The 72,089-nt window shown below is 37.3% G+C and overlaps 2 protein-coding genes and 1 pseudogene across 2 annotated transcripts; all 3 read right to left on the reverse strand.

Moving 5' to 3' along the window:
* Positions 1-18,779: 18,779 nt before the first annotated feature.
* LOC113774059 (protein FAR1-RELATED SEQUENCE 5-like) lies at positions 18,780-22,797 on the reverse strand. The gene is made up of 4 exons (XM_027318633.1): positions 20,680-22,797; positions 20,476-20,556; positions 20,219-20,308; positions 18,780-18,893 (listed from the first exon to the last, which is right to left on the reverse strand). Exons 1-4 carry the CDS (start codon positions 22,795-22,797, stop codon positions 18,780-18,782), a joined length of 2,403 nt encoding a protein of 800 aa, XP_027174434.1.
* A 2,356-nt stretch (positions 22,798-25,153) lies between these two features.
* On the reverse strand, positions 25,154-25,664 carry LOC113774060 (annotated as a pseudogene).
* Positions 25,665-29,920: 4,256 nt separating this feature from the next.
* LOC113774615 (transcription elongation factor SPT6 homolog) lies at positions 29,921-40,683 on the reverse strand. The gene is made up of 17 exons (XM_027319186.1): positions 40,511-40,683; positions 40,284-40,382; positions 39,463-39,592; positions 39,249-39,333; positions 39,012-39,165; positions 38,812-38,947; positions 38,451-38,718; positions 38,172-38,372; positions 37,965-38,090; positions 37,502-37,888; positions 37,304-37,414; positions 36,442-37,218; positions 36,036-36,177; positions 34,789-35,960; positions 33,883-34,092; positions 32,485-32,962; positions 29,921-31,029 (listed from the first exon to the last, which is right to left on the reverse strand). The coding sequence occupies exons 1-17, from the start codon at positions 40,542-40,544 to the stop codon at positions 30,485-30,487; spliced, it is 5,055 nt and encodes a 1,684-aa protein (XP_027174987.1). The 5' UTR covers positions 40,545-40,683; the 3' UTR covers positions 29,921-30,484.
* Between the last annotated feature and the right edge of the window lie 31,406 nt (positions 40,684-72,089).

Genomic DNA, 72,089 nt, shown 5'->3' on the forward strand with positions numbered 1-72,089 from the left:
TTTTTGAAGAAAAATGCAAAAGTGAAAAGTGCAATGAAAAGCACGAAGAGAAGAATCCAATCAAACTGGGGCAAAATTTTCCTCAGTTTCGTTCAAAATTGGAAATAATTTCAAAATGATGCAATCTCAGGCTATTTCACACCCCTCTCATCAAAATTTGCTTTCAAGCCTCAACTTTTTTCAAACACCCCACCTGACTTCATTTCAAAAGCCCAAAGTCCTGGCTTTCGTCATTTGCCGTATTTTCTATTGGGAAATTTGCTAATCAACTGACAAGTGATGTCCATAATGCCTTCGCCTAATCTTGCAAGGGAAGCGCATTTTACTGATGTCAGCAATCTTCAGTTCATACTCCTGAGTCGATTATGGTTGAGTTTTTCCATTGTTCCTTAGGTGAAAACCCGAAAGGGCACCTCAAAAGAAAAGGGGAAAAAGAAAAGAAAAAGAGAAAAACAAAAACAAAAACAAAAACAAAACAAAAGAAAAGGAGTGGGGGCAACCTTGGTGAAAACCCGAAAGGGCGCCAAGGTAAGATTTCCGCAATGAGCAAGCACAAGGAGGAACAACTGGTGGTTTGATCCATTTGGATTTCTCCTCATTTTTGTCATACCCCTGCCAATATTGAATTCCAGAACAAGGATATTCAGAGATTCGAATACGCACCTTTGGGCCAAAACATTCTTTGGCAAATCCATTCTTAGGAAATTCATTTTTACCAAATTTCTTGCATTCATGGTATTTTTGTAGAATTTAAGCACAAATGGTTATGTGTGCATTCTTGTATGACATGTGAATTTTCTTGCATACTTCATTCTTTATCTTTGAGTTTTGGTGAATAACAACCCCCGTGGTTTATTCGAAGCATACTTGGGTTCAGTCATCTCCTGAAAAGGGTTAAGGTTCAACAAAGTCAGTTACGCAAACTTCACAATATGGAAAAGCACATACCTGATCAGTTTGTAAATCAGAAAAGCCTTAGGGTGAAAAATCCAACTCAATCGGCTGCCGCAACAAAAGTTGATAAAGGCATCGAAAGACTCATGTTTACACGATTCTCAAAGGAAACGGATCAAATGATGGTGGCAATTTCTTTGTTTTCTTTTCTCTTTTGCAGAAAAACTGCATGCACAGATGAAAGTAATCACACCTCGCACTGGAATCGGTGACGGAAAGAGTCCTCCGGTGAACAAAGGCAGATTGAAAATGTCGCAAGCAAATTTCATCAAAAAATGCAACAGCATGGCGATACAGAATCAACTCTGGACTCACATTGCAAAAATTCATCATACTGGGGCAAATTAATTTTTTGGAAAGATTTTCAAAAGTCAAAAAGAAAAGCAAAAAGAAAAATCATCAATCAAAAATCAACACAAATTTTATCACGGCAGGCTCGGGTTTAATTCCACTGACCGATTGTCAAGGCATTTTTTATTTTACTCTGCCACTAGCTGTGAGTCAGTCCCACTAGTGCGCATTTCATTTTGCATCGCCACTAGCCGCGGGTTAGTCCCACGATCAAAAGCATTTCCGGGTCAGTCCCATGATCAAAAGCATTTCCGGGTCAGTCCCACGATCAAAAGCATTTTCGGGTCAGTCCCACGATCAAAAGCATTTTCGGGTCAGTCCCATGATCAAAATCATTTTCGGGTCAGTCCCACGATCAACAGCATTTTCGGGTCAGTCCCAAGATCAAGAGCATTTTCGGGTCAGTCCCACGATCAAAAGCATTTTCGGGTCAGTCCCACGATCAAGAGCATTTTCGGGTCAGTCCCGCGATTCAAAGCCTGTTCGGGTCAGTCCCGCGATTAAAATCTTATTCGGGTCAGTCCCACGATCAAAAGCATTTTCGGGTCAGTCCCATGATCAAAAGCTCATTCGGGTCAGTCCCACGATCAAGAGCATTTTCGGGTCAGTCCCACAATTCAAAGCTTATTCGGGTCAGTCCCGTGATTAAAGCCTGTTCGGGCCAGTCCCATGATTTGAATTTTCTATCTCTAGTCAATCCCAATTTTATATTTCTGTCCGGGTCTATCCCGTGGGTCTATCCCAATTTTACATTTCTGTCCGGGTCTATCCCGTAGGTCTATCCCAATTTTAAATTCCTGTTCGGGTCAGTCCCGATTTCAAAATTCCTGTTCGGGTCAGTCCCATTTTAAATTTCTGTTCGGGTAAGTCCCGTTTTATTTTTCATGTTCGGGTCAGTCCCGTATTAGAATTCCTGTTCGTTGGAATCTTTCGCAGCCGAATAACACAGGTAAGTATTTGGTGTCTACTTCTTTGTCTCAAGTTTTTTCAAAACTCAGACAAAGAGGGGCAAACTGTAGACACCAAATTTTGAATAATTTTATGTAGCATCTATTTCATGATTTTCATTTTAGATTGCTTGCGTTCGTTGTTTACTTTTAGTTTTAATTTTTAGTTTTAGCTTTTAAGTTTAAGGTTAGCGTAGAGTTTTTAGATAAAAGAAAAGGAAAACATCAAAAATATGTTGTAGTCATTTTGTTTTTATTCAATGTTTTTTTGAAAAGAAAAATTCAAAAAATAGGTTTTAGTTGGATTGGAAAAATGAAAAAAAAGAAAAAGGAAAAAGGAAAATTTGTTCACAAAAATATGTTTATTTCTTTAAATTCAATCTTTGGGCACTTTAGTTATTTTTATTAAGTTATTTTGAGGAAAAAGAAAATGAATGAAAATGAAAAAAAAATGTGAAAAGATGGAAAAATGGCCATTTTTGTTGTTTTTAGTTGTTTAGTTTTTAAATTATTTTCATTATTATTACTATTATTATTACCTGGTTTTTTGTCAATTTATATTTTATTTTATCATTTCTGTAATCTTCAAGTTGTTTTCTTAAAAAAAAAAAAAAAAAAAAAAAAAATTGTGTGGGGCGCGGCATGCACGCTGCAATTTTTTGCAGCGTGCAAAGGACAGCCAGACTTGCTCTTTGGAAGGCTGGATGTGAGAGGCAAGGCCGAGCCTTCATCCTCGCCATTCAAGGGAGGGTTTAGGAGATTTGGAGGCGGATATAAAAGGGAAAGCAAAAGCAGCAGCCGCAAGGGGGAAAAAAGGGAGAGTTTGACGGAAAGAAAGAAAAACAGCCGAGAGTGAAAAGGGAGGAAGGACTGAATGACGGCTGGGTTTTGAGCAAGAAACAAAAGAGAGAAGAAAACTGAGAGAGCTGCATCTGAGAAAAAAGGGGAAGGGACTAGCGGCTAGCTGGTGTGGGGGAGAAAAAAAGCTAACGGAAGGAAAAACGAGCGAGAGAAAGGATGGGAGGAAAAGAACGATAGAGAGGGAAATCTGAAAAAAGAGGAAGGAACTGATGAGAACTTGAGGGCTGAGAGCTGGGAGGTTACATAGCGGCTAGGCTAGGATCTTAGAGGGAAGAGGTTTTTGTAACAACGGCAAAAGAGAGCGATCAAGAGAGAGGCTTGGGACGGCTGGAAAATCAGAAGACTGGCGGCTGAAGGAAGAGGAGAGCTGTGACTTCGGACAGAAAGAGGAAAAGGGCAGCAAGTGAACAAGGGATGAAGGGCCTGGTTTCCAATTCGGCAGCCAGCAATCATTGAAGCCACTGGTACCAACACTGTCCCCGCCATCAAACTGCCGCACTCGGAGGAGCTGCCACCACTTCACCAAATATACAGCTTCATCATCGCAGGGCTTTCACGTAGAAAAGGAACACGGTAAGTCGTTTTTTTTCATATTTCAGTTTCTTCAAGCTCCTGAAATTTGTTCTTCTATGCCTGGGTTTTAGCAACTTACTGTGGGCTATTTATGAATTTGGAGTATGTATGTTATATATGATGAATGGAATTGAAATTTCTTTTTGTGTTCTGATAATTTTTGGGGTAGATCATGGCTTCAATCGAGTAGAGAATCAATGACCTTTTGCACACCCGTCAGTCGTTTGATAAATGCCTAAGCCAAAGTCTTGAACCAAAATGAAGAGATTTTCTGCGTTTTTATGTATACATGTGAAGAAGATTCTAGCCAACGTGCGTTTGTTAGTGGGGTTGATGAACGCTTCATCATGTTGGTTTTCATTTCTCCCAGTGTATAAGGCAGAAATTCATTTTTATGTTGCTTCCTTGCTGTCTTCTATAGCTGCCTGATAGTATGGATTCTTTCCCTCACTCCCCTCTCCCTGTGAGCAAATTACTTTGAATTTTACAAAGCTAAAACTTGGTCAAAAGTAGGAAGGAGCTTCTTGGTTTGTTGCAGCAACAGAGGTAGACATTATTTTGCAAATAATCGAAACCTTTGCTGCTCCAAATTCATTTCTTTTATTTGCTGCATTTCATGCCCTGCTTTCTCGTTCAGTTATGGGGGGTTGGATGATCATGTTTAGGCATGTTAAATGATAGTAAGTTGAAGCTGCAAAGTTTGTAGCAGAACAGAAAAGAAAAATAGCTCTCACGTTCTCTTTGTTTTTTTACCTGCGACTGCTCATATGAGTTCGGCCCTCTGTTTTGGCTAGCTGGGGTTGCATGTTTGGGGTATTAGTGTACTGGTTGAAAGGAATTGGATAAGGGGGTGTTGGGTGTGTATGTTTAGGGGCTGAAATGGAAAGTGGACGAAAGAATGCTTGCTGGAAAATGACCGAAAGAATGCTTGGGTGTTGGGTGTTTAGGGGTTGTCAAGTTTTTGCATCAGTGTTTTTCCAGAATCTTGCACTAGTTCTTTTCATGCCTGGGTCCCTTCCCATGTCTTTGCTTGTTGGGATATCCAATCCATGTCTTGCTTGTTTGTTTACTTGGGTTAATGCATATGCTTGGCTATGAAATCTGGTCTTGGAAGGTAAAACTAGAAAGGTTGCAGCAGTTTAGTTCATCAAATGCTTGCATAATTGCCTGGAATTTTTTGCATGGGATGTTGCTAAGATTTCTGCTTGCTAGGATGATGTTAATGATGTAGTATACTGCCTAGTTTGAAGCTGTGAACCTGGAAAATTGCGGTGAGCTTGGGGGCAAAGGGCCGCAAGCTTTGTTTTTTTTTTAATTGCAGAAACTTTTGTTTTTCAAGCATGCTGTCCAGAATTTCGCATGATGCTTTTTTCTAAGATTTTGCTTGTTTGAATCGTGGGGGCTGTGTAGTTTTTACTTGCTTAATCTAAAGTTGGATGTTGGGTTGAAAATATCTAATCAAAATTATGAATTGGAATCAGAAATTTGAGCTTGGAAACGAAATGCAGTTGGTTTCATTGTAGTTAGCTGCAAAAGTTTCAGCTTTGTACGTTGCATGCATGAATATTTTTCCAGAAATTGCATTCTAATCCCCAATCAATTGAATAACCTCATCAATTCGGTCTTTGGCAATTTTAATTCTACAATTTCATTGCTTGTTTGTTTTAATTAATCACTATGCTTTGTTTCAATTGCACTTAATTCATGATTTTAGGGGCGTTATGACCAAGTGAGCTTGTGTTTGCCTATTTTCTTTAATTTTTCCAAATAAATTGGTACCTTGACCATTTCTTTTATTTTGGAGGATAAATAAGTGATTTCACTTCATTTGGACTCAATTGCAAGGGAGGTAACCTCTATCTCCTTGATTTTCATTTCTCCTATGTGATCCAACGTGCTAAGTGTGAATTGCATGTCTACGTTGCTTTCCTTGCCTTTCTTTAATTCCTTTCCTTTATTTCATTTACTTTTGCTTTTTATTTAAGTTATTCATTATGGGGTATATGTACACCTCTTGGCTTGTAATAGATAGGGCTCGGAGAGCATCTTGTCCATTTCCCCTTCCCCTTTATGCTTTTATGGGGTATGTGTACACCTCTTGGCTTGTAATAGATAGGGCTCGGAGAGCATCTGGTCCACTTCCCTTTCCCCTTGCTTGCTTGTTTTTGTTGCTACATGTTTAATTGCTTTATTAGGCTCTTGCATCTAGTCGAGCATGCTAAATGCTATGTGCTATGTGTTTACGAGTATTTTGGCATGTCTACTTGCTTTCATTGCCATGAATGAATGGAATGGATGAATGTACGTTTCCGCTAGTCCAACGCTAGTCGGAATTCATAGAATGGGCTAGTCCAACGCTAGACCCTTAGGGATTTCCCCTCGTTAGCACATCATTTGCTTGTTCACTACATATCATGCATTTTTCCTTAGTTTTATCATCTGGCATGCTCCTCGAGCCCTTTTCCCCTCATTTTAGGATTTTTTGCATCTCATACTAGTTATAGGGTACATTTGCGTGAGAGTCCCCTTAAATATGGGATATAGACGAGTGTGGCTTTTTCTAAAGCCTTAGCACGCTTGTATCCTCTCTATAAAAGGGCAAATTGAGTCACGATTTAGGTCTCCCCGTACCCAATATGCATGAATTCCCTAGGCTCATGCATTCTCAATCCACTCTATCATCACACTTTCACTTGCACACAAACACTTTTATCTTCACTTGCACACGAACACTTTTATCTTCACTCGCACACGAGTACTTTCATCTTCATTTGCACACCGACACTTTCACACTTTTCTTTAAATTGCATACATGCATTTTTGCCCACTTGCATTTGGAGTATATATATTTGCATTCAAAGACATTTGCACACCGCCACTTATATCTTACTTTTATCATTTTTCTCACTTCACACAAACTCACACTTTCACATGGCATGCATTCCACTCATTTTTTACGTCATTTAGGATTACGTGTGACCTCTCCAAAGGATCATTATCGGGCTTCACAATTAATGTGATTGGCACCACTCACCCTTTGAAGAGAAATTTCCCCCATGTCCCCCTAGGTCTAGGTTTTTGCATTCACGTAGTCATATCCAACACGCGATACATACCTTGGGTAGAAAAATTAGGAAAAATTGGTTTAAGTCACGCAACTAGCCTTGGCTAGGTCGAAGGGGTGCCTTGGATTTTTATCCTTGCCTTCCCCTTCGTCAAATGTGACCCCCGATCCCTATTTTGGTTACGTAGACCCAAAAGCTCTCTAAAAGGGTTTATTTACTTTTTCATTCAAAAACAAAAATCATTTTTGGGTGACTTGGTACACCCTAACTCTATACCAAGTGGCGACTCCATTTTTCAAAAAACCCTTTTTGAACTTTATATGGCCAAACCGTCGCTTTATCAAGTCCCATGGCCTTTATTTTCATTTTGCACACGTTCACACCACACTCATCATTCAAAAAGTGGGGCGCGACAGTTGGCGACTCCACTGGGGACTTCCTAAGTGGGTCCAAGCATTTGATTTAGCCATTCTTTTCCTTTTTCTACCCTTTTTATGTATAGCATATGGATATTAGGGTTGCATTTTTCCTTTTTAGGACTTTTTGCCTCGCGCGCATATCCAACTATTCCCTCACTCACGTACGTATGATTGGTTGGTTGGATGTATGTTTACTTGTTTATCTCGCGCTTGCATTGCATTTGGGGGGGGGTGTCACCTTTAGAGCCTCGCGTGGTTCTCAACCCCTTCCCTCAAAATAGGGGAACACTTCATACGTGCACGTTTACTTGCTTTTATCCCATTTTATTTTATTTTTCGTGGGCGTTTCCCACACCGCCTTGTAGGATTAGGATCGATTGCCTTGGGTAGGCGGCTGGTGTGCTCTGCGCCCATAGCACTACCTAAGGGATCACTCGAGCCACCGATCAAAGGCCCGGGGAGTGATGACCCTTCGCCTTTAGGTCTGAAGGCTTGGGGACCTTTTAAGCCTTATCGAGTCTAGTCGCATTAGTGAACCCCAACCTCATGCATCCATGTTAGAATTTTCCTAAGTTAGAGTCAGCCTCACCCTATTTTAAGCACATTAGGCACGAGGAAAGGGGTTCCACCCCTTTTACCTGCTTTATTGTATTTCTTTTTCTTAATTGCTCCCAATGTGTTATGTGTACTATCAATTGCACTAACCATTATCTTTTGTTTTCTTGGCTTGCATTCATGGCTTGCAAAATAAGAGGCCTCTTTGGCACTCTTTTTAGTGACTCACCCACTAGATAACTCACATGTTTAAATTTCAGTCATTATACTTAATAAATACATTTCATTTTAGACCTTTTCCCCCTCGATGCATTATTTATGTCCTTTAGGCCATATTTGCCACATATTTACATCGCTTTAATAACTGGCATCATGCATAAACCATAGAAAGGGAATGCCACATAGGGAATCCCGTGTTTAGGAATAAACCACCTTGTGTCTCGGATATTTAATCCAGTGAGACTTGCACGTTTACATTTTGTACCATCCAAAGGGGTAGTGCACAAGGTAAGGTAGGATCCGATCATTTTCATAGAGTGATCTTTGGAATATGAGCATCTAATAATCACTTTTTGGCCATTTTATCAAAAATTGGTAAAAATCCATTGCGTGAAGGACATTAATTTGAAGAAATTCACAAATGATTCCTCCTATTGAGACGATAAATAAATTGAGGCCAAAATTTGATTTTTAGAAGGTCATAGACTAATGCACCTCAATAATTTTGAAATAACCAATGGCTGGACAATTCAACCAATTCATTTGGCCAATTCATTCAATAAATCATCAATTCATTTGACCGATCTACCCTTTTTAGGGTCACCTGGTCGATTTTTGAATAAATCGCCTATTCATTTGACCAATTTACCCTTTTTAGGGTCATCTGGTTGATTTTAAATAAATCGCCTTTTCATTTGACCAATTTACCCTTTTTGGGTGATTCGATCGATTTTGAATAAATCGTCCATTCATTTGACCAATTTACCCTTTTAAGGGTCATTCGGCCGATTTTTGAATAAATCACTAATTCAATTTCATTCATTTGGCCAATTTACCCATTTTTAGGGCAACCGAGCCGATTTTGAATAAATCAAGTTTCGTTCAATCTATTTGATCAATTTACCCTTTTTAGGGTGATCTGATTAATTTTGGATAAATTAAATTTCATTCAATTCATTTGACCTGTTTCCCTTTCTAGGGTAATCCGGTCGATTTTTAATAAATTGTCAATTTCATTTGACCAATTAGGATTTCAATGTCGAATTTCAAAATGGAAAACCTAGTCGATTTTGAGAAAAACATCCATTGCATCCAGCCATTTGATCAGTTGGAGTTTTGACCCGTGCTTCACTGAGAAAAGTTCCAATCTCTTCGATAGGAAGTTCGTCAAGGTCAAACCCGTGCGTTTTTGCAAATTCTTGTATCGATCAAAAGTGATCAATCCCTTCGGACGAGGTCCTCATTTTGACAAAGTGTCTCTCGTCACTCCAATTGACCAAATTTTTCAAAATTATTTTTCACTCAATGAGTTGATCAGATCCGTCAGGTATGGTATAGTGCCTACCCTAGAGGATTGCATTTTCATGCTAGGCCTACCCTTGGCACAAAAAGGGTTCCCCCATAGGACATGCATACCAATTTTATAGTCTTGATTACTAACTCTGGGTATTTTTCTTTTGTTTTCCCCCCTTCCCTGCATTCATAAAAATACTTCAATAAAGGGAAAATATTTTTCTATATCTGATGGCACTTTCGATCTAATAAAGTGTCAAAACTGCAAGTGTTATTTGATTCTTGGGCAGATCCTACAACGAAAACATAAATGATTTATCTGGAAGCTCTACGCTAAAGCCTCTGAGAGATGTTGTAATTGTTTTCCAAAGGAAGATTTTGTATATTTGATTTGTTAATACATTTTGTTCCCAAAAGAAAAGAGACAAAAAGTGTATATGTGGAGCTCTTTACAAGTCTCTCTCTTCTCATTTGTACCATAATTGAATGAGAAATTTTGTTTCAAACTTTTTCAGCAATAAAATTTTTGGACAATTATTGTTTTGTGTATATTTATGTACATTTCATTCTTTATTCTTACTCATTGGAGATTTCATGATGAATTTTGACAAATAAGACCCAATTTGAGATTTTTCAACCTATAGCCTGAATTTCACAAGTGTATGCTTCCTAAAATCCTTACACTCGATTGGTGTTCCAACCTGTACAATAAGAGTGCTCAGAAGGAAAAGGATGAGCGATCACTCAAAAGGCCCTATGAGATACCTTTCTCCTTCACTTAATTCCAAAATAAAATCAGTCACATTGATTGATAAATTGCAAATTGGGGCCATCTTTGCTTGAAAATGCCCATTGGTTTAACCAGATTCAATTCACATCTAAGTGAAAGCAAAAATGTGCATTATTCTTATTTGTTTGGAAAATTTGGAATGATACTTCAAGCATTCGTTTCATTACCTATACAGATTTTCATCATTTACTCTCCCATTTGAGCTTCTAAAAGAATAATTTCGTTTCAAATAAGGGTCTTAATGATCACTACCCTTCATTGAAAAATTTTCAAATATCAAAAGAAGAATGGATTTTCAATGACCATTTCGCTACTTCGGTTGTCATGAGGTATAAGAATGATACTTTGGCCGTCATTTCTACAATCTAAACACTGATCATCCCTTGCATCCTCGTTTGAGCTAAATTGGTGGTTCTTTTCGAGTGCACATATGATCGCACCCCACATTGGGGAAGGAGATTGGGAAATTTTGAAAAAGGGAGAAAAGAGAAAAGCAAAAATGCCAAAAGGGAAAAAAGAGGGAATCACAAATTGGAGAAATTTGAATCTATCTGGGTTTCGATTTTTGGGAAAAAGAAAAGAAGGGGTTTTGTCCATGTGAATCGCCTTTGTTTCACAAATATGGATGAGTAAGGGTCTTCCTCAGTCAATTAATTCAGATACACGCAAAAAATTTCGCATTAACGAAAGTTTCCTTTCAGAGTTATTGTAAGGAACAGAATACAAGTCAGGCTATCTTCTTTTCCAATCGAACATTCTATCCCTAGTTATCCCTTTTGAGCCATCAGAATAAATTATTTCGTTTGGCAACCCCTGAGAATCGCAAACCCCACACTGGGGGCAAGTTGGGTTGAAAAAGGAAAATTTCAAGAAGCGGAAAAGTGAAAAGCCACAAAATCAAAAGGCAAAGGAAGAAAAGAGAACCTCAGTTCAAAATAAACTGGGGCAAATTTTGTGAAAGTTCGAAAGAACGGCAAAAGGCCGAAAAATCAAAAGGGAAAAGAAAATGAAAGAGAAAAAGCCTCAATTGAGCAAAAACTGGGGCAAATTCTGATTTTACCCTAAAATAGGGTTGACGCAACAATGCGATCTCAGATTCTTCAAACCAGTGTTGAAATCCGTTTTCAAGCCTTAACTTTTCTAAGCACCCCACCTGACCCCATTACAAAAGCCGAAAGTCCTGACTTCTGTTCTTTGCAATGGCCCTGTCAAGAAAATTTCTGATGCCGGAAAATTTTAGCTGTATTTCTGAATTGCTTGAGTATGAGGTTGACGCTACTCACCATGTGAAAACCCACCAGCTCGAGGGAAAAGAAAAGAAGCAATAGAAAAGTAAATGCAAGAAAATGCAGAAAATTCGACGCTGAAGTCTCTGGTGAGTGATGAGAAAAATGCAAACAAAGTCTGAGATCTTTTGATTTCAAAATAGGGGCAATTTTGGAAAAAATGCGATCTATGGTGCAATATCCTTGAAAGTCTTAAACTATCGTTTTCAAGCCAAATTACAAGCTAATAAAGTCCATCGTTGACTTATTCTTTCATGACAATCCAAAGTGAGGATCATGCTCATAAGAAATTCATCAAATCATTTGTGATCATAAGGGCATAACCCGTTTTCACATGTTTAGCTATCACTTCTGTCCATACGTTACAAGCCTAGAAAGCTTGTATGTTGACTAAGTTTTCTTGAAAATAAGGGTAACAAACTCTTTGCTTTCACTAAGATGTGACATTGAATGGATTACATACAACTGGGGCACAAAAATGAGACAGATTCTTATCTCCCATTTCCTTAGCCATTTCAAAAAAATAAAGTCACTTGATTGGTCCTGAAAAGACGAGCCAACTGGAAAGGGTCACCCACTACCCAAAGCACCGATGCTAAAAGTGAGGAAGAAATCTTCTTGAATTTGGTTTTATCTTGGAAATATTCATCATGAATTTTGCTATATGAGTTTAAGCAAGACATTTCAATTTTCTTCACATGCTATGCATACTTTGTTCAAACAAATGGAGCGTCATCCAAGCAAAATTTTTGAAGTCAAGTGGGCCCATACTGGGGCAAATTTTTGTTTATGAGATTTCACAAAATAAGCCCACACAGGGGCAAATATTTGTGTAATCCAATTGAGGATTTCGTCCAAGAATCAAATAATGTATTTTTCAAGTCAATCACGCTGCCCTTTTCATGAAAATTTGAAGTGCATGTAAGCCCCTTGTGCAGGTATTCATAGCCGAAATCGACGAAAGAGCTTCTGAGTTGTGGAAGGGCGATGCCGAAGAAAGAGAAGAAAGAAGGGAAAGAGAAGGCCCTACACTGGGGCAAATTATTTTTGAAAAAAAATTCTCTCGAAAAATCAGAAAATTCAAAAGTCAAAAATCAAAAATCAAAATTCAAGTTTTTGTTACTTGGAAAATCAAATTTCTTGATTCCTGACAAATCAAATTCAAGTTCTTGACCAATTGGATGGTAGGACTGGGTCTTATCCCGCTGACCATTCACTTTATTACGTTGGGCCTGGATTTAGTGCCGCCAACATCACTTTATCACGTTGGGCCTGGATTTCGTGCCGCCCAACATCATGTTATCACGTTGGGCTTGGTTTTCGTGCCACCAACTTCACAAAGATCACGTTGGGCCTGAGTTTCGTGCCGCCAACATCACATCACCAAGTTGGGCCTGGATTTTGTGCCGCCAACATTTCAAACATCAAGTTGGGCCTGGATTTCGTGCCGCCAACAGGTCAAATCTCAAGTTGGGCCTGGATTTCGTGCCGCCAACATCACTTTATCACGTTGGGCTTGGTTTTCGTGCCACCAACTTTACTTTATCACGTTGGGCTTGGTTTTCGTGCCACCAACTTCACTTTATCACGTTGGGCTTGGTTTTCGTGCCACCAACTTTACTTTATCACGTTGGGCCTGGACTAGGTGCCGCCAACATCACACATGTCACGTTGGGCTTGGTTTTCGTGCCACCAGCTTCACATCACCATGTTGGGCCTGGATTTTGTGCCGCCAACGTTCCAAACATCAAGTTGGGCCTGGATTTAGTGCCACCAACTTCACAAAACCAAGTTGGGCCTGGACTTTGTGCCGCCAACTTCACAAAATCACGTTGGGCCTGGACTTTGTGCCGCCAACATCCCGAATGTCACGTTGGGCCTGAGTTTCGTGCCGCCAACAGTTCAAATGTCAAGTTGGGCCTGAGTTTCGTGCCGCCAACAGTTCAAATGTCACGTTGGGCCTGAGTCTCGTGCCGCCAACAGGTCAAATGTCACGTTGGGCCTGGATTTTGTGCCGCCAACATTCCAAAGATCCCGTGGGTCTATCCCAATTTTACATTTCTGTCCGGGTCTATCCCGTGGGTCTATCCCAATTTTACGTTTCTGTCCGGGTCTATCCCGTGGGTCTATCCCAAATTTAAATTTCTGTTCTGGTCTATCCCATTTTTTACATTCATGTTCGGGTCAGTCCCATTTTTTTTAGAATTCTTGTTCGTTGGAATCATTTTGCAGCCGAATAACACAGGTAAGTATTTGGTGTCTACTTCTTTGTCTCAAGTTTTTTCAAAACTCAGACAAAGAGGGGCAAACTGTAGACACCAAATTTTTGGTGTTTTATTATTTATTTATTTATTTACTATTCGTTTTTATTTGTTCTATTTTTATTTGTATTTACTTTTAGTTTTAGTTATTTTATCCATTTTTAGCTAGAATTTCTCAAAGGAAAAAGAAAAGTGTTCAAAAAAATATGTTTTAGTTGTTTAGGATTTAGTTTCATTATTTAAAGAAAAAAAGGAAAAATGGAAAATGAAAAGATGATGAATTGGAATTTGCACTTTGTTGTTTCTAGTTTATTTTTCATCCAATGTTAATTAAATTGTTTTTATTTTTACTATTATCAATTTTAATTACTTTAAAAAAAAAAAAAAAGGGGAATACGCGATGGCAAGCTGCGTTTTTACGCAGCTTGCAAGTAAGGGCTCGGGCAGCCCTTGGCTGCAATTTTAGAGGAGACAATGGGAGTTTTAGGGTTGGGGTGGCCCCATATAAATAGAAGATGCAGCAGCAGCCGCAACGGGAGAGAGGGCATCGAGCAAAAGAAGAGCAAAAAGAAAAAACAAAGGAGGAGTTTTTCGGTGAGCAAGGGGAAGAGAGCATCGAGAGGCAAACAGAAAAACTGAGCGAGGGAGAGGGTAGTTGACGGCCGGGGAAGAGAGAAACACAAGCAAAAAAAAAGAAACCTACCGAGGGGACAGAGTGACGGCGGAAAGAAAAATCTGGGCCAAAGAGAGAGGGACCAAAGAAAGAGTAAAAACTGAGGAGAAGATAGAGAGCTTTTGGAGAGTAAGCCGACGGGAAAGGAAAAAGAAACCAACGGGGGAGGTTCTGGAAAACAAAAGCAAAAAAAAAAAGAAGGGTAGCCGCAACGGAGAGTTTTTTTAGGGGAGAGCATCGAGAGAAAAAAAGCTGAGCGAGGGTTTTGGGGAGTAGGGAGTTGCAGGGCAAAAACAAAGCATAGAGAGTTGATGACGGCTGAGGAAAGGAAGAGGGCAGAGCATTGAACGGCGGTTGGAGTTTTGAAAAGAGAGAGAGGGAGCTAGCAGGAGACAGACGCGAACATTTCTGGAGAAACCCACGGCTTCACCTGCATTTCTCCGATCATTTCACGCTCAGATTTGCCTTTTAAAGGGTTAAAGGTGATTTCTTTTTTTCCTTTTTTTCCTTTACTTCTTTGTTCGAGAGCCGTTTGTGGAGCCTACTTTGAAAGTCATGCCCTTTTCCGCTGTTTTCCTCTTGGTACATTCTGTCGTGAGTTTAGTTGGGTTTTGGGGGGATGAAAGTTCTGAGTTGTATGTGGGTTTTTGGTTGCTGGGTTTATCTAAATTCTTTTGCGTGAGGTTGTGTCCGACTGGGGATTTATGCATGAAATCTTGCTGCAACAAACAGCAAGCTTGAATTACATGTTGGATGCTTAGTTTCTCCTGAATCTGTTCGAAATTTTTGCTTGGCCGAAAGATGGGTTGCAGATTTGTCGTTCATAGGTAACATCAGTTTTTGTGTGTATGTAGGCTCTTTTCTTTTGCTTATTTTGGGTTCAACTTTGGGCAAGGGGGGAAGCCTTAAAATTTGCAGAATGTTGAAATGATTTTATGTGTGTTATCTTGCTTCACGGGAGTTTGTTGGGCTGGATTTGCATGCTTTTGCTTTCTGGATTTTTGCGTATCAAAGACGAGAAGAAGGCTTGGTTGTCTTGTTGTTTAATCTGAATGTTTGGGTGGTGGAGGTGTTAGTTGCGTTGGGGGGATGGGAAATTGTTTGAAAAGCTCAGACCTGTCACAAACCCATAAACCAGCAACTAGGAAAGTAAAGCTTCGACCATGCTGCATTTTCGACTCATGTTTTGCTGCTTTTCCCTGGTCCCGTAACAACTCCTAGAGTCGGTTTTCATCAAATTGTTTTGCATGGTCAATCTTATGTCCATAATAGTTGTATAGAGAGTGGTGAGGCTTGGGTTTAGTTCCAACTTTGGCCATTTTTCTGGTTTGTTAACAGCTGCAAAATGGTGAAAACAAAAAAATTGATTGACCGAAACCTTCAATGCCCCAAGTTCATATTCTTTTGCTGATTTTGTACATTTGGATGATGTTAATAACATGGTTCTAAGGCCATTGCATGTGTGTTTATTTTGGTTGGACTTGTCCCATGTCAATGCGTTTGGATTGGAAACAAAAATTGCAGCAAACTTCATCTTTGCTTGTTGAATGTTTTGGATTGTTTGAAGGGTTTGATTCACTTGTGCTGGAGTGAGTTTAGGACCTGTTGTGAGTCCTTGTTATGTCATTGCATTCAAGCTCAAAGGAACCAGAATCCTCTTGATCATCTTGCAGCTATGCGAAGCTGTTTGCATCACTATTTGTTTTGGGTTGAATGAATAAGAAATTGCAGAACAGTTTTTCGGTTGTAAAAGTTCCTTCTTTGCATGAAATTTACATGATTTTCTTCTAAGATTTGTCTTGATTAAGAGTGTTTAGACATGTTTAAGGTAGAGCTATTGTAAGTTTTGGTTTGCTGAAAGGTTTGTAGGTAAAGCTTGCGGCTGGAATAATAGTTTTCGTTGCTGCAGAAACATTGCAGAAATCTTCTTCGTGCATGCATGAAATATTCTTCAAAATTGCCTCTTAACCCCCTCAAGTTTCTCTTTATGCTATTATGCCCCACAAAATGGAGAAAACTAATCAATTGGGTCCCTGTGATTTTTGCAGCAATGCATTATAGCTCAATTACATTCCATGTTCTTGCAATTGGGTCCTAAGATATTTGCATTTGAACCATTCCTCCACCTTCTCTTTGCCTTTGGACTTTTGAAGTTCCTAAAAGTGTTTGATTGAGTTTGAATGCTTGGGTAGTGTTCACAATTGAGTCTTTGATAGCTTCAACTTTGCAACTCGATTGCTCATTTGCTTTCATTTGTTTTGGTGATACTTAGAGCATGAATTTGTGAACCTTGTGTTTAAATGAGCTTATGCTTACCTATTTTCTTTAATTTTCTTAAACAAATTTGTTGCTTGACCTTCGTCTCGCTCTGGGACCTTTAAGGTTTTTAAAACGCTTCAATTAATTTCTGATTGATTGATTAATGGTTGCTTTAGGGATCCTAAAAATGCAAGTGAAACCACTCATTGACCCGTATTTGATCTTAGGCATTTAAATGCTTCTAATTGTTCAATTCCATGTTTATGTGTCGGATTGCTTGACCTTTGTTTTGTTTCGGACCTTTAAAGTTCTTAAATGTTCGATTGACTCGAGTGTTTGGGTAAGGGTTATGTTTGAGTCCTTAATAGATGCTTTACTTGGAAATTGAATAGGCCATGCCTTCTCCTTGATCTTTAAGTACCTTTAACTACATTTAAGTTGTGATTGAGGAAATTTTTTGATGATTTGATGAGTGCCATTTGGATTATTTATATTTTATCATTAAAGTGGTGCCTTAACCTTTTGTTTTGATGGTCTTAGCTTAAGCCGTCCTTTTCTTTGGTAACTTTGTTATATTCTACTATTTGAGGTACCTTGACCCTTTTATTATTTTGGAGGGTAATTTAGTAGTTTCACTACGTTAGGGCGTCGCTTCAAGGGAGGTACACTCTATCCCTCATTTGCATTTCATTTGACTCTACGTGCTCCTACGTGTTATGTGAATATGCATGCCTACTCCGCTTTCCTTACCTCCTTGCATGCATTTACTTGCTTTTACTTTTATTTAAGTTTTATGGGGTATGTGTACACCTCTTGGCTTGTAATAGATAGTGCTCGGAGAGCATCTTGTCCATTTCCCCTTTCCCTTTATGCTTTTATGGGGTATGTGTACACCTCTTGGCTTGTAATAGATAGGGCTCGGAGAGCATCTGGTCCATTTTCCCCTTCCCCTTGTTTGCTTGTTTTTGTTGCTACATGTTTAATTGCTTTGATAGGGCCTCGCATCTAGTCGAGCATGCTAAATGTTATGTGCTATGTGTTTATACGTGTTTGGCATGTCTACTCGCTTTCTATAGCATGAATGAATGTGATGGATGAATGTACGTCACCACACTAGTCCAATGCTAGTTGTGGCTCATTAGGTATTTCCCCTCGTTAGCACATCATTTGCTTGTTCACCACATATCACGCATTTTTCTTAGTTTTATCATTTGGCATGCTCCTCGAGCCCCTTTTCCCTCATTTTAGGATTTTTGCATCTCATGCTAGTTAGGGTACATTTGCCTGAAGGGTCCCCTTAAATATGGGATATAGACGAGTGTGGCTTTTTCTAAGCCTTAGCACGCTTGTATTCCCTCTATCAAAGGGCAAATTGAGTCACGATTTAGGTCTCCCCGTACCCATCTTGCTTGCATTCCCTAGGCTCATGCATTCTCAATCCACTCTATCATTACACTTTCACTTTTGTCTCATTTGCACACATGCACCTTTTTATCACCTTCACTTGCACACGAACACTTTTTTGTCTCCACTTGCACACGAACCCTTTTATCTTCACTTGCACACGAGCATTTTATCTTCACTCGCACACGAGTACTTTCATCTACATTTGCACACCTTCACTCTTATCTTATTACTTTTATCATTTTTCTCACTTCACACAAACTCACACTTTCACATGGCATGCATTCCACTCATTTTTCACGTCATTTAGGTTTAGGTGTGACCTCTCCAAAAGGATCATTATTGGGCTTCACAATTAATGTGATTGGCACCACTCAACCTTTGAAGAGAAATTTCCCCCAATCCCCCTAGGTCTAGGTTTTTGCATTCATATAGACATATCCAATACGCGATACATACCTTGGGTAGAAAATTTAGGAAAAATTGGTTTGAGTCGCGCAACTAGCCTTGGCTAGGTCAAAGGGGTGCCTTGGATTCTATCCTTGCCTTCCCCTTTGTCAAACGTGACCCCCGAACCTTTTTCTTTGGCTTACGTGGACTAGGAGTCGTTTTAAAAAGGGTTTTACTACTTTGTCTTTAAAATCACTTTTTGGGTGACTTGGTACACCCCAAATCTATACCAAGTGGCGACTCCGTTTTCATATTTAAAAAACCCTTTTTAAAATTTCATTTGGCCAAATCGTCGCTTTCCAAAGTCCCATGGCCTTTTTACTTTTCATTTTGCACACGTTCACACCACACTTCACACACACATAACAATTCATTCGAAAAGTGGGGCGCGACATAGACATTATAATAAAAATGATATATCAGACCATTAAGACATCTCTGATAGAGTTATACTTGGAAAAAATAGAAAATCTGGGATGCATCCATTCTGTAGGGACACTTGTAGGAGGCCCCTGATTAGCCAAAAGGTGAACCTTCGAATAATAAAAAATGAAATGTTATTAAAGCGAGCATACGTTAACTACATAATTTGCATGATTTGACAGCTTTTGGGTGCCCACCATTACAATACTATAAAAAAGGGTTAATATCAGAAACCTCCCTTGAGGTTTCTTCTAATCACACCTAGAACCCCTCATGTTTTCGAAATCACACTTAGCACCCCTGGAATGACAACTTTGGTATAATTGTCCGCCCCTCATTATTTTTGTTTCACTTTTACCCTCCTTGTGAACTCTATTTATGTAGAGTTAATTTCGGAAACCTCCCTTGAGGTTTTCCCTAAATTATGTAAAACTATTATGTAATTATGTAATATTTTTTGTACAAAGTGTAATTCTAATTGAACTATTTGTAAAATTTATCAACACAAATACGATTATTACATATTGGACTCATATGTACACTAACAACTTATCAGACTTTTATTGTAACAATGTACAAGAAATTTACATAAAATTATAAAATGTTTAAAAAATGTTACACGATTTAAAGATGGTTGATCTAACAATTGTTCCTATCCCACTCCCTAATATTAAATAGCTATAGAGTTTCCAGTGATGTTGACTTTTGGCAATGGACATAGTGCCATTGCCAAAATTGCAATTTTTAAGTGAATAATAACATAATCTAAAAGTAGTTTAAAGATGATGGGAATTCATGAGTATATAGCATTAGCAATCCATTTTTACTTGATAATAGGGTATCGTAATATTAATAACTTACAAACTCCATTCGACTAGGATGCACAAAAAGCTATTTATACGACCTCATTTTCATAAAAATGGAAGAGCAAGTTTATTTACAACTACAATCACATGTTGAAACTATTGCTGCCATTATGAGAATCCATATTCACATTTTTTTTATCACCGTTCAGATCAATGTAACATTTTTTAAACAATGTGTAACTTTATGTGAATTATTTGTAAAACTTAATAACAGAAACGTAATCTATTATAAAGATGTACAACAAGCTTACATAAAACAAACTGTAAAATGTTCAAAACATGTTACACTGCTTAAGAACGATTTTGTAGTGTTACAAAAGTTGGAGGGATGTGAGTTACATAAATAGAGTTCACAAGGAGGGTAAAAGTGGAACAAAAATAATGAGGGGCTGACAATGATACCAAAGTTGTCATTCCAGGGGTGCTAAGTGTGATTTCGAAAATATGAGGGGTTCTAGGTGTGATTAGAAGAAACCTCAAGGGAGGTTTCTGATATTAACCCTAAAAAAAAGGTAGCTCTACTACACGAATAAGAAGGTCTTTATTTTAACTACTAAATATATACATACCGTTTCACTTTCATCGATATTCGGAGCAATAGCGTTTGGAGGGCCATTCACTGTCTGACTCATTGAATGCGTCTGACTCATTGAATGCGTCTACGAGTTTCGTATGGACCAAATCATTGTATAAGACAAACAAAATAGGTATATCAGGAGGGATGACAGCCGTAACAACATTATCACACAATGTAAGATCAATGTAACTATTGATGCTGTTAGAAACATCCAAATAAAAGCAACGGTCATGTCCGTTTTATACTAACCGAAACAGAGTCAGTAGATGAACGACATCCCATAAACATCGGTTCCTCAACTGAAACCGATGTCGGCTCCGATTCTGAGGCCTACAGTATTGATACGGCAATAATATTATTTCATTATGAATGATACCTACACTTTAGTTAATAGCATAACGATAACTTAGTTTTAGCATAAATGTTCCCCGAGTACCAAAATTTGATCCATACCGTAGTCTGTGTAGTCCTTGATAATCTAGATTTTCTTTTCACTCTGTCAAATTTATCGATCCAACTTCGCATCACTCTACTTTTCTTCCCACCACCTCGTTTTTTAATGCATCTTGCGACTACTGCCTCCCCCATTTCATTCACAATTTCAATTTTATCCCGTTCCTCCATATTCAGATTTTTTTGATTTTGTAAAGGTTGCTCTTCACTTTCTGAGAGGAGGAGCTCAACTCTCTTTGCCAAATCGGATATGACAGTGATTGCTACTTTGCTGGTGTCCTCCGACATTGCTGCTCGAGTTGCGACCTTAATCATGGCTGGAGCGAGCTCCCGATAACGAGTTGAAATCATTATTTTAGGATCAGCCACAACTTCCCGTCTTCGCCGATCAAAACAAACTCCAGCCCGAGCTCTTTTTGTCCATCGTCTCTTAATGTATTCAGGAGGAATTATTTTTATGCCCAGAGTATCAAACACCTTCAACGCGTGCCCACATAAAATGTCTTCATTCTCGTATTTTTTGCAACTACAACGTACACTTAGATCATTCCGATTGAATACCACTATTCTTTCAGGTCCTCCATCATACCTCATGACCGCAAACTCCACAATCATCGCTGCATCTTGCTGTCTCAATATTACCATAGCTGTTGACTCGCCATATTCATTTTGGAATGCAACAAATACGGTTGGTGAATACGTCTCTGATGCATGCACAAGCATAGGTGTTTGCCTTAACCCGACCATGGGGAGTTTTTGCCTCATTTCATATTCTGCGATCAGTTCATTATGTCTCTTTTCATCAACCACCCGATTGAAATGTCTAAAGAACTGCACAAGGTCATGATCCAGTTTCAAATGATTTTTAATTGCTGCATTTAGGCTTTCGCTAAGTTGGGTGCTTCGCATTCCCGCGGTCCATCTTTCTTTCATCATGCACCTTGCCCATTTATCACGAATTCTATACAACCCGGAGAGCCATTCATTATTTTCAAGATTGTGTTTCTTCACCATCGCCTCCCACACCCTATTGAATTGTTCCACTTCTTCAAACTCATACATGCATGTACCAAACATGTATGGAAGATCACTATTTTCCTTGTAGTGATTGCCAAGATGTTTCATAAAATTACGCCTTATGTGAAACGTACATAGACCGTGAAATGTTTCAGGCATAACAACTGAAAGAGCGGCTGCCATGGCATGATCTTGGTCGGTTAGTATGGTACTTGGACGCTTTCCGCACATTGCTTCTACAAATGTACCAAACACCCATTTGAAAGAATCTATAGTCTCATCATACATAAGGGCAGCACCGAATATCACAATTTGCCTATGTTGATTAAAACCCACAAACACTCCAAGTGGCCGGTATTCTTTATTTGTTTTGTAGGTTGTGTCGAATGTGACTACGTCTCCAAAAAATTGGTAGTCAATTAACATTCCTGCATCAGCCCAAAAGATATTTGTTATCTGCTCTTCACAGTCCAGCTGTACGGCATGAAAAAATGATGGATTCTCGAGTGTTTGCTCTTGAAAATAATTCAGCATGCTACCTGCTTCTCCATATTTCAAACTCCTTTCCCGTCGAGTACGAAGATATCGTTTCAGGTCTTCCCGAGTATATCCCACATTTTCCATCCCACCTGCCTCCTTTCCCAAAAGCTCATGACTCTGTTTCAATGAAAGCCCAGCATCCTCGCTTATTTCAGCTTGGAATCCTTGAGCCTCGCTCACTTTTCTTTGTGATGGCATCATGTGCGCACATTGAGCAATGTGCAACTCATGGTTATGCTCTAAGACAAGGTCATGCACACGGTACTTCATTGTTCCTCTAAACAACGCGATAACCATTTTAGCTCCACACCCTGTTTTCGTCGGCGCTCGTGTCCTCTTTGGCATCACATCACCTTCGTACTTGCGCTTTACACCTTCCTTGCAGCAACTATATCTCCTAGACGTGGTCACGCCGTCTTTGTCTTTATTCAGATAGTCTTTACGTACACTAAAACCCATTTTAAAGGCATATTTGTTGTAAAACTGGTACGCATCCTCTTCACTGTTGAACTCCATTCCTAATTCAGGGGTCCCATCTTCTGCCAATTTGCTGCAATCCATTACTTCTGATCCTGCCAATTATGCATCAAACACCCTAATTTGCAACACTTCATGAATAGTATGTACATAAACGACAACATATATGTATATTACCATTCATAATGTGTTATGAATCATACATTACTCGTATACCAAATTCTATTATTACGCTATCAATATGATTAATGATTCACATCACCTTACTTTTACTCTAAGACAATCTGTGTACAAATACAACTCCATGTACACTAACTTATACGGATTGTAATGTATTGGTCACACGATGTAAGTCTATTTTAACTGTATGTACATCCACGCTGGTGATTATATTTTGATTCTAGATTCTTTAGCTCACTGGACCTTATGTCATTCGTTAATGACAACCGCATAAAATAGACTAAATAGTCTTTGTCTTCATTTAAATAGTCTTTGCGTACACTAAATTCCATTTTAAAGGCATATTTGTTGTAAAACTTGTACGCATCCTCTTCCATGTTGAACTCCATTCCTAACTCATGAGTCCCATCTTCTGCCAATTTCTCTACAATTCATTACTTCTGCTCCTACCAATTATGCATCCAACACCATAATTTACAATAGTTCATGAATAGTATGTATGTAAACGACAACATAAGTGTGTATTACCGTTTATAATATGTTATGTTACACACATTACTCGTATACGAAATTCTATTATTAGTCCCATCGATATGATTAATGATTCACATCACTTTACTTTTACTCTAATACAATGGCATTATCTATGTACAAATATAACTCCATGTACACTAAGTTATACGGACTGTAATGTGTTTTTCACTCCATGTAAGTCTATTTTAACTATATGTACATCCACTATGGTGATTATATTTAGGTTCTAGGTACTTTGTTTCATTGGACGTTATGTAATTCGTTACTGACAATCGCCTAAGCCAATTCCTGTGCATTTTCTACTATTTCTACATTTTCAGGGCCAAACAAGTATTTTTTACTCATTCTAATACATTTCTTACATAATGTAATTTACTTACAAAACCAGGTACATCTATTTATTATTCACATATATCTTTTCCTCTGCTTTTCCTAGGTCAAACCCCAGACCTCCATTTTATACACACTGCATACTCAACAGAGGGGCAAACTAAGATTGCGTGATGACCATGGACCAATACTAGTGGATGCACAAAGATTGTAATAGGGTGGTTATAACCTGTAACTTATCTACAGCAGCATGTACATTCATTCACTTGTTAAATAGTTCATCACTGCAAAACTGCACGCTCTCACACACACATACAGTACACATTGACTATTCTTCTATTATCTTCATATTATGTCTTTACTGAATCTAACATTCAGAAAAGTTGCTGGTATAAGATTCACAAAGTTGTTGATATGGTTGAATCACGTTACCTTGGCCCGTTGAGAGCTTTTTGTTTCACCGAATGCCCTTATGCACAGTTGCTTCTGCTATTAAGTTGCACAAAAAATGGTGGGCAACGTCAGATAATGAATTTCCTTTTTAATTCGCTTCTACCTTGCCGCCTGTCTTGCCCACATTGCTCATACAATTTCTGAAGAGATCGTTGGCCTTCTTTTACAGCATTCTAACTGTTTGCCTTCTTCCTTCTTCTTCTGATGCCATAACCCAACTCTCTCCAACTAATTTCACGTCAGCCAAGCAACAATGACATACCCAGCTTGCTTTCTTCTCTCGGTTTTGTTTTGTGCGGCTAATTCAAATTTTCAATTTCATTTTCAAAATTTCAATTCTTCCGTTTAGAGGAAACAGAGTCCGTCAATCTTATTTTTTTTCTTTCGTCAAACGGTGACGTTTTTTTCCTTCAACACAACCAGTTGACGTGGCTTATTTTGCTCCATTCCTTGAAGCTTGTGAGGGGACCGTTCAGGAGCGGTCCTTCTGAGGACCACTCCTGCCCCGTATCTTTTTGTATCATATCCATGTCAAATCATTATTTTTGTGATTTTTCTTTTTTTTTTGACAATAATCTGAGGAATTTGCCTTAAATAGGCTGTTATGTCCTTGTAATCTTGTCTTTGGTGAAAAAAGGATGAAGAAGCAACAACTTAAAAACTCTTGCATGATGTGCAAGAAAAGCAGATGCCTGCACAAAGAAAAGAGACAGAGCCGGATACAAATCATGCACTCCACTCAATTTTAATCACATTTTGATATGAATTATACTGAATTATGGAAATGATTTACAAAACATTTGAGATAAGTGATTCCGTAAGGCTGCAAAAATTACCAATTAAATTAAAATGGTAATCAGATTTCTATGATAATCTACACCAATAACTCATCTTTCTTTTTCACTTTTTATAACCTCAATGTCATGCGAGTAATTAATGCACACTAAGCTGAAAATTGACATGTCCTGGACAAGCCAAAATTGCATAATCACAAGGATCTATTGAACAAGCTCTCAAGTTTGAAGAACCAAATAAGAAAAAGAAAAAAACTAAAGGAAAGGGAGCAAGACAAAGAGAACATAAAAGTTTGAAAATACAGAAAACTAAATGGAAAGACTTGCTAAAAGTGAGCTCCAAAATGGCAAATACAATGCCACCATTTGCAGCCTTGAGAGCTTTGACAGTCTTTGCCCTAGACACCCCAACTCGAGTCATTGCCAATTCTATGTCCGTCGCCTCTATAGCGGTCTCATCTACTTCTTCATCATCTTGTGCTATTATTGATGGGTCAGGCCTTGATGTCAGCCACGTAGTTGAGGTTAGGAGCCTTGAACTGTTCCTCAGCATGAGTCTGCAATTGTGTGCTCAAATCCTCTATCTTGTCCTTGCCAAAAATAACTTTAAGTGTCTGAATTGGGGCTCTTAAACACATCCGGCTTTGAGATGACAAACATTTGCAAGTTTGAAAAGTAATAGACATATCAATATACGAGATTCCAGTCCCAAAAAATAAGAAGTTTAACATAAATCAATCACTAATACTGCCATCTAAAAGTGATCTCAATGAGAAGTTTAGCTCTATTTTGACCCTCCACTTGCATCGCCTTGTCCTGCCAATAGTAAGACGTTTTACATTATCCTGAATTATATGCCTTTTCAAATAGGGCAATCAGAATGCATTGGCCAAATAAACTGTGAACTTAATTATATTTTCTTAAATAAGTGAGAACTTTATCCTCTTCTCCAACCCCCCCCCCCACCCCTTTTTGTTTTCCAAATCACAGTATTTTTATAATTTCCTAGTTATTTTTACAGATTTATTGAAAGTAAAACACTTCATCGATTACAGGAAAGACCGAATTTCACGGACTCGGGGTACAGAGTGATAACTGTTCAAAACGATATAATACTTTTTGAACACCTTGTGACACTATATGAATTACTTGTAAAATTGCATAATAGACACATAATTATTATACATGACACTCACAATAACGGAATAATATTACACTCTTGTTGTAAGCATGTACAAACAGTTAAAATGGAGTTACAACTTGTTTAAAAAGTATTACATTATATTTCCGCATTCGAATCTCACGTACATGATGTTTCTAGTACACAGACATTTACAGAAAGACATCCTTAATGCGTGTAAGTTGATCAAATCGTCACCAAATTCAAAAGGCTAATACATTGAGCTATACTAGAAGTAAATTAATCTCCTCAGGCTATCATCACGAATCTCATCAAAGCATTGTTTTAAGAAACAGTAAAGGGCAGGGAAGTCGAATGCGAACAAACTAACACGAGGCGTACAATTGAACTGTAATCAAGTTAGCCAGAATCCAGGCAAATTGACCTTTCCAGCCCTCAAATATTGGACAAGAGTAGCATTTGGATGCCATATTGAACAGTACTGAAGAGGTTTTAAGCAATGTTCTACTAATATTTAATCAATATATTCATGATTTATATTCAAAATGTGCATATCCACTTGATAAAATTGTTAATTGACAGTAATCTGAGCCACTGGGCTGAGGGCTCTTCTATCAATATACAGAATTTTGTGGACTAACATATCAAGCATAAATCAAAAGAATGAAGGACTTTGCTTGGGAATTTCTTAACTAATTTTTCTATGCTTGTAACACTACTTCTAACATGAATAACAAATTTTTTTTTTTCTGGTTTTTACTACTGAAAGAGGTAAAGATGCTGCCTTGCACTTCGAATTGGTTTTGTAAATAAATGAATTTAAAACGATTATTCATTTTTGTTCAAACCAAGATAATTAAAAAAAAAATGGGGACTTGGGGGAAAAGAAGCTGAAAGACTAATGGGAAAAGAGAGAATTCCTTTTTCTAAGACAAGGAAAAAAGAGCATTAACCATTGGATTATGGCTATATGGCGGTCTATTTAGTTGTAGTCAATAGAATAAATACCATTTACATTCTAAGCCTTGAGTAAAACCATTGACCTTCTTTCCTTTTACCCCAAAAAAAAAAAAAATTGACCTTCTTTCCCAATAAAAGCCAGCTAAATCCCAGAGGATCATGAATCATCTCATTAACAAATAAAACAAGCTACTCAAAACCCTTTTCCATTAAAATAAGCTACTTGAAAATATGATAATCCTAAGATCCACAACTTCCTTTTCAAACACTAGGAGCCATAATACAGAATGAATTACAAAATGCAACATGCTCTGTAAGACATAAAAAGTCCCTTGCCTAAATCTCATAATTTTTCATTAACATTCCTATATGACATTTCATTCATGTTTTCTTCTCCAGCCAAAAATTCAGTCCTTAGATTTTTACTGTCACCTATAATCTAGAAATTTTCCAGTTCTCCCGGAATATTCAAAACCCAAATGAAGTAAACTAAGAAATGACAAGTCAATTTTCCAATTCTCTTTAATTTTATTACATTAGATTCTCTTTTCATATGCACAAATATGAATTCAAATGTATAATTTGCATAACTTTTAATAATGCAAACAGTATCCAGAAAAATCTTCATACAACACCAATTTCTTTGCCAAACAAAATTTAAAACTCTAAACAGATCCAAACATTCAAAACCCTACCCAAAAAGTAACAACAACAGGAAGAAGATAATTGGAACAAGCAAACTAGTAATGAACAGAATATCAAAAAGATTAGCAACACAGAGGATAGTTACATCAATTTTTGCAGCTCCGGTCAGGATTACTTCAACACGGTTGAACAAGTACTTAATTTCGATTGCATCCCTCAACTTTATAAGAATGGTGCAATTTTCCACATTATGATAGATTTAAAAAATTGTTCCGCACAAGGGTTGTTTGTTGTGGTGGCTTCCACCAGTGAGGTCTTCGCACTTGCGAAATGCGAGCTCTGAGAGTTCGCGTTCTTCAAATGCGAGAATAGCAGACCTTCTATTCCAAGCAAGAAAACGTATTCTTCCTCCTTTCTCTAACAATTATCAATTATATTTGACTGAATAATTCAAGTTTCTCTTTAATAGATGTTTGTCATCTTCTGTAACAAAAGTCAGCAACTACAAATGAAAAATTGCTGTCCTTATGGCTGAAATATGAATGAGAGCTCAATAAATTTAGCTATACTTCGTCAAGCTCGCATTTTGCAAATGCAAAGATCCCTCTTACTAGAAGGCACATCACAATCTACCCTTCTGAAGAATGATTTTAAAATTCATCATAATTTTGGAATTGTCTCCATAATTCTTTAATTACATCAATTCTTCCTCTGAGTTTATTTGGATACGATGCATTGTTTTTAAATAATATTTTAATTATCACATTACAAAATTACTATAATAGATATTTCAATAAAAAAATTTAAACAATTTTCATTCGAAATAGATAGAAATGGTGGTTGGCACTGTTCCCTACTTTATTACACGAGTAATATCACGGAAATGAGTGAGGATAGAACATGAACGTGGAAATAGAGAGAACAATCTATAAAAACTTTCAAAAAAAAAACTTTCCAATATCATGTGGAAATAGAGAGATTAAAGTTTCGAAATTAAAAAAAAAAAACCCCAGTGGCAATTTATAGCACGATGCGACTACACAACTTGAACATGACTTGAAATTAATAATTATTCATGTCCGCTTGAAATTTCGCAGGTCACTATAAGGTCAACATTTTTCCTAGTTAAAACAGATTGTGTTGATCCACCTATAAAGTGACTATTTTTTTATAATCAAACATTAATGAGGTCATTTTGAGCAATCCATAAAACTAAAAATGCTCAAATTTTGCTTAAAGATTTCAGTAAAAAAGTTTTGCAGACTCATGACATTGATGTACTATCATATATGGCATTATTTGACTTTTATTTCTATTAAATAACTAAGCTTTGTAACTTGTTTTGTGCTTTGAAGATTTTATTATGTATTGCTTTTTTTTTTTTTGGTGGTTTGAAGAATCTTAATTTTGTGTTTTATTATGTATTGCAGTATCAAACTTTGTTTTTTTGGCTGATATATCTAATTCTTGTAATTTTGGATTTTGATTTATAGTTTGACTTTCGTGTATTTTATCTTTAAAAGCTCATGAACAATAGGATTGAATCGCTTAAATAATCAAAATAAATTACGATATGTGATTAATAGGTTAGGTTTTTCCAATTCATTTGGGTTTATTGATTATGATGTTCAGTCAACAATAAGAAAATCATGGCACAATATCAGATCCTAATGAGTTAAATCCAAATTAATTAATTTCTAAAACAAACACAATAGCGACATGACACAATGTATTGCCACCATAAATAACTATATGGGGTAACTGAGTTCTTAATTGCATCAATACACTAAACCACCATATTTCCCGTGACTCTCCTCCTTACTATTGTTCTGCGCTTAAGACGGACCATCATTACAAGAGTGAATACTTTTGCTTTTACTTTTCTCCCCTCAAAATTCTAATGCGATGCACCAATTGGTTATAAAATACATTCACTGTTGCTTGATTGGCAACGATCTTCGGGTGGCCTCGTGCTTTATTTTTTTTTTTTTTTTTCTCTTTTGGACATTTCCATTGCATGATCTTCTCAAACTACTTGAAATAATGGCTCCCTCTTATCTCTTCAAGTCGTCACCATTTTCCATAGAAATGGTATTTGCTTTCTCAAATTCCACCAGCATAGGCGTCTTTTATTACTAATACCATAACTTGGTAGATAAAATGAAGCCAGTTAGCAAATAATGTAGATTTCAGATCATGATTATCAAACATTGTCTAGATTTGCAAATCATTTCTCGTAATTCTGTTTCAGATAGCTAAAATCATCAAACCATCAAAAACGACGTTGCTTAATTGATAGTATGCAACGTGTAGTAGTAGAAGCAAAATAAGGAACCATAATGCAGCTAAGATTCAACAACTACCATGTATGCCACTGTGATGAGTTACCATACTTTCTGCTCTTGCTGAATTGAGGAATGCGGCAAGTGAAGATATAGCCACCTCATTCATTCTCCCCAAATAACTACAGTCAATATGTCCTCAAACGAGCACCCTAACAATACGTCTATCACCTTTACCCTAAACATGTCCAAGCGCCTCGACCTTACCTACATCAAGGGGCATGAAAAGCAGAGCGTCCTTTTTTTTTTTTTTTTTTTAGGGAGAAACTTTTGGGATTACGAAACAAAAGCTGCACCATAAATTCAAGGGCAAGGCCAAAAAATCTCGGCACTTAATTAACTATCATAATATTTGGTCAAATAGAAACACGTGGTTCCTGCAAGCAAGCACCTCACCAACCACTACCACCACCACTGCTCCCCGACCATCCACCATTACCACCTTGAGCTTGCATTGAACTCTTTTTGCTACCATCCCAGGCTGAGTTTCCAGCATCGGTACCTGCATCTGAACCCTGTGCCCAACCACCACTGTCACCACCCCAACCACCAGTGCTGTTGCCACCAGCGCCACCAGAGCCCCAACCACCGCCACTGCTGCCACCACCCCAACCTCCGCTACCACTATCTGCTGTACTGCTCCCCCAGCCACTACCGCTACCACTTCCACCACCACCCCAGCCACCTGGGAAAGCTTCCCTACCGGGTGAATTTTGAACTTTAGCACCAGCAAAGTTACTCCATCCATCATCATTATCCTTGGAGCCCCACTTTTGCGAACTGTAGTCTCCATCCTGCCTGCTATTGTTGTTATTTCCCCTACCACCATCATATGAGCCACGGGCACGGCCACGGCCACGACCACGGCCACCATATGGCCTTGGCAATCCACTTGGATGTCCATCTTGATTGGCACCATTCTTATAATCACTTCTTCCTGCAAAACAGACCAAGAAAGCAACCCAAATTAGTAACAATACAAGGAACTTTGACTCTGGCATTCAATTTCAGTAAGTATAAAAAATTCCATAAGCACGACAGACTGGTAGTCAAGAGGAAATGTTAAAGGTTAAACAAGAAAAATGCAGAAAGCAACTAGAAAACCATAACATCAGTAAGCTTGCAGACAAGAAATGGCAATAAACGTCATAGCCCAATTATGTACAAGAAGTTCTTCATTTGCATTTATTTTGGAATGGGAAAAGTGATCATTTATCAAATGCATTCAACTGTTCAAACCTCTGCAAATATTAAGAAACCAAAATTCCCCTGATAAGAATATGCAGAAAGCAACTAGAAGGCCATAACATCAGTAAGCACGCAGACAAGAAATGGTAATAAATTTCAGAGCCCAATTATGTACAATAAGTTCTTGATTTGTATTTGTTTTGGAATTGGAAAAGCAATCATTTGTCAGATGCATTTCAACAGTTCAAACCTCCGCAACTGTTGAGAAACCAAATTTCCCCTTACACAACTCATGTGCCTCATGATTTGAACACCAATATTAGTAATTGCGCACCTCAGGTATAGATTCTAATGTGCAAATACAACACTCTAGCAGTCTTTCAGAGTTCATCAGATAAAACGTGTTTATTCAACCAGTAAGCAATTTTTGTTCATTAGTACTATAAATCAGCATATTAAGGCTGAAGTTAAATAAACTTCAATCTAGACTATACTTGAAAATCAACAACCAAATGCTTAAATAGAATATACAACAGCTTACAATAAATTTGCAAATTATTAATAACTAGACTATCTCAGTCTTCTATCCATAATTTTTTTTTGGGATTGCGCATAAGATAACTTTTTTCTTTCAAAATGTAAAAAATGCTAAACTTTGGGGGCACTCATCCACTACGTCCAAGGCTTTCACCCACAAATTAAGAAGATGAAGTGCCTTAACCAAAAGCTTAGAGTAAACATTCTCAGCTTACCAAAGCTCTTCTTTTCTATGCAGAAATTGACCTTCTAACACATTATTGAGGAATTACTCTGAAGGGGAACCCTTTTCTGGGTTCCTTTTTTTCACCCTCCTCAATGCTGCACCCTAATTGACATGACTGAATCAAATCTGTCTCACAACTAGAGGTACAAAGGCCAGAGGAGAAAAGACAGTAATTTATGAATTCGCCAAAAGTCAGGACTACATCAGCAAGCATCAAAGAACAGTAGAAAGCCTCTTTCTATTGAACTACCAAAAAACATCTAAAAGCACATCAAACATTTGAAAAAAAATAAAATAAAGAAAGCAATAGGCATCAAATTCATGTTTCATAATTGTCAATGAATTACACTAAGATGAACACACAGTAGAAGAGAATGATATTACATAATCTTCAACCATATAGCACGATCTTAACTCAGTTTGTTGTTGAATTTTGATTACCTGCTCTAGGACCCCTATCTCTGTCTGCAGACTGGCCACCTCTCCAACCACCATCATTAGAGGAACCACTCCAACCACCACCAAATCCTGATGAGCCCCCAGTTGCAGGGCTTCGCATTGGCACCATAGCAGCTACAGATCTTATTGACGGTGTGGAGTCATGTGGATCATCAATATGCCTCTGAAAATAAGCAACGAGGCGATCTAAGTCCTCAAACATTCTCTTACGGAACTTGAACCCCTTCGGATATAGACCAATATACTCATGGTGTGGATTTGAACTCCTTATGTAGGTGAGGATAAATGTTCCAGGATGTTCATGAGATATACCAAAGCTATAAACAATTCTCATTGGATACTCCGATTTCTCCACTCTCAAGAGTTCATCAACTTCTGCTTTAGTGCCCTTCCTGAACTTACGGTAATTCAGCATGGCCTTCAAATGAGTAACTAAAGGATCCACGTAGCGATCCATAACCTGATGTAAAAGTAACAAAGAACAGCACATAATGCATGGATCTATAAATGAAGTTACAATCTGATAACACACAATTTGAAAAGTTAAATTGCAAGCATAATTACCACCCCCATGCAGTAGATACAAAATATGAAACCCAACCAAATTTAAACACAGCTAGTGGGAACCTCAAGGCTTTCCTTTGATATATAAAAATCAAATATTCAAAAAGAAGGTTCTCCTAAAAACTCAGTTTACACTCAAACAGTAAATGACCCACAGAAAGAACAGGTTATATATAGCCCATAATGTTAATAACATGATAGGAAAGAAAACAAAGTTAACAAGAGCACTTTGTTACCAACCAATATCTTTATGCCCTGAAATCATTTGGAACTCAAAAGAATAATGGAAATCACGGGTACACTGACTCACAAAAGATGGATTACCATTACCACCATTCAGCCTTATTATAATTCAAAAGACTCTTCTGGTTCTGAGTTTGACCTCACATGACAAATGTTAAGACACAAAGGAAGTCAGACAAATTTACAAGATAAGATAGAGGTGCCAAAAAAAATGCTGCAACTAGTAATCCTGAAAAACAATCCTTTGGCAAACACTAGTTACCATGGTGAAAATGAATTGGGAAGACTAAGTGAGGTCAGTCTAGAAACAAACACTCATGTAGGATGGAGAAACAATCACTTGCTGTAGCAACTACAAGAACATATTCCTGAGAAGTGATTTAATCTCCATAATTCTATATAAAAACTGCACAAACAACGGGGATGAAACTGTGGTTACTAGGGTCCAAAATAAATTAATAAAATTTGCATTCACTACCCCCTTTGGGCCAATTGTGGGAAGACTGGACAGTGTGCGTCACATGACAATCCATAAAATTAACAGCTCAACATAATATGATTCCAGATTCTTACCTCATCCAAATCCTCAAATGTGTCCTCTCCAATTTTTAATGTTTTCCCTATCCTAAGCAAACTTGTTATATCCTTGTGCTCCTTTCCGCCTTCAACTATGTCCTTGTGTGCAAAAACGCCATCATAGACTTTGAGTGTGAGGGTCAAATATGAGGGTCCACGAGAACTAGGACGGACAATACTTTCGCCGGGATCCTTGTCAGACAAAAACTGCACCAGAAAAAAGTAAGCAACAAAACATGAGGTTATAAGCATATTCAAGTAAACATAACTATCATGATCAACAATTGACGAAATCTAATTGTTTGACAATTATTTCACATCTTTTATATTAGAAACAAATCAGACAACACTTAAGAAGCACAAACATTAAATGGCTGTGCCACACATAGTACACTCTCAGACTAGACATGCATCAGTGAGGGCATTTAACTAAAATTACAATAGGTGAAATCTTAGACCATAGCCTAACAATATCCAAACAATGAGAGCGCAAGCTAATACAAGAACATTAATGTAGACAAAAAAATGAACAAAATAATGCAAGTCTATATAGCATTTTACTAAATAAATGAACTTAAGATTATGGCAATTTCAGTTGTGGGCAGGTGCAGTCCAGGCAACCATATCATCTCTACATGATGACATTCTATAAATACCTGTAAAACTACATCCGTCTTTCAGTCTATCTTTAAAGTGTCATATCCTACCTATATCAAGTATGCTCCCTAAACAAATTATTATCAGTTCAAGGCATACATGTGTCAAATCTTTATTACCATTTGACAAATGAAGAGTCATAAAAAGCTTGACAGGAATAAAGTCCACAAAACTTACAGAATTTCCTCCATCAAGTTTAATGTACATAAACATGTAAACTCAATCTCACTATTGAACAAATCATACCTCCATTGCCTCATCTGCTGTGATATTCTGGAAACGAGGATGAACAATCATCCTTGGTTTAAAATGCTTCTTCGCTAGCTCCTTCTCCTTACGAACCTTTTCCTGCTCAGTCTGTAAACTACTGCGGTCTTCATGGTAGTATGGATCCATTTCTCGATAGCTTTGATACCGGTTACTTCTCATTTCACTCTCTCTACAAGTTAAAAAGACCTGATACCTATTCTTTTGAATTGACTTGATTCTGCAAGTTAAAATATCACCTTCCCGCAACTTCTCAGTCAAATCATCAAAACCCCTCCAGTCATCTGTGTAGTCCTCCTTTGTCAACATGCCCGTCAATCCAGAATCAAGAACACAAGTCGCCCTCTGAGGTTGAACTCTGCGAGCTGTTGCTTGCACAATTCTCCCTTCAGAAAGTGTTTCCTCAGTCTCTCCAGAAATCATGTAAAACTCCTCGTCCTGACTTGGTTCTACATAAGGTCTGCGGCAATCCTGAAAGCCTTGCATCAATTCCAATCTTATGCCATTAAGGGTCTCTTTCTTGGTCAAACCCTTCTCGGCAACATATTCAGATGAATGGACAGCTCTTAGCAGATGAGGCTTCTCCCTGACATGCTCTATAGCCATCTCCAGCATCTCATCATCATCATTTATGTCATCTCCTACATCCATTTTATAAACATCTTTTGCCAACTCCTGTGCAAGACCATAGGATTCGGGATGTATTCTTGTATCATCCAATAAATCAATAAATTGACTACTGCTAGCAGCCAATCCACTGCGTCTTACACGGAGGAAACCTACAGCATTGACAAACACCTTTTTACCAAGCCCATGTGCAGTCAAAAGGTCCTTCCTGGTGAAGATAGCTCCAGCTCTTACTAAAGATCTTTGAAGAGATGCGGCCTTCCGCGGCCCAAGACCAGATATGAATTGCAGAGGAGAAAACAACCATTCATGGCTAGCAGCCAAATTCACATCAAGACCCACTTGATTAGTCACATCAACCATGACCTGTTCAACCATAGCATACTTCTCATCAGGAGTAAGATAGCTCTCGAAAGGACCAAGTTTCCAAGACAATATCTCTCTTCCTGGTCCACATAGCGTAGCAACCATAGCTAATGGATTCTGAAGATAGCGCCCAAGAGCCACAGCCCGCTTGACAATACCTATAAATTTAGGAAATGGTCAATTTCCCATCTATATTACAGAAACAATATTCACAACTAGGAAAATGCATCTACCTGACTGCCCAGGAAGCTGGTCAGTTGAGATACGGGAATTCTCATACAGATGTGGTAGAGATTCATCACCATACACAATATTCAAGTTATCCATCTCGTGACCAACCTCTCTCGGGTTCTCCTCTACCATTTTAAAGATTATCTGTAATGTGTTTTTCAGGAGGGGAGAGGAGAAAGTGTTAGGTTACATCCCTGACAAACTAATGAAAAAACAAGAAAAACATGGCAGTAATTTGGAACATAAACAATGTGAACAAGATGAATGATATATTCCTAATAAGTAGACCACTAAAAATCCCCAGGAAACAAGGGCATTGTTGTAAAATTTAGAAAACAATTAAGCTCAAGCACTAAACAATAAACTTCAACTGCAATAAAATATTGTGAAGACTTCAAGAGTGCATACCTCGTATATATCCTCCTTTAATCTTGTACAGGACAAATTCACAGCTCCAAGAACAACAACATGCGGTTGGTGGTCCATCATAAATTTTAGAACCCGCTGCTGATCATTTTTCTTCTTCTGTTGATCATTGATGTTTTGACCACGAAGACTGAGAGATCCTGCATATAAAACATCTATAACCTCTCCAGATGAATCCAACATCACAAAAGTTGTGGCAGGCTTTCCAGGACCCCAACAGCAAGCCATAACCCGGGGGGCAGTTTCTTCATCTGTGCTGTCACTTTCTTTACGCTGATATGGCGCCACAGAAACTCTGTCCCACAAGAGCCTTCCATATTCCATAGACAACCAACTTTTCGCTCTACTGGTCAACCAAGACCTGGCTTCCTTCTCCATTGAAGGGAGAAGAAAATTGAAAAAGGCATCCTGAATTATCAGCTTCCTCTGCTCATTCCACAATTGAGCAGATTTACTCACACTGTCACTAAGATAATAATCATTAGAGTCGCTAATCAACTTGTTAAGAACTGCTTGAGGCAGCTTGATAGTAACTTGTAGCAGCTTCTCCTCCTCAGCCTTCTGAATAAGAAGCCACTGTGCATCATCAAATCTAGTAAGTGGCTTATCCTTTAACCACTTCACTCCAGCAAACTGATGAAAAGAATCAATAGCTGCATTGCCATCGGCAGTAGGAGTTGTCGTCACGGTAGCATTATCCATAAAGACACTACGCACATGTTTCCGAACACATGGTTCGCAGCTAATCTCAACTGCTGCCTGGAATGACAAGCAAATTTTTAAACAATCAAATATGAAAAAGCAGTTAGTTATGACATGCAAGCATGACGATACGTTCACATACCATGTGCCTAGCACCTTTTAGCACTGCTTGAGGTGTTTCAAACATTGCACATGTAAAGTTTGAGGCAACTTCCTCTGGTGATTCTTTGGCATCTTCCAATTCCTCCATTCTCTGGACAGGGAAAATGATCACATGCCATTCCTCATGTTCCTGTCAACATACAGAGCAATATTCTAATACCAAACTCAAGATACCTACCATATTTTGCAGAGATATCTGCAACCCAAATTGCTCAGAGCTATAGCCAAACTTGTTTGCAACCTCCCATAGACCAGCTTTACTGCATATACTATATTGTGATTTCCTCTTTGGCCTCTTATATTGTCCTTCATCTGCACCAACTTCACCCGCTGGAAAATGCAGGTTAAATTTTGAGTCAACATCATCAACCTCTCGGTCTGACTCTGCTGCCTTGAGCGCTTTGGTAATTGATTCAAAAAGCTGCTGGTTTAAATTTAATCGAGTTTCATCGTATACTCTACGAGATTCTTCATCATACCGTCTACTATAGTATGATTCTAGAGCACTCTTCCGCTTCTGAAGAAGCAGCCATTTTTTGTCCAAGTCTTGGATGGCCCAAAGCATCTGCAGGTACATACGATAAAATCATTCAACCAGATCAAAATGAACTCCAGTACAGTATCAATGGCAGATCATATACCTTGTGCCACCTCAGGCTAGGTTTTTTGTCAGAATTATTCTGGTCATCATTGTCTGATTCAGGCTGCTCTGGATCCTTCAGTAGGCTCAAGCATTCCTCCTTCCTATACATAGCAATGAATGGAACCTAAAATAGAGAAAAAAATTCAGTTCAAGAGTTCATACAGGTAATGTCAAAATTCAGCACTACAACCAAAATCTTGCTTACATCTAATTTCTGGACATGCATCAACTCCAAGAATCTTGTAATGTGATTCTTGTCTATTGGGGGCTCGTTAGAAGCCTCATTCGTATCTGTTCGTCCTTTCATAGACAGAGGTAACACACCATTACCAAGCTGATTAAGTATCCACGAACTCTCATCATCTACCTCATCTGTGGGAGGAGGACCAGTGCTTTCCTCTGATACCTACAGATGCGAGAAGATGGTTAAAAAAAAGACCAGTAACATACATTCAAAATACCATCTAAAAGGCAAAAAAAAAACCTGCATTCTTTCAGGGATATCTATTTCACGTATCCGGTCATCTTTCTCGGTCATATACTTCTCAGACAGGATGATAGGCTCAAATTCATCTTCCAGCCTTCGCTCCTTCCACTCACCAGAATCATCATGCCTGCTCATCTTTACCAAACCTTGCTTGCGAAGCCTCAAGAGCTCCTCAACATCACCAAAAATTTCATGTGCCTCCTGGAGAGCAGTTGATGAAACTCCTGGTGCCTGCCGGGCCTTCTTTTTGTTAACCTTCTTCCTTCTATATCAAACCAATAAGATAAAGTTCAAGAAACCTTTAGTAGTTAGAAATAAAAAGACCAATTATCAAAATTGATCTATGGCAGAGATTTACCTCACGGGCGCTCCATGTTCATCATAGCTGTCTTCCTCATCAACAATAAAATCAGCCATCTCATCCTCCTCACCCATATCTGCCTCATCCTCCTCTTCCAGTTGCTCCTCTTCAGCAATATCCTCAAGCGGTTGTCCTGCAATATTTCATAAGAATTCACCACCATCACCATGAATACAAATCAAGATGACTAATTATACCATCATCATCACCAAACAAGCTGCGTTTGAGCTTTTCTTCAGCAGTTCTTCCCCTCCTCCCTGTCTCATCAAACTCTTCCCCATCGGAAAACCCAGAATGCTCTTCTGCTGTGTCCCTCTGTGCTTTCTTCAGTCGCTTGAACTTCTTGCTCTCCTGATAGAATTTAAGCATTAGAAACTGTTTGCCAATGCTTTTAATGCATTGCAAGGAAAAACAATGTAAGAAAGGGGCATTACAAGCTTTGGTCGAGGAACCGTAATATTGCTCTCTTGAAGAAGCTCATAGTCATCTTCGTCAAGAACATAATTCCTCTCTGACTCCCTAGAGTTAAGAGTAAAAACATCAGATAACTGTTTCTTTTTTCCTTTCCTTATCCAGAAAAAAAACAGCTTTACTACTATCATATAAAAAGCACCACGAAAAACACAGAGAGAAGATGAAGAAGCTAACCTTTTCTTGCGTTTCTTCTTCTTTTGTCTCTCCGCACCATCATCAGCCCTATCGTCTTCCTCCTCTTCCTGCTCTTCTTCAACATCGCTAACTATAAACCCATCATCCTCATACTCATCCTGACCTTCCTCTGCTCAACAAAACAGAGAAAAGAAAGTCCTTAAACAGAAGAAGCATATCGCACATTGCAAATTCTCTAAGGGACAACAGGAGATTGAGATAGAGCTTACCTAGTCTTCAATCAATCACAATTAGCACAACAAAGTTTGTTATTAAAGCACAATAACACCAAATCAATACAGTTATGAGATTCTGAATTTTTTTTTTGAAGTTTTACTTAGTATCCAACACTATGCATTTTCCATCACAATTTGGTCTACAACTACTCATTCAGATATTCCATGAAGTAATCATCATCCAAGTACATAATAATGTTAACCAAGCTTCTTTCGAAGATTGTTATTATTCTCCCAAATCTCCCAAGCAATAGATTACGGTGAAATTCCTGAACAAAATTCTAAAGTAAATAATAGAAAAGAAACAATGAAAATAAGCACAAATAGGAGGGGAAAAATTCAACAACATGCAAGTAAAATCCATAATCAAACATCAGCAAGCCTCCAAATCAACATTTCACTAAAAAAAATACGCCAAATACAAATGCCCATTCAGCCCATTGCACAAAAACTCCAAAATCAATCATCAAAACCCTAAAATCCCCCAAACAAAAAGACCAATATTATCCAGGCTAGAAACGAGCTGAAGAAGGTTAAAAGGAAAAACGAGTATACAAATACAACAAATACAATCTGACGGCGTACCTTCATCTTCGTCCTCCTCATCGTCGTCGTGGCCGCGGCCTATTCTCTCCCCGTCCTCGGGCTCTTCATCCCTCTCTTCTTCCTCGATTCCAACCTCATCTTCACAAATAATGGATAACCCATTCAAAAATCACTAAAAAAAATTTGCTTCTTCCGAACTAAGCACAAATTTTTCTTCAAAAAACATCGATTGTTTTCGCCAGAAAGAAAAAAGAAATCATATTTACCTTCGTCGTCAGAAATTACAGCTTTTCCTACCATTTTATCAAGAACTGAAAACAATAAAGAAACAAAATAGAGAGTGGAATATGAGAAAAATTAGCCTAATCCCTTCTCCCACTGCTCTCCACTTTGTTATTGGGAAGTAAATACAGCAGAGAAAGATGAAGTACTGAGTTTATATATCAAGCGTGTGACTGCGTGTGGGACTTTGAGCAAATGGTAGAGGCGGTTCGGGTGTTCATTTGGAATGGGAAACTTATTGGATGATGCGGTATTAGGTACTAATTCTATTTATGCCCTCAAAGTTCCTCAATTGTTAAATATACCCTAAAAAGTGGTGTGGAACTACGTAATAATTCTACTTTCTGCCCTCAAACTTTTATTATTTGGTGATGTTCATGATTAAGAAATAAGAACGGTGCAAAGCTTATGGGCCCCTTGTTCTTGGGGCCTAAAAGCCTTATAGGTCTCATATGACGTTAATTGCGATATGCACCTCTCAATTATCGTTAATTCTAACTTTATGTCTTAAATTATCAAATTTCACACTTCATGGTGTAAATTGTCTTGCACTTAGTTCAAATAATTGTAGCCCGGCTCGTAATCATGAAATTGTTCCTGAATCTTGCGCTTAGTTCAAGTAATTGTAACCTGGCTCATAATCATGAAATTGTTCTTGAATCTTATATTAGATTTAGAATGATATTTGTATTGGTTTTCCCAACTAAATCATACACTATGATCTTTCTCATCTAAAGAGGATAACTCCTACAAGTTGACTTTAATAATAAAAACTTTAGCACTCTAATGAACAAATATTCTAGACTTACCAAATCAAAACTCCTCATATATATATTATAATTAATAAAAAAATAAGAACTTAAAATATACAAGTTTTACCCATTTAGTGCAACAAATTAATTCTTTTTACCCATTTAGTGCCAACAAATTAATTCTATGTACAACATGTAAAAGAAAAAGGAATTATTTTCCGATGCCCATGTCTAGAAGTGAAAGGATATACATATATAAATATAATGTATCATAATAAAATTAGAAATCACCCTCGCACTCAAACATCCCTAAAGCAGGGAAAAAAATACAAAAAATAGAAACTGGGTTAAAAATTTAAAAACTATTTTTAATTTTGTGTTGTTTTACAATGAAACTACAAAAATATGGATCTATATGGTCTTATGTAAGGAATCAAAAGTTTTCTTTAGCTGTGTGTATTCAAATGACTGATAGAAGAAAAGTTTAAAAAATCAATAGCAAAAAGAGAGTTTTATGAGTAAAGATTTAAATTGTTCCCATGAATGAAATCGAAATAGAAAATTTTTCATAAATTTCATGGAAAAAGTATTGAAGAAATGAAAATTTTGGATATATGCAAAAACTATAAGTAGGTAATAATTTTTGCATCATCTGTAAAAATGGAGTTTAATTTTGTTTATTTGATCTAGAATATGCTGGGTTTGTCTAGATTGATAATTATTTGCAAAATTATTTACTTGCATCCTAACATACTTTTTAATCACCTTTTTAATATCCCAACTATCTTTTTATATCACATACATCACATTATAAAAAGTGTTTTAGTATTATTTTTTTTTAAAAAAATTCCATGAATCACCTACCTTACTTTCAAAATCATTGCAAAAACTTACCACCTGTTTTGTTGTTACTTGGAAATGATAATGATAATCACTATCAAAAGGCCCCTCAATGACAATGGGTTTTTGATAGAGTTGTTAATCAAACCGGATAGCTCGCAAGCCGAGCTCGACCCAGTTTGTTAAGGGCTCGACTCAACTCGTTTTTCTTAGTAAACGAGTCAAGTTCAATTCTATATGTACTCATTTATGAAACAAGCCGAGTTGAGCACGACCTGTAAACTACTCAACAGGCTCGAAATATAGGGGCATTATTGTCATTTCACTGTGTATCTGATAATTATATCCTAAATTTCAATTCCCAAACGAGGATTCCCATTGCTACCCTAATTTTTCTCTTCCCTTTTCCACCACTCACAACCACCTCTTCCTTCACACCAAATCACCAATCTATCCACCGTCTCACCACCATCACCAATCAAGGAGGATATTGGCCATTGCTGCCCTAGTGTTGACTTCCCGTTGCGGCGTTGCCCTAGTTTTATCTCCTCTTCTCGTCTTCCACAGCACTGCGGCTCGCAACCGTTAGCTTCCCAGTTTTCGCACCCAAACCAACTCACTCAATCCATCCACCACCTCACCACCATCGGTTCATTAGGATTTGTTGTTGTTAGAATTTAAGAATGCACCGCCACTTACTGTCGTGAATCCGTGAGCAGTCTACCGTGAGTCTGCCACGGAGCCACCTCGGTTAGCCAAGGACTACTACCATTTCACCGACTAGCTGCATAATCTGGTGCCACTTCTTGAATTTACAATTTATTTTTGGCTCTAAGAGGATGTTTAGATTTTGCTTAATTTTTTGTCTTTTTGTTGGATATTAGACCAAGAATTGAGAATATTTGGAAACAAGGGTAGCTTCAATTATTTCTTTCTTTTTATTTCTTTCACTCTTTTGTTGTATTGCTTTGGAGCTTACAAGGTCAATTTATAGTTGTAAATGATCATTCTAGATACATAGGAAGGATTTCCAACCACACTTACCAACAACTTTCTTAATTTTCAACCTTCTAGATACATAGAGAACATTCCAACTATCTCATTTACTAAGTAATTAATCAACTAATTGATTCAGCACATTATTCAACATATGTTGTTCTTGAACTCCAAGCATCTCTAGAAAATAGTTGAACTTGTCTTTTAGAAGTGCCTTGGTAAAGATGCCTACAACTTTTCACTCTTGCAAAATTTTAGTTCAACTTCACCATCTTCAATTGCGTCTCGAATAAAATGGTACTTGATAGTAATATGGCAAGTTCGACTATGATAAATTGGATTTTTGGCAATGTCAATTGCTGATTTGTTATCATAAAACATCACCGTAGTTTCCTTTTGCTTCTCACCAATGTTTTCAAGAATTATCCTAAGCCAAATGATTTGTGATGTTGCCAAACTTGCAGACACATATTCAGATTCAGTGGATAATTGTACCACGCTTTGTTACTTCTTTGATGCTCAAGAAAATACTCCAGAATCAAGTGAAAAACAATAGCCTGAGGTACTCTTCATACCATCAAGGCATCCACCCCAATCACTATCACAATAATCATGCAAATTTAAAGAAGCGGCTTTGCTGAATTTGATGCCGTAGTTAAGTGTCCCTTTGATGCATTTTAACACTCTCTTGGCTGCTCCAAGATATAATTGAGTGGGATTGTGCATAAATCTTGACAATAAACTTGAAGCAAATAAGATATCCGGCCTTGTAGCTGTGAGATAAAACAAAATTTCTACCAAACTTTTATATAAAATAGAATCAACTTTCTTTTCACCATCTTCTTTGACAAGTTTTTCACTTACAGTAAGTGGTGTGACCATAAGTTTACAATCAGCCATGCCAAATTTCACAAGCCATGCCAAATTTCAGCTTATTTCTTTTGACAAATAAAGACTCCATCATCATATTGATAAATCTCCATACCGAGAAAATGATGTAGTTGTCCCCTATCATTCAGTTCATATCGTTTCATCATGTCTTTCTTAAAATCAGCAATCATTTTTTATTGTTACTGGTGTAAAGCAAATCAGCAACATATAAAGCAACAATGAGAATGTTTGAGTTACCTTGAGTTTTCACATATAAGGTTGGCTCACTTTTACTCTTCTTGAATCCTTACTCCATAAAGTAAGAATCAATTTGGCTATACCAAACCCTTGGAGCTTGTTTTAATCTATACAATGCTTTCTTCAACTTATACACTTTGTCTTCTTGTCCTTCTTTGACAAAACCTTGAAATTGTTGAACATACATCTCTTTCTTCAATTCTCCATTCAAAAAGGCAGATTTAACATCAAGTTGGTAGAGATTCCAACCTTTTTGGGTTACCACGGCAATGAGAGCTTTAATTATATCAAATCTTATATCCGGTGCAAATGTTTCATTGTAGTCAATCCCGAACTGCTATGAATAACCCTTAGCAACAAGTCTTACCTTCTTCTTTTGGATTGAACCGTCCAAATTCAGTTTGACTTTGTAAATCCATTTGACACCAATGATCTCCTTGTCCTGAAACTTTTCAACTAGTTTCCAAATCTCATTTTTCTCGATTGCATAAATTTCATCTTCCATTATCTTTTTCCAATTCTTTTTTGCATATGTTTCTTCATAATTTTCTGGTTCAAGAATGCAAAAATTGCATCTTGCATAAACATCACTCAAACTCCTCATTTTCTTTGGAGTTGAGTTTGGAGAACTCAAACTTGAACTCGAACTTGAACTTAGAGATGATGGTGGACTGCTTGTTGGTGCTGAATCATCACCATTTTCTTCTTCATTTGTTGAATTTTCTTCTTCTTCATGATGCCAAACAACTTGCTTCAAAATCTTTTTCTCATCCCAATTCCAAGCAATATTTTCATCAAATACAACATCTCGACTAATAATGATTTCGATTGTCTTCAAAGTAAACAATCTATAACCTTTAGACTTGGAGTTATAACCAACAAAAATATATTTTCCACTTATTTCATCAAACTTGTACCTCTTTTCTTATGGAATTGAGTATAGCAAATGCCCCAAAAAACCTTCAAGTGTTTCACTGACGGTTTCCTTTCACTCCATACTTCAATTGGAGTTTGATTCCATACAGTTTTGTAGGATTTTGATTGAACAAATATACAACTGTATAAATGGTTTCGACCCAAAATTTCTTTGGCAAGTTTTTGTCATGTAACATAGATTTTGCCATCTCTATCACAGTTTGGTTCTTTCTTTCCAAAACTCCATTTTGTTATGGTATGTAGCCAATAGTTAACTGCCTTTTCAAACCTTCATCTTTAGAAAATTCTTGGAATGCATTTGATGTGTACTTCTTGCCACGATCACTCTTCAACTTCTTGATGTAACAATCACTTTGTTTTTCAATAAGACTTTTAAACTTCTTAAAAATTGAAAACATCTAGAATATTTCTTTCATGAAATCACCGCAAGTCATTCTTAAAAAATCATCAATGAAAAGGATGAAATACTTGTTACTTCCATGACAAGTTGTCTTCATGGATCTATAATATCGGTATGAATCAGTTTCAAAATCTTTTTGGCTCGCCATGTAATTCCTTTAGGAAATGGTTGCCGGTGTTGTTTGCCAAGTGCACAACCTTAACAAATTTTATGTTTCTCTTTAATTCTTGATAAGTCATATGCCATCCCTCTTTGTTGAAGCACTTTGAGGCTATGAAAAATTCAAATGACCAAACCTCTTGTATCACAACCATGAATCTTTATTGACATATGTTTTCAAGGCTTGATTTCCCCTATAATTAAATTTAGTTGAAAAACTTCAATTGGCTTGCATTTCAATTTTCATCACAAGCTATCTATCATCCTTTTCATCATAAATGCAGCACTCATAATCATCAAAATTAAGTGCATATTTATACTCATAAAGCTGTCCAAGACTTAATAAATTTTGGTCTAAATCAAGAATAAATAAAACATTATGAATGAACTTCATACCTTGCTTGGTTTGGACACCAATTGTTTCCAATCCTTGTGCTTGAATTATAACTCCATTTTTTATCTTCACTTCAATCTTTGTAAATTCATCCAAGTCAACAAAAATAGATTTATCTCTTGTTATATAATTGCTACAACTGCTGTTAAAATACCACATATTATTCTTGACCTTAGTGGCCATGAGACAAGCATAGAATAAGTTTTCTGCTCCTTGCTTGTCTTCTGAAATTGCAGTTGATGATTGGTCCTGAATCTTCAATCCTTCTCAATGTGGTCAAATCTCTTGCAATAGTAGTACTTTGGCTTGTCGTTGTGCCAACAATCTTTCTCAAGGTGATTGATTTTGCCACAATAGCTACAAGGTTATGAATTTTCAACATTAAGGCATCTTTGAAGATTGTTTCTTCCTTTTCCTCTTGAATTTCTGCCTCTGCCTCTTCCATGGCCATATCTACTGCCTCTTGACGAGTCTCCACCTCTTTGGTAGTTACAAGATGGCTCTCGTTCATTGGTTTTGGGGCTAAAACTCAGTTTCAATTGGAAAGCACTTTCAACAAATTTTTCAGCATGTCTAGCCAACCTTCTCTCATGAGCTTTCAAGGATTCCGTCAATTCTTGAACACTTATTGAGGAAATATCTTTTGTCTCTTCAATTATGGACAACATTGGATCAAATTTGGAGACAAAGCTTTCAAGGATCGAAGCACCAAGTAGGGTGTTCACTCTGATTCTCATTGTCCTGTTTGTAAAAAGAAATTTGACTTAGGCTCTCATGCGAGGAAGTTACCTTGCAAATATTTGTATCACTCAGATTCCATTGTCCCATGGCTAGAACAATGCAGTTGTGCCCTGCTTGTTGGCAAGAGCTAACACCACAGCAGAGAAATTAGAATTCTAGAGGACAAAACCAAAGTAGCAGGAGGCTTAGTGGAAGGGGAAGGCAGAAGTGAGAATCTAGAAAGACGTAGCCCATGGTCCTTCTTGTGGCCTTTTGGCTCATCTCACTCATAGCATCAACGTAATGGGATAGCTAAAACGAGCACCGTGCCCGTGTCCAATTATCAGGATTATCACTATACAGAGCATTCTAATTGGCCTTTTGAATAATAAGCTCCATTAGCTGAGTTTCTATTTAGTTTTTTCAATTATTCTTTTTCACCATAATGTTCCTTCACTTGTTGAACAAAGCTGATTTCCTTGTAACAAAGGTAATGCTTAACAATTGAGTGATGTGTTCAAGTTTGGGCTATAAAGATCAGTGAGTTCTTTACAACTGCTCTTCTATTTATGCTTTATTTCTCTGAAATATTCACTATTCGGCCTGTTTCTATTCCTTTTGGTTTTTGTCGTCTTATTGGCAACTGACAAGCTAGTTCTGATATGTTTGGAGTTTGCCTAGGATCCTTTCATTTCTTACTCAGAGTAACGGCTTTTTTTATTATTTTTCTCCCATGGACATCTTACTCAAAACTGACAAACCAGTTCTCATGTATTACTAGCTTGTCTGGGGTCCTTTCATTATTTGCAAATTTACAACTCGTTTTGATAGTTAAAATATATTTAGAGCTGTTCTTGCACCAAGCATTGCCAAATTTACTTTCTGATGGCTCGGGCATCCAAATATATCAGTAACAAATTCACTGTTATCAAGAATATAGATAAAGATAAGTCATAGTAAACAAAAGTATATTTTGTGGCTAGTGAATCCTATGTTGCTCACTATGACTTCCAAAATCATGCAGACTCTTTGAAGGAAGGAAACGTTGGAAGGATTTTTCTCATTATTAACAAATGACGGCGTGTCCAGAGTTCTATTTTCAATCCCGAGGGCCTTTATAATAATTCCAGTTTTCAAGACTTGAAGTATGTTATTCAGCATCAGTCTTAGTTTATTGCCTGCCTATTATCACTACTTTCAGAGCCATTTGCCTTATTTGCTTACGAATTTCTATCTTTGATCCAAATAATGACACTTTTGTTAGCTTCACATTCATTATAGTACCAAGCTCATACTACAAGAAAAAAACATATCAAAACACTCCCCTAACAGTCTTAATACCCTCAAACTGCCACATCGTGGTACCAATAAAAGTCCAAGTTTAACCAGAAAATCAAGTGAGAACCAACTTTCTAGAGGTGAAACTTGATTAATAGTTGCCAATTAACTTTCAAGAAGCGAAACTTGATTAGTAGTTGCCAATCAATCTTCATGGTACTGGGATACATAAAATCCAAATTACACTTCAACTGTAAGCTCCCACATTCAATATCTCATTGCAACCTCACACTCTAGCGGTCACTAAGAAACACACAAGCAAATAAATACAAACATAACTTATCAACAAAGAAAAAAGCTCAGTTATGAACATAGAAGAGGCCATGAGAAAAATAAAAGCAAGCAAAGCGCTCAAGGCAAAGTTGACTTGAAAAGTTTTGTAAACCCTAAAAGGATTGAAAATTGTCTTGTCTTGCATACATTAAAATACACTGTCTTTTTAACTCTTACAATACACGTCTTTGAAGCACAAGGAGGGTTTTCCCTTCCTATTACAGGGCTATGAAAGGATATAGCAATCTTCAGCATCAAAATAAGTGTTAGATACCTCAAATTATCCAAACATTGACAACGTTTAGTTAGTACAACTCAAAGTTTGACAAAGTCTGGCATGAAAGAAAATTGAATGAAACAATGTTACCATGAACGTCTCAAGCTGCCTTTTTCTTCCATAAAGAAAAATAAAACCTTCTCGTGGACTATGATATTTGGCACCTGCAGAGCAGAAGTAACACAGCCATGTGAAAAAAAAGGCTATAGACCTCCGCAGGTACCTGACTAAACTACAAAACACAAAACGACCAACTAACTTCAAATCTATACATTTCACTCAAATCTTCACATATCAAATTTCACTATCTCAAAAGTTGCTAAAAATGACAAAAATTCATATGCAACCTCAGTTTAAAATAAATGAATCGAATATATATACATATATATATGATGTCGTTCAGAACACCAACAATCAGTTAGTTACAAGACCCTCACGAGTGCATTGCATCAGTAGAAGATTTAGGATCTCAAATTGCCATAGCATTTTCCATTATTTCCCTGTATCTTTGTATTGAAATTGAAATCTTATATAACCAATACAAGAGAAGCTGGACACTGAGGCCATAGCTACTCTCATCCAGCCATTACATCATCATAATTGCATGACACTTTTTTAATACTGGTACAATTCAAAACCATCGTATAAATAAGCTCAAACATATGAGAGGAGTTAAAAAAATTCAATGCAAAAGATCTACAATCACAAAACCACAACAATCTAAAACATGACGATACAAATTCTACCCTTATGAGTCTTAGGAGACTCTGTGGAGGGTTTCTTTGTTTGTAAGTTTCATAAAGGTAGACACAATATCACCATCTACAACCTTGAGAGCTTTAACAGCCTTTGTTCTTGAAACACTAGCTTGAGTCATTATCAGTTCTACACCAGTTTTATCTACATCTTCATCATCCTGAGTTACATTTGATGGTAGGCTTGAAAATCACGTTGTTGAGATTAGGAGCCTTGAACTGCTTTGCAGCTTGATTTTGCAATTGTGAGCTCAAATCTTCAATCTTCGTTTCGCCAAATATAACATGTGTCTAAAGTTGGACTCTTAAAAATATTTGACTTTTAGATGATGAACAAAATCTGAAACATAAATAATGTCAAATATACACAAAAAGTGTCATAACTATTCAAAAAAATGTTACTGAATTTGGAATAGAAATCATTTACAAATAACTTTTCAATAAAATTTATAAATCGTCTAAATTAACTGACATTCTTGCTCTTCTTAACAGTGACCCGACTGACACCCGGGATGGCCTTCATCTCAAGTTTTAGCATTGCCTTTCGACTTTTCTTTTCGCTTCTACTCTGATTTGATCTTCCATTACCATCTCCTTGTCCTATCAACAGGCAGTATGATGTCATTTATAAAACATATAGTTTTAGAAATTTCTAAATGTAAAGAACATATTGTAACTATTTTCCAAAGTAGTCAATTGCCACATGAAAAGTTTATATGCTTATGTTCATTATTGCAAGAAATGAATGATGTCCAGTTGGTGCAATCATCAAAACATTGTATTCGTCTGAGCTGGCTACACACTTTTCACACTGATATGTATACTATGTGAGTTATAAGATTTGAAAAGCTTAATCTTTCATGTGAAACCAATTAAGACTTGAGACAATTTCAAAGAGGCGAAAGGGAAAGAGGAGAAACAAAAACATAGTGCCTCAAGTTGCAGCTAATTCATATGCATATTGCTACGAAAGTTGGCTTTAATATCAAAGTTTCTCTATTCTGCGTGAGTAATTTGAGACAAGGTATTGTAAAAGAATAATAGAAAATAAATTTGGATGTCATCAATGCAAGAAAATGACATTGACATGAAGATTTTCAATATCACAAATGCCTACCATCTGGTTTTGAGAAATTACATCCTGTTAAAATTGATGGGATAAGAGTATCAATTGTATAAGTGATTTGTCCCTTGCAACCCTAAACTCTCAGCATAATTTTTAATCGGTAAAAACTAATCATCTGACAATGAGCCAAATTACCTTTACAACCACAAAATAAAAAATTAGCACACTTGCTCTATTCCCCCTTTCTTCTTCCAATTTTTTTTTTATCGCTTCTTCAATCTTCTTTCTTCTTCCCAATAGCTTAAGGCAATCACTAGCATAGACATAACAGTTGCTATCAGGCGCCCCAAATACTCCTCATGGATGATATACAAAAATGACATACTTCTAGTCTAGACTTATTTTAGCCAAATCTCCCAAAGAAAAATAAATGATAAAAACTCTCCACCACCAAAATACAACCTAGTAACCACCTCAAAACCATGTTACCACTACTCAAGATTTAAAATCACCAAAAGTAAAGTTTTTCTCATATAAAATAATGCTTAAAATCCATCACTCCTACTCTCCAAATAGCATAAACACCATACTGCCATCAAAGAGATCTACATTCTGGCAGCATAGAGAAAAACACCTGCCAACACTCTGACAAAATCGATAAGACTACATCAATAGTTTCTTGAACAACACGAGCAAAAACATACCACTATCATTAAAATAGAAATAAGTGTTATGTGAAAGAGAGAGCTTGATATAAGCAATTGGCATAGGGTCTGATGAATAATAAGAAAGAGAGGAAGAAGCAGTACAAGGTCGCCATTAAACTAATGACCATTCAGTGGCTTGAAGCAGTGATAAAAGAAGAAGCACAAGGAAAATAAAAATGGAGGGGGTCAGAAGAGAAGGGAAATGCATAACAGCAGCAAGGAGAGAATAGAGATTAAGAGAAGGGTGATGCTAGAAAATAAAAATGGAGGGAGCCAGAAGAGAGGAGAAATGCACAATAGGAGTAAGGAGAGGAGAGAGATTAAGAAAAGGGCGACACTAGAACTAGGGTAAGGAAAGAAAGCCAGAGGTGGCAGAGAAAAGCATGCAAAAAAATTGGGTGTGTGACGACCTCACCTTCCCCTAGGGCGTACCCCAAAGGTTAGCGCATCGCCTGTCCAACTCTGATCAGGACTTACTCACCAACATTTTCAAATCAATAACACTAAAATCTTTCAATATAACATTTACATGCTACAAATTGTCCAAATATTCAAGCCAAAGTACAAACCAAAGGAAAAGAGTTTAAACGAATAGTACCATAATACAGTGTCGGCCAAATACAAGCTCAAAATATCCTATTACAAATCATTACTATTCTTGTCTCTTTCATCTCCAAACCCTGTTAAGCAAAACAAATAATGGGATGAGCTAAAAGTCCAATGAGATTTCAAAAAAACATGCATTCAAATTAGTAAGATGTCAATCACATATATCAAAATCATAAAACGAAGAAGGTGAACAATTACAAGTAAAGTCATTAACAGTTCACATATTCAAATAAACAATTTAACACCAGTAAGAAAAGGATACAGTACAGATATGGTGGCTCCTGCCAGGTTCTAAGCAGATCACCTAAGATTCAAACGTTGATATAATTGATACGGTGGATCCTACCAGATTCTCAACAGAGCACCCAAAATTCAAACGTTGATACAACTGATATGGTGGTTCCTGCCAGATTCTAGGCATAGCAATTAGTTCCATTCAGTATTTCAATTGCAACTCAAGGATACAGTGAGCTCTTGCAAGTCAGTTCTCCAGCAGTGTTTTTCGAGTCCATTGACACTCCGTCAAAGTTTAAAATGCAGCAATAACAATGTCCATAGATCACCACTTAACTTCAGTTTCCGTCCATTGATCAATCCCTTTGTTGGACCTGAACTCTAAGAACACTAGAACACTAGGTGGTAATACTCCAGTGTACTGATTCCAAAGGACGCATCCAATGGATTAAACAATAAACAATAAACACTACTCATGGTTCATCAATCTCTTTGATCAAATCCTTACTGACTTGATTCGACTAACTAGCCAATGAGATTTGGAATCCCAAGCATTCAGTATAATCGATGAGATAATATTTCCAACAAACTTTCAAGTTACGTACATGTATATCAGTTCACTTGTAAACAGTTCAATTGTAAACAAGATAACAAGAGCTCAAACAAAGTTAGATCGGGTGTGATAAAGTACACACTTGTCTTTTTATTTGCAGTTCAAGATATATAGCAATATCAATCAACTAGGCACATTGAGTATCATTCAAACAAAGTTAGGTCGAGTGCGATAAAGTACACACTCACCTATTGCAATAGTAATTCAAGATATCTAACAATTTCATACAACAAGTCACATTTCAATCAACAAGTCACATGGTCCTAATATGTAATTGGAACACTCACCAATTGATTTTAATCTTTCCATTTCAAATCTTGGTTCTCTCTCTTGGACACTCTCAAGTCCTACAGTCAAATAACACATCACGAGTCTAGCAAATCAAAGTGAATAAAAATAAGAAATTTGAAACTTCAAAACTTCACTCAGAAGACACATCAATTGTCGATTTTATTCCTAATATAACTTTCAAAAGGGCAAAGTTTTCTTGTTCAAATCAAGGGGCAAAACCACGTGTATGCTAAAATAATGTTTCAAGTATATGGAGCAAAAATATGTCGATTATAGTCAAGAATTTGACAAAAAATTGGTAAAGGCTTCGATGTTCAAAGGTGGAAATTTTTGACCAAAATTTGGTTTGGAGAAAACTCATTTCCTTTCATTTAAATCTCTTTGTTTTGGCTCAAATCCAATCTATATGTGAAAATTAAGGGTTTCTCAAGTAATCGAGTAAACATAGATCAAAACCAACCAAAAACTAAAATTCAAAAACTCCAAATCAACATACATGTGAACATCAAAATATTAACAAGTATTTTGAGCAAAATATGTCAAAATCATCCCAAACTTCCAACTCAAACAAGAATTTTCAGCAACTTGTCCTTAATTTCCTTTCCTCTAATTTGAAAGTTTCAACCTTATTTTCATGGTAAAAACACAATAAATTATGACTAGCATAGCATGTGTCATATGGTATATATTATTGGCAAAAAAAATCATCAAAATCACAAATATGTAATTTGAACCTAAGCTATGAACTTCATGAACCAAAATTGAAAAATTCACAACATAATTTGAAAAATATGCAAATTTCCATAAAATCCTTCCTTTTCATCAAAATTGCATATATATATATATATATATATAAAGGTCAAAACTAAATTAACTAGATTATATAACAAAATTGAAATTTTTGCAACATAACTTAAAAATCATAAAATTCTCATACAAGTCCTTCCTTTGACTTCTATTACCTCATACATTAACTAAATTCAAAAAAAGGAAGAAAACTAGCAATTCTAGTAAAGTTCACTTTTCTACCTCCAAATCCAAAGATGACAAGTTAATCAAGAAGGTTACAAGGTTTTCTTCCTCCAAAATTCCTCCAATAGCTTCCTTCCATGCTTGACTCAAGAATTTACGGAATGGATTAGGATTTTTTTCCCTTGTTTTCTCATGAATGAAACAAGGAATCAAGGCTTGTTTTCTCTTATTTCTTTTTTGTTTTCTCAGTAAAGAAAGAAGAAGAAGAAGAAATGGCGTTAAAATAATAGCTTGGTTTAGAATAAATATTACTCTTAGTCTTGGTTAAGAAATTGTAGTAGAGTTGATATAGGCAACCCTAGGGGATGACCCTCCTAGAACCTCCCAACCTTGTAATATCAGAGTTGGACCTTTTCTCCCAATGGAAATTGAACTCGATTGTTCTCATGAACTCAAGACCTTTGACACACGAAGGTAATCAACAACCTTAAGCAAATAAAGATGGATGAAGAGACACCACGATTAGGGAACAAACTAATCGATAAAGTCATATTTGAATCCTAAGCAATGAACTCAAGAATTCAAGAGTAAGTTCGATTAAGAACTTGAAGGAAAATTCCTCACGATTTCTGGTTGTAATAATCTGTCCTTTACTCTTACAAGAGGTGCCTTTTATAGGCTAAAACTAGGGCAAAAATCTGGCCCACATAAACCTGGAAGAAATTCGGTCCGCACAAAGAGCTTAAAGAGCCAGCTCTTTAAGGCTTTCTGATAAGGCCCAATAAGTAATAAAATACTAAACGCCTAACAACTACTAAACTAGACAGTCTTAAAACAACTACCAATTAAGCTAACAAGTATGAGATCATTCCTTCGCTTCAAACGTACAAGTGAACAAAGTAACTTCATGGTCCATCGAATCTTCAAACCTAGCTTGCTCCTTGCTTGTATGGTGAATGATCAAGGCTCGTAAAGCTTCCTTCACCTTCTTGGTTCTTGATCTTGTCATCGGACCACCAATGTTGATCAAAGGGTCCTTGACCCAAGGTTGGAGTTGTTGTGCGCCCGTATCCTTATCAAGAGTGACAAGTGGCAAACCAAGGAAAATCTTTATCTAATTGGTCAAAAAGTTGTAGTAGAGTAACAAGTGGCAAGTCAAGGGAAATTCTTATCTAATTGGTCAAGAAGTTGTAGTTGTTTGACAAGTGATAAAACAAGGAGTAATATCTATCTAGTGGCCTCCAATTCATCAAAATATCTAACCCTCCTCCAATTAACTCTTAACACCTCTTGTCACCTAATCTCTTTTGTACAAAACTCCTTCTAATTCATTAAATTTATTGTACACAATTCATTAGTTGGTCACACTAGTATAATGCACTATGAAACTGAACATGTACCAAATTAAACATGCACCAAGTTAAATATGACTCAACCAATAAAGTAACCAGAAATGCAAGGAAAGTAAGTTAAACTAATCAAAATCATAGGAAACGAATTTTCGGGGCCTTACACTCTCTCACCCTTAAGAGAATTTCATCCTCGAAATTCCAATCTTTGTTCGTACAAAACTTGATTCTACAGGATTTTCCTCCAACTCCTAAGTTGGTTCCTCTTACCTAAGATGCTTCCATCACATTGTACCTAGAGGAGAATCTTACTAACGCAATGGCTAAACTAATAAGCTAAGGCAGTTCAAAGAAAATTCCATTATTCAAGATGATATAGACTTAGGTATCGATAAAAAAAGAAATCGTAACTACAAAACTTGTATACTACTCTTGCCAAATTTTCAAATCAGACACTATACTTTGGCAAACAGTCCCCAATGTAAATCTCCTATCATTTTTATAATTAAATCACTAAACATGTACTATCCTCTGTAATCAAAATTCCTTCCTTCATTACTAACTACAACCCAAGAATAGTTTACAAAAATTGAATCATTGAATCAGGTACCAAGTTCACTGTTTCTAACGGAGATACAACTTACTCTGTAAATCTTTCACTATACATAGTCCAATAAATACAACTATTTTAGATAAAACATCACTAATTGCTAACTTCGACTATTACAGCAGTTTCACCATCGCCAAATTCATTTGTTTTGGATGGTTCCTCACTTGATGTCTAAGTTTGCCGCATCTAAAACATGCACTAGTTTTTGAATAACATATTCTAATATGAGTTTTATCACAAATTTTACACTTAGGGGCTACACATATCTTCTTGAAGTGTCTATTCTTTCTTTTCTTCCTTCCTCTATCCTTCATAACAATTTCATCTCCACTGATCTCTTTGCATTTCCCTTTGGTATCGCAGAAGTTTCCTTCACACTTTTCACTTGGTTGTTAGAAATGTCTTGAGAACTTATATAGTTGAATGTACCAATTCAAACTTATTTCGCAACTCCTCCAGTATCCCTTCGTATGATTTCTTTTCATTTCCATGTTCTTGGTCAGTAACTCAGTTTCCTCGGTATACTCTTATTTCTATCGTTCTTCCTAGTATTCAATCAATTTCTTTTGAAATGCTAACTCCTTTCTAAGAATCTCTATTTCTTTATGTGTAGCTTTCGAATTCCTTATATCTCCGAGTTATTTAATCTCAAATGATAGCCTAACAGACAAATCAAGTATCTAAAGGAGTAGCTAGTCACAAATTAAAACTTTAACCATATAACTCTTAAATTCTTTTGGTTCCAAGTCATCCATGAAAATCAATCTTAGCCATTCTCAAATTAGATAGGCAAGAAATCTGAATACAAGTGGGGTAATACCTCAAGATACTATGACAATTACTCCCACTAATGCCTTTTTCAAACTTCAATCTGGGCGATCATTCTAATTTCACCAAAAGTTCATATACAAAATTAGAACCCAAATCTTGCTCCTTGGAATCTCCATACATAATCCAACACTCTCAATCTCAGATGATTTTCATTCTTACATTTCTACCATAGTTCTAATGAACACCACAAAAGTATTAATACCACAAAAGTATCAAGCACGTTTCACCATGAACGAGCTACATCGCTAAACTCGAATACTACAAAAATCACTTACCTTTCCTCTGAGTACTCTAAGACATCAAAGATAGGGATCATATTCGCTAATCAATGTTCAACTACTTCGGAGTCAGGACTTCCAGAAAACTTAAGCAAAGAACATCTTTTTTTTTTTTTAACATTTCTCTAGAGTCCTAACCTTTCCTATATCTTGGTCTATAAGTTGGTTTGCAAGCCCAGCCCCTTAGTCCTGTTTGGGTACTAGACATTCTAAAAGATCTGTCATCTAATTTTTGGCAATCACCATTTGGTCCCTTATTTCGTCCCTGGGTTTCTGATTTGGTCTGCCGCAAATTTCAATCACCTTCCCTTAATCCCGAGGTTGCTAATCCTATGTGGACGTCCCCAACGTCATCTCCTTAACTTTTATTTTTCACACAAGTCCACGTCTATATATATATATATATATAGAAAGATGGGAATCAAGTAAGCATATAGGCAAGGGTAGTCAATCAGAAGTCAAAATACATTTATCTAATATCACAAAATAAATATATATTTAGTTTAAGTTAGATTGCATCAAAATCAATTAAACACATAACAAGTCCACATATTCTTAGGAAAACTTAACCAGGTCAGCAGTGCTAGCAACTTAAATGTTCACGACAACCATCAAAGTTTAAATCTAGTCACCATCTATCGAAACCCTAACTCAACATTTACTGGACTAGTCTATGACAGCACTCATCGATCCAATCTCCTCAATCAGTTCAATTCCAGGTTCAATATTAGAATCCTCTGCATCTTGACTTTTGTCGTCAAAACTTCAAATTCACTCGTGATTTCTATTCGCATCATAATCCAATATACTATATCCTTCTTAATTTACAGGTATTCTATCAGAAGAAATATGTAGTACTCAAATATAAGAATTCAAAAATAGGATGATTCATTACTCAGATTGTATGCTCCCAAGTGCAAATCAACCAAATTTGAAATTCCCATTCGATATACATATCTAATTTTTCTCAACAATGGTAATTCGTTTCACTCTTAACAAACAATTTCCCACAGTCCGAGAACCCTCTCCTGGCTTAAGTTCATTAAGAGTTCTGATACTATCTGTAACGACCCCATCTTCCTCTAGGACGTATCCCAGAGGTTAGCGGACTGTTTGCCCAACTCTTCTTAGAACTCACTCACTAATATTTTCAAATCAATAACATTAAAATCCTTCAATATAACATTTACACGCTACAAATCGTCGAAATATTCAAGTCAAAGTACAAATCAGAGGAAAAGAATTTAAACGACTAGTACCATAATACAGTGTCGGACAAATACAAGTTTAAGATATCCTATTACAAACCATTACTATTCTTGTCTCTCTCATCTCCACACTCTATTAAGGAAAACAAATAATGGGATGCGTTAAAAATCCAGTGAAGTTTCAAGAAAATATACAGTCAAATTGATAAGATATCAATCACATATATCAAAATTATAAAACGAAGAAGGTGAACAATTACAAGTAAAGTTATTAATAGTTCACATATTCAAATAAGCAATTTAACACCAGCAAAAAAAAGGATACAATACAGATATGGTGACTCTCGTCAGATTCTAGGCAGAGCACCCAAGATTCAAACGATGATACAACTGATACAGTGGCTCCTACCAAGTTCTCGATAGAGCACCCAAGATTCAAATGTTGATACAACTGATACGGTGGCTACTGCTAGATTCTAGGCGAAGCAATTAGTCCCGTTCAATATTTCACTTGCAACTCAAGGATACAGTGGGCTGTTGCAAGTCAGTTCCACAGCCGAATCCGTTAACACTCTGTCAACATTTGAAATCTAGCAATAACAATGTTCGTAGATCACCGCTTAATTTCAGTCTCCGTTCACCGATCAACCCCCTTGTCGGGTCTGAACTCCAAGAATCCTAGAACACTAGATGGTAATATTCGAATATACAGATTCCAAAGGACGTATCTAATGGATTAAACAATAAATACTAAACACTACCCATGTTTCATCAGTCTCCTCGATCAAACCCTTGCTAGATCGATTCGACTAACTAATCGATGGGGTTTTGTGAGGACCCGAATTTTTACTTATTTTAATCTTATTTTAATGGCTTAATTAATTATTTATCCACCCGTTTTCTCCAAATAATTTATTTCAATCATTTTAAATCCATTTATATGGAATAATGTCTCCTTTATGTTTTAAAAATGTTTTGTTAGAATAATTTATTTTTCAGAGGCTCGTTCGATAAGAAATAGCAAAGACACGTTTGTCGAGACTATATTTGAATCAAGAGTGCAATAATCTTGGAAATTTGAAGACTCATACATTAGTTTTAAAATAGGTATTTTTATGCTTAAGTACTCAAATATTAGTTAGTTATACTATCATTATAAGAATTTCTCGGAAGTTTCGCCGTAACGCGTGAAAATCGAAAGTTCGCGTATATCGAACTGGAGCGGTTAATTGGAGATTTGAGAAATTTATTCTAAACTATTAAGAGTGGATAATTATAATGTTTAAGAAAGTGCATTAGAGGTTTAGTGCACAAGTGAAGCAAACCCGAGAGGAATCGGGCACGAAACGCGCGCGAACGCGTACTATTCTTAGGTGACTTTTGGGACACTCTTAGCCATACATTTAAGCTTGACAAGGAAGTTTTATTTCAGCACAACTCTCTCCCTCCTTGCTCAAAGCAGCCATGCACCATAGGAGGAAAAAAGGAAACCAAAGCTCTTCAATTCTTGCTTCATTTCTTCACCAAATCATCTCAAAATTCACACATAACTTGCAAATCACTTGGTGATCAAGCTAAGCTAGGAAAGGGGCTTCATTTGCACGGTTTTCTTGAGCTCCATTGGACCGAAAATTTCTGCCTTGATCATCTAAGAAGGTATACAATGATCAACCCCTTGATTCTTGGTATATGGAAGTTATATTGCACTTATAAGATCATATATTCATGTGGGTAGCTTTATTTATGTTGAAAATTTGGTGTGTGGGCTCTATGAAATCCCACAATGGTTTGGTGGACTGATTTGATGATTTATGATGCTATTTATGTTGGATTAGTGCTTAATCTAGTGGATATACGTTGGGTTGTATGACAGCCCCACCTCTCCCTAGGGCGAACCCTAAGGTATCAGCAGACTGCCTGCCCAACTCTCGTCGGGGCTCAGTCGATCAAAGTACTAATAACTCAAATGAAGCGGATGAGATATCTTCTATTCACGGGAGTGTAACCCCAATTAAACATAAACACAACACCAACAATCTAAAAGCTTAGTATACACATAATTAATTGTCAACTTATCACTCCACACATAACTTACATAATATAAGTCGAACTTATAGATTCAAGCTTACGGAAGTTAAAAGTAAGATCTCCTTAAACAAAAGGTTACAATCTCAAAATACAAGTTCAAAACAAAATAAAGCTAAGAAAGCTCTTGATTAAATCCATCCCTAATTTGTTAAGGAAAACAAAGGGAATGGGGTGAGCTAAAACCCAGTGAGATTCCAAGTAAAACAAGTAAACACATAGTCACATAAGGTCACAAAATAATCAAATAAACACTGTACAGTAGAATAACAGTTTAATCACAGTTCAATTCAAGGATACGGGTGGCTTTCAAAAGCCAAAGATCCATTTGAGCTTGATCATAATTGCCTCCTGTTGACACTCCATCAACACTTGTATGCACAATATATAGGGTCCGTAGAACACCACTTTCACCAATCTCCGTCCACCAATAACCCCCTACCAGGCCCGCACGCCACAAACAGTAGTTTGGTAATACTCGAGTATACCAGGAATTCAAGATTTCAAAGAAACAGGATCAAGTCGAGGATTTTACCACTGGTGGTGCTGGGCAACACAACAAGCAAGCAACACGACTATACTTCACCAGGGACCTCCAAAAATCAGTCCCCAAGGTTTATCGGCCTTCTCGACCAAGCCCTTACTGACTCGATACAACCGACTCAACTAAGAGGTTGGGTACCCAAATAATAGCAGTAGTTGATGGGATATCACTCAAACAACTTAAACACAATTATATATAGAGAAATCACATCTCATAATAACAGTATATAGAGCCTCATTGGAAAACAAGTGAGGTCGAGTGCGATAAAGTACACACTCGCCTCCATTTTATCAAAACAGTATTTGGCTCCAACAGTCATAAATCAAGTATTTTAAATATTCAGATAACAGGTAGCAGGTAGTGGAACACTCACCTGTCAAGAAAAAGTAGCAATGAACGTCAAACGTCTCAGTTACGGTCACCTTCGTTTCCCCAAACCTAGGGCAACGAGTGAAATTGTTAACAATTAGATTCGTTCCTCACTAAATTATAGGTTCATTAAGAAACTAAGTGAGTAGTCTAGGCTACTTAATCCGGCATGCAATGAGGTCCATACCATAGTAAAAGTTCATGAGAAAATAAATTTAATGTGTACATGAATGCTCGGCAAAAGAAAGGTTTCATTTAGGCTTAAGGGTTCCTTTTTTCTCGGATTGAACAGTCTTGTCCGGCAGTCTCGGGAAAACGGTTATAATTCACTGTAGGAAAGTTGGAATTAGGTTCCATCGGTGGCGTTGGAAACTAGGTTTACAAGGCTATATTTGTGTAGAAGAAACCATTTCCAAAATCCAAACGTAAGTGGTTCCAAATTAAGCAACCAAATGAATTTTCTGGACAGTCTCGGATGAACAGTAATAAACGGGCAGCCAACTTTCAAGATTCGCCACGAATCGCTCGGGACAAACCAGAAAATGAGCTTGGTATCATTTTAAAGCTCTAAGAGTCTACTTTCAAATGCCACAAATGGCACTCAATTTTGATCATGGAGGAAAACGTTATGACCCTCACAACATCACTGGTCAGAAAATTCCTGGACCTAGTCCGGTTTTGCCTCTTTGCTCATAACTCAAAATTTATCCGACCAAATTGGCTAATTTTTTGTAGACAACCTCCACACACATAACACAACATATATCCCTCACATTTGTAGCCATATTAAGCACGAAAATATCCAAGCAAAACAGGGCAGCAAGTCCTTGAAATTTCGGACAGCACCTTCTCCAAATTTTCTAACTTTCATCATTTCATGATTTCCACTTAAATCACATACCAAGTGTTATATCTCACTCAAAAGGGCTTTAAAACATGTTAATACTTCATAAACAACCATGAATAAAGTGCATGCATTTCATCAAACACTTGGTAGGCATGCTTTCTAACTAATTACTCTTTTGCCTAATTCAAGAGATTACTTCAACTCACAACCCAAACAACTTATGGTTTGCCATTAACACTTGAAACACATGATTTATCACCATAAAACTACCATTTAAGGTGTACTTACCTTTCTTGTGAGTAGTTTGGACCACCAAGTCAATCCACCAAAATGAAAACCTCAAAGCTTGAATCAACCACTAGGATTGAAGAAAGTTTTCTCACAAACTCTAGATCTTTCTCTTTTGATTTGGTTGCTCTTGATTTACTAAGGGTAAAAGACAAGTTTATGGAGCTCTCTCTCACTCTCTTTTGAAGCTAGGAATTTCGGCCAACATACTAAAAAAAAAGAGCCAAGTTTAGTTTAAATTGTCTTCTTAATCTTTGGTCAAACAAGTCCATGGCTAGGGTTTTGCCACATCTCTCTCTTCTTGACCACAACTTCTCTTAATCCTTTGACTAATGGTATTTATACCTTTCCAAATGTACCAATCCTAATGTAACACCTCTAATCACTCACATAAAGTCTCTTCCACTAATAAAAGAACACTTGGTAAAATGCATGTGGTGAACTATTAGAATCCAACTCAAGATAATATTTTACTTCAAGTAAAATGAAATGAAATGTAATGCATGGAAGTTATTATAATACATAGGAAATATATTGTAAGGGCATACATTAAATGGTCTAGATCTTATAATAAGGCATGTAAATAAAAAAATTGTGTTTTAAAGTGAGGGTCAATACAAGGGATTTGTTGTAACACATTGTAAAATATAATGCTAGGGCATATAAGAGGTGGTTTAAATCTTGGTGCAAGGCATGTAGTTTGGGAAAATTGTATTTTAAAAATGAGGGTTCTCACAGGTTGTGAAGGAAAACTCAAAAGGAGAGAGTTGAGCAAAAGTGACAAATCTGCCTTTGTTTTTGCCGTGACCCTTAGTGCATTTTTTTGTGGTTCAATTGACTTGTTTATGATGTATACATATTGTGTGGAAGGTTTCCACAAAAAATTATGTGATTTGGATGATTAAATGTTGAGTTTTCAAAAATTTGTCAAAGCTGGAAATGAGTCCCGTATTACTCTGGCAGTGTTTTTGTTTCGATCATAACTTTTTATTCCGATGTCGAAATCGAGTGCCGTCAGTGGCATTAGAAACTAGACACTTCCAGTTTTCCAATGGTATAAAATTCATGCTCTGATTCCACTTGAGTGAACCATACCAATCATTTGAACATGACTGCCCTGTTTCGCTGATTCACTGGAGTGCAGGTCATGAGCTGCAACTTGATACTCGAATATGGGATAGTTGTGGACAGATTTTTAAAATGACTCCTTCTGTGAAATTTTAGCCTTATGAATGTATTTTCCAACGCCATCAACCACGCTCAATTTCAAGTTGGATTGAGTGAGTTGTGGCCGAAGTTCGAAACTGATTCAGTGGTTGAAAACCCTGTTTTTGGCTAGTTGAATGACTCTTTTTGAATTGGGACTTGTGATCTTGAAATTCTTGGTGTTAATCACCTACCAAATGTATCTTGAATATTTCTTAGATCTTTGTTTCATAAATGGGCCAGATTTGAATCGTTTTCACTAGGCAAAATGTTTGAAAATGAAGAAGGAAGCAAAAGATAGATTGGTCTTGGGATTTTCTTGAACTTTGGTAGTTTAGTTCACTACCTTCCCGTGTGAATTTTCTAATGAAATTGGGTAGAGGAGTATTCCTCATATGAAAGTTGAATTGTACCAATTTTGGTGTCAATTTAAGACCATTTCGATATACAAATGATGTCCCAAAGTTGCTCTTCGAATTTGGAAAATCTTTTCCTTTTCTCTTGGCCAAATGGTCAAATCTGATTTGGGAAGTTATATGTCAAAAACCTTGATGTCAATTACTTCTAAATTTTTTATTGGATGTTTATGGAACATTAGTTTCAATACTTGAATTAATTGAAGTTGATTGTGTGGAAGAAAGCTTTTAAAAAGGAAGGAGACGTGAAAAGGCAGTCTAGCCTTGGAATATTTCTTGAACTTTAGTGGTTTTAATGACTGTCTTTCCGTGGGAGTTTTTGCGTGAAACTTGGTAGAAATGTTGTTCATACTTGGAAGATTTATCGTACCGAGTTTGGTATAGTTCCAATGCCAAATCGATGGTCAAATGATATTTCAAAGATAGCCTTTCAAATATGGAAAATGTTCAATCTGTCCTTATTTTTAGCTAACTTCGGACTGCTATATCTTGATGTTCGAAACTCCGATTTTGGTTCTGTTTATTGTGTTTTAAACCTTGATTGGAATTCTAATTGAGGTACAAATTTCAGTGGTTAGTTCACATTGTGTGAATTTTGCCGAATTTCCAAACTTTACCGAAAATCAACCCAAATCTATTTTGGTATTCCAAGACAACATCTTGGACCCAAAATTTGAATGTCTTCCATTTTGAATCATGAAAAAATGTTTTCTAAACTTTTAGTACTTTGAAAGTAGTTTCCAACGGTACCAAGTTTTCTAATTTTGGACTTTCGGAGAGTGAATTATGATTTTTTAAGTAATGCCCCTAAATTCGATAATTCTTGGCCATTTTTGTAAAATTTTCGCGCTGGAACATTTTCAAAGAATCCGGCCGTATATTCGGCCAGTTCTTGGCCAGATAGTTGGTCGGATTGGTAGTGAAACTTGAAAAAATTTTGGATCCTCACTGGCTTGAAATCCGGCTGACAATCCTGCCGGATTGTGACGTGGCTTCTACAGTCCATCTTCGATCATTCGTTTGAAAAAAATGATTTATACCTACTCGTTTCCGTCCAACGATTTCAAAGATGAAAATTGGATTTTTCTTGTATATTTAAACTCCACTTTTGAGTCTCGATTTATAAGAAATTAAGACTCATTTTCGTGACGTTTTCTTAGATTGTACAAGAGTGCAATCTTCCTTGAAAATTAGGGGTTTTAAGTAATAGTGTGTAATAGACAACTATTGTTTGCTCAGGTGCTCAAGGAGACCTTCAAGAGGAATCTCGAGGGGAACACCTAAAGGCTTGTTTACGCACTTACTCTCCTGTTTCAATTGGTGAGTTTCAAGTGCATGAATTTGTTGCTAAGTGGTTAACTGTTTCTTATCCGTTATGTGAATTTGAAATTAAGAGACGAGTGTGTACTTTACCGCACTCGTTCTCTTTCGAACGAAATTATATTCGTATTTTGCTATGTGAATTCATATTCGACTTGTACATAGTAATGTGGATGTGATTCATATTTGTGATTCTTATTTGGAATCGTCGGTTTGAACGTTGCTCATCGGCCTATGACGGTATTTGTCGATTGGACTGAATGTCATCAACCATTATAAGTATAATCTTATAATTGGGGTCTCTGAGCGATAGCATGTACCACACCGATTTGGGTGGGAGGTACCTCTCATGTTGGCTCAAAACCCTAAATAAATGATCGGTTCTCTGAGCGATAGTATGTTGATGTGAGACGGATCTAGACGAACACCAAGTTGGGATGTTTTGCGGAACTTTGACCCTTCTAGAATCACGAGCCACGAACTAAGGAGATTCCTTAACCCACGACTAGCCACTTTAGTGAACCAAAAGTATAGATAGAAGAACGCCACAATCAAGGAGACTACTTGATTGATAAGTTCGTTGAACAACTTGAGATTAATTCTCAAGTATTCAAAGGAAATTCTCTTGAGGCAAGAGAGAGTGAATAAACTCACGAATATTTTATAAAATCTGAATTCTGTCCCTAATGAATGAAAACCTAGGCTATATATAGCCTTACATGACTCAAACCCTAGAAGGTCCAATGGACGACCTCGCCCTTCATTAAGGGTAAAATATCTAACAACTAATTGGCTAAAATAACATTCTAAAATTCGGCCAAAGTGAAGTGGAAATTGACCAAAATTATTAATGCTAACAAAAACTAATAATGGTAACGAAAACCCTAATTAGCAATCTAGCACTTAGCAAGCTAGAACTTTGTGGACTAGTCTTCACTTGGGTCTTCCGTTTGAAGGAAAGTGTATAGAGTAGCTTCTCCATTATGTAACCCTTCAATGGACCTCAAGTCATCACCAACTCGTTCTTGAATCGTGCAAACAAGAGCTTGAAGTGATTCTTGAATTCTCCTAGCACGTGCTCTTGTAATTGGACCACTGGGTATTTGCATGACTTGAGCACTAGAAGTTTGAGCAGCCTTGAGCCCCTCCGCATTAGTCCCCTCCTCTTGAAGGCGATTTGTCCTCAAATCAAACTCATCGTCTGCATGAAAAGGACTCAAGTCAGATACATTAAAAGTAGCATGTACCCCATACTCACCTGGAAGTTCAAGTTTGTAAGCATTGTCATTTATACGCTCCAGGACTTGGAATGGACCATCTCCCCGTGGAAGTAGCTTACTACGCCGTTTGACCGGGAACCTCTCTTTGCGCATGTGTATCCATACCCAATCGCCAGGCTCAAAGACCATCTTGCGGCGCCCCTTGTTGGCACTTTGGATGTATTGAAGGGTACGCTTCTCGATGTTGGCTCGCACCTTAGTGTGTAGCTCACGTACATATGCAGCTTTGTTCTTACCATCCAAGTTAACTCTCTCATGAACAGGTAAAGGAGTTAAATCCAAAGGTGTGAGAGGGTTAAAACCATACACAATTTCAAACGGCGAATAATGTGTAGCAGAATGAACAGTACGATTGTATGCAAATTCCACATGTGGTAAGCAGTCTTCCCAAGATTTAATGTTCTTTTTAATAATGGCACGCAATAGGGTGGATAAGGTCCTATTAACCACTTCGGTTTGACCATCAGTTTGTGGGTGGCTAGAAGTAGAAAATAGTAATTTAGTACCTAGTTTACACCACAAAGTTTTCCAAAAATAGCTAAGGAATTTGGCGTCCCTATCAGAAACAATAGTGCGAGGCATGCCATGCAATCTAACTATCTCACGAAAGAATAAATCTGCAACATGCTTAGCGTCATCTGTTTTGAGACAAGGAATAAAATGAGCCATTTTGGAGAAACGGTCAACTACCACATAGATTGAATCATGTCCTTTTCTAGTCCTAGGTAGACCAAGCACAAAATCCATCGACAGATCAACCCATGGTGCATGTGGAATAGGCAAAGGTGTATAGAGACCATAAGGGTGTACCTTTGATTTTGCCTGGTGACAAGTCACACACCTTTCAATGTGCCTTTCCACGTCACTCCTCATGCGGGGCCAGAAGAAATGCTCTTGGAGAATCATCAAGGTCTTGGCAATGCCAAAATGCCCCATTAAACCACCTCCATGAGCTTCCCTGACTAGAAGCGTGCGCATGGAGCTCCTGGGAATGCAAAGCTTGTCTTTGTAGTATAAGAACCCCTGAAAGATGAAATAATGCTCACGAGAGTGTCGTGGCAAAGAGTTAAAAATCTCACCAAAATCTGAGTCAGTTGCATAAAATTCTTTAAGGAATTCAAACCCAAGCAACTTAGCATCTAATGTAATGATAAGGGTATGCCTTCTCGAGAGTGCATCAGCCACTACATTCGTCTTACCTGCCTTGTATTTGATCACAAAGGTAAAACTGTCAATGAATGTAATCCATCGTGCATGTCGCTTACTCAACTTGTCTTGGGATTTGATATGCTTGAGCGACTCATGGTCGGTGTGCAAGACAAACTCACGAGGGCGTAGGTAATGTTGCCATGTTTGGAGAGCCCGTACCAAGGCCATTAGCTCCTTATCATAGGTGGAGTAGTTGAGAGCAGCTCCATTCAATTTTTCGCTAAAGTAGGCAACCGGGCGACCCTCTTGGAGTAGAACAGCTCCAATACCTATACCAGAAGCATCACACTCTACTTCAAAAGCTTTGTCAAAATTAGGTAAACTAAGAACAGGTGCATGTGTGAGCTTGTGTTTAAGTAATTGGAAAGACTTAGCTTGTTCCTCTCCCCAATGAAATTGCACATCTTTCTTGATAATTGATGTAAGTGGTGCAGCAATTGTGCTAAAATCCTTGACAAAACGCCTATAGAAGCTTGCCAAGCCATGAAAACTTCTCACCTCACTTACATTGGTAGGGGTTGGCCATTCATTAATAGCCTTCACCTTTTCTTGATCAACATGAATTCCCTGCTCACTAACAACATAGCCTAGAAAAACCAATTGGTTTGTGCAAAATGTACACTTCTTAAGGTTAGCGTAGAGGCTTGCCTTGCGAAGTGCATCGAGGACCATTTGCAAATGCACAACATGCTCATCTAGAGTCTTACTATAGATCAAAATGTCATCAAAGTAAACAACCACAAATTTACCAATGAAAGATCGTAAAACATGATTCATGAGTCTCATAAAAGTACTTGGTGCATTGGTTAGCCCAAAAGGCATGACCAACCACTCAAAAAGTCCATGTTTTGTTTTAAATGCAGTTTTCCATTCATCTCCTTCTTTCATGCGAATTTGATGGTAACCACTCTTCAAATCAATCTTAGTAAAAATGATAGCCCCATGTAATTCATCAAGCATGTCATCCAAACGAGGTATGGGATGGCGGTACTTTACCGTGATGGCATTAATTGCCCTACAATCAGTGCACATTCTCCATCCTCCATCTTTCTTTGGAACAAGTAGAACTGGTACAGCACAAGGGCTTAGACTCTCTTGAATCCAACCCTTACTAAGCAATTCCTCCACTTGTCGTTGTTGCTCCTTGGTTTCCTCAGGATTGGTTCTATATGGTGCCTTGTTTGGAAGGGAAGATCCAGGAATGAAATCAATTTGATGTTCAATTCCCCTTAATGGAGGCAAACCAGTAGGTATATCCTCAGGAAAGACGTCTTGATACTCCTGTAAAAGGTTAGTAATACTACTAGGCAAAGAAGCATCAGGAGCATTAGTGAATAAAGACCCCTTACAAAATAAAATAAATAAAACCTGGTTAGAGTGCAAGGCCTTTCTCACATCTTTTACCTTGGCAAGCATGCTGGATTTTCTCTCCCGTGTGGGCTCAAAGGCCGAATGAGAGGGATCCAATTTGCTTGAAGAAGGGTCGGCCAATGCCAATTTCTTGGCTTTGGTGTTGTCCTTCTTGGCGGTAGTATGTAAGTCATACTCTTTTTGGAGACTAACTTGATCCTCATGCACTTGTTGAGGTGTAAGAGGTGCAAGTGTAATCTTTTTACAATTATGCATGAAAGAGTACTTGTTCAAGAAACCATCAAAAGTGACTCTTTTGTCAAATTGCCAAGGACGCCCTAAGAGTATATGTGCAGCTTGCATTGGTACTACATCACACATAACATCATCTGCATACCTACCAATGCGAAAAGTAACCAGAACTTGTTTAAGAACACGTACCTCTCCACTGTTGTTTAATAACTGAAGCTTGTAGGGACGGGGGTGCTCACTAGTTGGCAAGCTTAGTTTCTCCACCATCAATGCACTAGCAACATTAGTGCAACTTCCGGGGTCAATCACCAAGCTGCATACCTTGTTGGTCACATGGCACCTAGTGTAAAAGATGTTGTCACGTTGAAGCTCATCCTTACTAGCTTGCGTAGCTAGGGCCCTTCTTGCTACCAATCCAACTTTGTCTTGAGTTGGAACTTCCTCTATCTCATCTTCCTCTTCAACCAAGGGAGGCATGTCCTTGTAATCCTCCTCTTCATCATCAGTGACAATGTCTCCATTTGGTAGGACAAGCATGGTCCTTGGGTTTGGACATTGACTTGCAATATGCCCAACTCCTTGACACCTCCAACATTTGGTGTCACGATTCCTAGGTTTTGAAGTTTCAATTGTCGGTTTTGAAACAACCTTGGAGTCGGTTTTAGTAAAAGGTGGCCGCGAGCTTGACCCTTGATCTTGCTTCGGCTTTGGAGTGGTCCAAGTATTCGAACCTCTCTCTTCCCTTCTAGGCTGGAATGGTCGAGTAAATGCTTGTGGATGAGGGTTATAATTTCTGGTTGTACCCCTCCTCTTGAGCCTTTGCTCAATCTTGATAGCCTTCTCCACCATATCTTCAATCTCCACATAGTATTGAAGCTCCAGTTGATCGGCTATTTCAACCCTCAGACCATTGAGAAATCTTGCCATTGTAGCCTCTCTATCTTCTTGAATATCAGCTCTTAACATGGAGATTTCCATGTCCTTGTAGTAGTCCTCAACTGAGCGTTGACCTTGTGTCAAGGTTTGAAGTTTTTGGTACAAGTCTCTATGGTAGTGACTTGGTACAAATCGCTTCTTCATCATTCTCTTGAGCTCAGTCCAAGTGGTTATAGGTGGGTCTCCACACCTTCTCCTGCTTGTAACCACTTGTTCCCACCAAACTATGGCATAGTCGTTGAATTCTACTACGGCAAGTCTCAACTTTTGTGCATCGGTGTAGTCATTACAACCGAATACTAGCTCCACTCGACTCTCCCATTCAAGGTACGTATCCGGATCAGATTTGCCTTGGAAAGGAGGAATCTGCATCTTAATCCCCTTGATGGCATCACCGTTTGCTCTTGGGTTTCGCTTTGGTCTTCTTTGCTCGTATGCCTCATGTTCCGAATCAGCATTGGAGTCACTAGATTCCCCCAGGGTGGATTTTCCCCTAGATTTCCTAGAAGAAGCCCTAGACGAACTTAGTTGATCAATTTGCTCATGGATTGTTTCCAACCTTTGGTCAAATCTCCTCTGCATTTCCTTCCACATATTATCCATTTTAAGTGATAACTGAGCAATGGTAATTTCATGTTCCTGAGACATGGTGAAACCTGCAAAACTTGACAAATTGTTAGTAGAAAATGCCTCACTTGCTCCCTGAAGTGTTTCACTCCTCTCGTGTTTTCACTCAAGTGTTTATGTCACTCTAATGATCTCACCAATTCACTTCTCAAACCACTTGTTTGTTTCCTTTGAAGAAATCAGAAATTTTCTCAAGGAAGTTCAATCACACTTTAATCAAAATAGCTCCCAATTGTACTAAAGTAACAAGGAACAAAAGTAGAAACGGAATGAAATGAAGAATGAAATGATAAGGAATGAAACGAAGAATGTCCAAATACAATGATGGAGTTTCCCAAGTGTTTCCTTAATTTTCCTAATTGATTTTTCTGGAAAACAAATTAGGTGTTGTACTTTTTGGAAAGTTCCTTAAGGTCGGCTAAATGGAAATAGGATTGGTTCCCAAAAAATTCCAGATTTTGTACCCCTTAACCTTCCTCAAAATCAGCTATACCAAAACAGAATTATTTCCAAAAATTTTCCAGATTTCCTTCTCCTTGTTCCTTTCCTAAAGTCGGCTGGTCAACCAAGTGCAAAACAGAATTTGGTAGTTTCCTATTCCAACCGAAACTAATCTCAGAAAATTCCAGAATTCCCTCTTCTTAAATCCCTCTCATAGTCGGCTAGAACTTCCTGAAAAATTTTCCAGATTTGGTAACTTCCTAACCTCTAAAATTTTCCAGAATTTTGCTTCTAAAAACCTTCCATAAAACTCGGCTATACTCCCCTCTCCTTGCTCCCAAATTTTCGTTCCTTACTCCCCCTCAAAGAACAAGCAATTCGGCCCCTCCCCTTCGCACTACACCACACCACACACGGACAGATTGGGCTGTTGGTCCTAAGCAATGGCGTCACAAGGTAATGCAAGCGATGTTACACAAGAATTTCCTAAGCGGCTTGCCCAAGAAACTCCCCAGAATTTTATCCCTAAACCAAGGAGGCCCTGTATGGATGCAAGAGCGTACAAGAAGCTTTTTGTGCGAAGAGAGGTACAGGTCTTCACGAATCAAGATGGTCAAAAATCTGAAAGGGTGATTCAAACAATCAAGAGGCCAAGTG

The sequence above is a fragment of the Coffea eugenioides genome, chromosome 6, assembly GCF_003713205.1.
Source record: "Coffea eugenioides isolate CCC68of chromosome 6, Ceug_1.0, whole genome shotgun sequence".
NCBI lineage: Eukaryota > Viridiplantae > Streptophyta > Magnoliopsida > Gentianales > Rubiaceae > Coffea > Coffea eugenioides.

Coding starts and splice junctions, on each gene's coding strand:
- LOC113774059 (XM_027318633.1), bottom strand. CDS start 22,797: ATGGATTGCAGCAAATTGGCAGAAGATGGGACCCCTGAATTAGGAATG. Junction 20,557..20,679: donor CAAGGACTACACAGACTACG/GTATGGATCAAA, acceptor TCAATACTGTAG/GCCTCAGAATCGGAGCCGAC. Junction 18,894..20,218: donor ATATCGATGAAAGTGAAACG/GTATGTATATAT, acceptor TATTATTCGAAG/GTTCACCTTTTGGCTAATCA.
- LOC113774615 (XM_027319186.1), bottom strand. CDS start 40,544: ATGGTAGGAAAAGCTGTAATTTCTGACGACGAAG. Junction 39,334..39,462: donor AAGAAGAAACGCAAGAAAAG/GTTAGCTTCTTC, acceptor TCTTAACTCTAG/GGAGTCAGAGAGGAATTATG. Junction 36,178..36,441: donor TAAAGGAGGATATATACGAG/GTATGCACTCTT, acceptor AACACATTACAG/ATAATCTTTAAAATGGTAGA.